Below are 70,606 nucleotides of genomic sequence, written 5' to 3' on the forward strand. Positions count from 1 at the left end.
ATAATCGACCTGGAATTGTCAAAAGGTAGCATTTCACATATCAATTTAGTGTCAAAAGCTGAGTGTGAACTCGATTCGGGTTATTGCAGTTACAGTCACACTACCTGGAGCGTGAGGCAGCCTTCAGGCTCTGCTGGTGGCCACTGAACCAAATGAAGTCAGGACGATGTTGACAAGTGAACACATCTGAGTTCATCATCTCCGTTTGCTCAGGCGGAGGCAGCAGAGGACCATTACCTGCCACAACACATCCATCATGCTGTGACCTGGCCAAACGGTAAGCACCAAATAATGACTTCCATTGATCCATTCACTGACTCCTGCTCCCCCCCTGCACACTTACGCTTCTCTCCTCCATTTTGCTCTCTGCTGCCTCCATCCATCGCTCTGGAGAAGAAGAAGAAGCCGTCACGGAGGCCGATCTTCTGCCAGCCGGGCCGGCCGTCGGGTCACAGCCTTAATGTAATTGTGGACACGTAAAAACATTAAGACGCTCAATGAGGCTTGGCTTAACAATTCTCTTCACAAGCTTCCTGTATCATAAGTTACAGGAAAAGACCGTTCCTCTGATTAAAGCAATTTATCATCTGGGCCATTATTAAAAGGCATCCTGTGACAAGCGAGTTATCTCGCATCGCTGCCCCTACACACAAAGGCTGCTGGGAGCATTGTGGAACAGAGGACCGAGTGCTTTTACCACAGCTTTTCCCTTAAAGTTCTGTTTACAGGCGCTTTGATTCATCCACATTTGCCTAATAACTACATGTTACTGGCTATTTTGAAGGAAAATATTTTGGCTGTATTCATAAAAACTCAAACAGCTTTGTGTTATTGGAAGACAGAGTAATCCAACATGTTTGCCAAACCAGCTACACAAATCTTACTTGGTGTTTAGTGAAATAACAACTTTAAAATTCCCACTAAACAAAATGTGTTCTTCGTTAAGTCTCTGTATCCTTGACTTATGTTTGTTATTGCAGCATATTTCTCAAGTGCTTTTCTTTACTATCAGACTGAATTATTATTATTGGCAGTCGTGTAGTACTGGACGTGGCATATGGTCTTTCAGTCGACAACATAACTCGTCTTCTCATGCAAGCAGGCTGGTACAAGAACTGCTCAGTGCTAGGGATGGAAATACGCTGCTGAGCCAGAGGTCACGCTGTCATGGTCTTTGGCTTTTGACTTTTTTTTTTAAGGTATTTTATTTTTTAAATATTAGTCTTTTGTTTGTGTACTGTTCAAGACTCTGTTTTCCTTTTAGTCACAAGTCACTAGTCACTGTTTTAGTTCCAGGTGTTTTATTGGGGGTTTTTGTACTCATTGTACTCATTGGTATTTATTAGGTTTTAGCTTAGTTACAGTTTGCTTCCACCACGTTATTAGTTCTTTCCATTCTTGTGTGTCATGTTCCCTGTATTAAGCATCTCAGTTAATTACTTCCTGTCTTATTTTGTAGTTTTGTGTCCCTTTATCTTATCTCTAGTTTTACTTCCTGTCTGACATTTACCTTAATTATAGTCAGTTGTGTCTTTTTACCCTCCTGTGTTTTATTTCCCTGATTACCCTCAGTGTGTGTGTGTTTTTACTTCTATGTTCCCTTTGTTTGTAATCAGATTCTCTGTTTGTTATCCTCATGTTCTCCCACCCTGTAAACCAGAGGTGGGGAACTCCAGGCCTCAAGGGCCAGTGTCTTGCAGGTTTTAAATGTGCCCTTGATCCAACAAAGCTCATTCAGATGGCTAAATGACCTCCTCGACATGTCTTGAAGTTCTCCGGAGGCCCGATAATGAACTAATCATTTGATTCAGTTTTGACCCAGGGTGATATCTTAAACCTGCAAGACACTGGCTCTTGAGGCCTGAAGTTCCCCACCTCTGGTGTCAGTTTGCCCTTCTCTGACACCCAGCTGGTGTCTTAGTCTGCGTTTGGGTCCTTAACTTTACAGTCCATGACATACTTTGTGGCATTTTAGCAACTTTACACTTGTCACTTATTTAAGATCATGATACAGCCTTCATTTCAATTTCCCAGATGGTACCACACCTACAGCTACCGACCTCTTTTAATAGTAGTTATTGTCAGTGAATACTAACAACAGCCTCCATTCAGATAGCACAGAAGGCTATATATATTACTAAAAAGTAATAAAAACTGAGCACGTGTTTTTTTAATTATTATGATTATTGATATTGCATGCAGCAGGAAAAAAAGCTATGCCATTTATTATTGGTTTAAATGTCCTTGGGTGCTAGTTTGCTGCTGTCATCAGTATTTTGCATGGAAGATTGCATGGATGACTTTAAACACCTGCAAACCCACCAAGTGGTAGTGAAACTAAAATGTGCTGCAAGACGCAACTTTTATTTCAAGGTGAACAGTTTCTAGTTTGCCAATTAGTTGGCAAGAGTTTGCAGACAAGTTGGCGTCTTTCACACAAATTATGGGTGACTGCTGCGATCTGCTAGCAACCAAAGCAGCCACTGGGAGGTTTTTGGTGTAGCACCCTGTTTGGGACAAATTTCACCTCGAACATCGCCAACTTCCAGCAAATACTCACCAGGGACTACACATGTTTCCCTAGACCCAGTGGTTGTCAGGGGGCCACTGACTGGTCTCTAGGCCTGTCTTGTTACCCTAGAGACCAGTTGGTGGCCCCACAGCATCTTTAAGAACAGCATCTGGATGGGTATTTTTGTACAAGGTTCTGGGGAAGTTTGGCTTTCAAGATAAGTTTATTAGAGTAATCCAAGCTTTTTATGATTGACCCTCAGCCCATATTAAGGTAAATGGTGATTTGTTCAAGCCCTTTATTCTGAAATGTGGTTTTAGGCAGGATTGTGCAATCTTACCACTTCTCTTTGATTTATTTATAGAAACATTAGGTCAATCGATTAGACAAAATCATGATATTAAGGGTACTGCATTGTCAGGAGTTGAACATAAAGTAGTAATGTTCGCCGATGATGTACTGGTCTGCCTGGGGAGCCGGAGAGGTCGTTTAGTGAGTTGATTTTGGGAAGCTATCTGGTTATAAGGTTAACATTTTAAAAACACAGGTGATGACTTTAAATTATACAGCTCCTGCAACTTTACGTAGGAAATTTAAAGTAAATTGGGATCGTGAGAAAATTAAGTACCTGGGAATATATCTGACTGCGGATCTCTCAGGGCTTTTTCAGGCAAACTATGAGCCAATATCTGCAAGTATAAAAGCTGATCTGCACAGATGGAATCTGGTCCCCTTCTTGAGTCTCAGTTCCCGGGTAACTGCAATTACCAGACTTCCCAGACTGCTTTAACTTTTTAGAAACTTGCCAATAGAAGTGAGCGATTACCAATTCATTGAGTGGGACAAGTCGTTCTCCAGATTTATCTGTCAGGGCTGAGGATTAAATATGTCACCCTCCAACTCCCCAAGGAAAAGGGAGGATGGGTCTCCCCTGCCTCAGGAATTATTATTATGCCGCTCAAATAACCCCCCTTTTATACTGGTGCAACAAAACATACATAGCTAGGTGAAAGAAACTAGAGTCCAGCCTGTTGGACCGATTCACCCTCCAAGCCGTAATGGCGGATAAGGGTCTAATGTGTCGGCTGGAAAAGTAGGGGAACCTTGGTTAACTCACACTCTTCAAGTCTGGCAGAAGGTAATCAACATTTGTGGGATCCACAAAATGTTAAGAATTTTCAGGTGGTTTGCTTTTGACTCAGATTTTATTCCAAACAGACATGACTCTAAATTTAAATCATGGATAACTTATGGCCTTACAACATTCCTCTCTTTTACTCATAGAAACATTGTGCTCAGCTTGGAGACCTTGCAAGACAAACACAACCTGACACAATACGACTTTCGCAGATACCTACAGCTGAGATCATATATTGATCACAAGTGCAAATGGACCGACTTTACAGATGCTGAGTCGCATTTTTTCCACATCCTGAAAAATGTTACAACCATGACCCCTACTAAATCCATTTCCAAACTATACAAAGCTCTCTCTAGTGCCAGCAAGGATAACACTTTATCCATTAAAGATAAATAGGAAAGGGAATCGGAGATTGATATTTCTGTAGGGGAGTGGGAAAATATTCGGTCCTGTCAGTGGTCCACATCCAGCTCCATGAGCTGGAGAGAGCACGGCTGGAAGAATATTATTAGATACTTCAAGACACTATATCTGGAGAGATATAAAGGTGCTCTTTTGCCATGCTGGAGACAATGCAGCTCGACTGTTGCTAATCATTTCCATGTCTTTTGGGACTGTGCCAAGTTAAAAGATTTCTGGACGGGTGTCCAGACTCTCAAGCGCAGTCTTTAACGCTCAAATACCCCTAGATTTTAAGGTTCTATACATGGGTCTGGTCCCTTTTCTGGAACGTAGGAGTAAGATTAAGTTGGTGCAACTGCTCTTGGTGGCAAGTAAAAAAACAATTACAAGAAGATGGTTAAGCCCAGTTCAGCCTACCCCGGATGACTGGTTTGGGATCACTTTAGAGATATTTAGAATGGAAAAACTGACATATCAGTTAAGAAATCAAAAGGTCGAATTCTACCAATTTGGAACAAATGGATCCTATTCATTACCCCCACAAGAGCTGACTTTACTTGATCTCACTGGTACTTGTACTTTTGTAACCTACTTATCTAATTTCTGAGCATTGTTAATTCATTTATTATTTACTTATTTTTCTACTTTTTTCTTTCTTTCTTCCTTCCTTTTTTTCTTCTCCACGACAGCAGTACGGGCAACCCACCAGTTCATGTTTATAGTTCCATATAATGTGTTCTACCTTTATGTAATATGAGTCCCCTTTTGGAGAACGTGAACCTTGTAGAACTTTATTTATCAGGCAATTCTCCTAGTAATATCCATTAGAGGATAATATGCACCTGCCAATCACCATGTTTGTCATTTGCTCTCCTGGACTAAACTCTAAAAACCTTTATTCCAAATAAAGATATAATAAAAAAAAGAACAGCATCTGTCTGGATCACATGATGGTGTCATGTACGAACAAGCATTTTGCTTAGAATTGAATTAGATTAGATTTGGAAATGTTTCTGTATCTATCAACACAATTACCTTTTTTTAAATGATTGCCAAAAGGATCGCTATGATCTCAAAAATAAAGAAGACATCACACTTTGTGGACAATTGACACAAAGCTATTGACTCAGATGTTTCATCAGTCTCTTCAAACATTACCTTTTAGGTTTTACAACATTTTAAAGATGAGGACTGTTGGCTGGCAAAAGGCTCAATTACAAATCCATGGTCCATTTTAAGCCTTTGCCAAAGAAGCTATCTAGGCCAGAGCCAACAATGAGAGGATCACCACTTTGGTGTATCGTCTTCATCTCATTTGACAAATATGATGAAACCTTTCAAACTAGACTCACAGCTTGTTTACCAAGCCATCCAAAAATATTTTTACATAAATTGAGAGCTTAATGTTCTGAAAACAAGTCGAATCTGCCAGAGAAAACTGTGACCTCACTAACTTCAGCCTAAATCAGCACTGTCTTACATCAGTGTTGCACTTATTCCAAAGTGAAACACTCGATTTCATCTCAGTGTCATCCTCGCTGCATGCCTCAACAAAATAAAGCAATTACTGTGAACCAAAACATACTGGGATATGGGGAGAAGCAGGAGTGGCATCACCATCCAGTCAGTTTCTTGGCAGATCCAAGCTCGCCATGCGGGCAGCTCACACTCCAAGTTAGAGTCGGAGATTGGACAAAAAATGAAAAGCCATTTGCCAGCTGACAGACAGATGGACACAGTTGGGATCTGGACAAGCTGTCAAGTCATTGGTGCTTCTTCATATGAGGAGATAGTTAATTTGACCCAAGAGAAGGCAGAGAAATTGATTTTAACTCTGTTAAATTAAGTCTACTGAGGTACTCGGGGGCACCGGTCTCATGGGTTCATTTTATCCCGATGCGAAGATGATGAGGAGCCGCACTGCCAACGGCAACTTTGTCAAGAGGCCACTGACATGCTGTACTTGCTCACTTTCTCGCACTCTAATTGCACACAGAAACTCGAGTTAGACATTCACACAGTAAACTGCTCCAGTGTGAAGGCAGAAACCTTTCACCTCTTGAAAAATCAGAAAGTGAAATCATCAAAGTCTGCATCTCCACAGCTTCGTTTCTGAAAAACCCAACAATTACCAGTATTAAAATGTAAAAACATTCAAACTACTTGGTTTGCTGAAGAGTATTATAGCTTTGAAATAAGACAAAATTGAATTTTAAGGTCTAGGGTCAGTTGATGAAAGAAAAGAAGTAAAACGAGTAAGAAGAGGATGGCACGAAGAAAATAAAGATGTAAGGAGAAAAAGGTTGAATAAATAATGTTGGAAACGCACGAAATAGGAAATTTTAAGTTTTTAAAAGGAAAGAAAAATGAAGCAAAAGTCTTACATGTAAAAGACAGTTGTAAAGAAGTAGACACACTTCCTTGTGCAATTATCCAATTGCCCAATTACATATCAGAAATTCCACAGAAAACAGCTCAGGACTTCCATTAATCTTCGTCTCACACATGAAGAATGCTAGCTTTGACTGTGGGCTGATTGCTGATGGAAGATGGCTTGAGTTCTGAAGCTGGCAATCTCCTTGATTTTCAGGTGTTCCGGTCCTGTCAGTGAGAAACACAAATGTGAAGCTGCTGAGAACACAGGCTTAACAAAACTGGACAGCTGAAAAATAATGTACCCTCATCACTGTTTCTGCTGCGGCTGCAAACAGTAGGCTCACATCAACCATATGAATCCAAGAATCCAACAAGCCTCATGTCAGCAGTTCAGACTGGTGGTCAGAGAGGAGAGAGGAATGTTTTCTTGGCACACTTTGAGCCTTTTAAACCAATTAAGTGACACAGGCTGTGGTTTTAATGACAGCCTGTGTGAACATTGTTACTGTGTAACTGGATAGTTTACTCACAGTTGTGAAAAAGTTGTCAGCAGTGATGATGTTGGCAGTGCTAGCTACTGTAGCAGCTAGCTGGATTTGTTTCCATACTCTGCACACTCTGTTGAGGTGTTGTTTGATTTCTGCTTGTGCTGCACTGTTTTATTTATTCTCATTGTTGGTCAGAGGCACAGCAAGCTGCAAATGTTCCCGAAAAGTATGACTTTTTGCAGTCAAGCTAGTTCACAGCTCACCATGTTTTATGAACCTGTCAAAATGATGTAATAGTTCACTGTTATCCTAGTATACTGCTTGAATGCGTACTTACCAAAGTATCAAAACTGAGACACACTTAAGACCTACTTAAGCAGCACTTACGGTGCAAAGACAGATTGTGTGAAGTTGGATTTAGTGCTCTTGATTGCACAAAATCAGGGATGTTGCACCTCACTGGGTCAAATTATATACTTAAGGAGCCCTTTAGGACCCCTTAAGTTGCAAAGAGGTGGACTAAAATGCTCCTTCTAAAAAATATTCCCTCATTGAAAAACACTGAATTCTTTATATTTAAAAAAAGGATGACATACATTTAAGACCTAAGCATTTAATAATCTCTGAAATAAGAAACAGTGACAAAGAAGAAAATCAGTGTAATTAAAGTAAATTAAAAGTAAATTAAAGTCAGAGCTTAAAAACAAAATAGCCTCTGAATTCATTGTTTACTCAAAAAGTGTGAAGTACTAAACTGCAGAAAATTGATTTAGTTACTTCACAGCTGTTTTTGGAAAGAAGAGGAGGAGGAGGCAGCTCCCCGAGGAGATGAGGCCCAGCTCCAAATCAACTGATTGGGATCGACAGCACATTCCACACATATGCTCGTCTAATGGGGCAAATCAGTGCCGAGCAAAGAGGCAGAGCGGCAGCAAAACAACTATATGTGACAGGCAGACTGCAGACGGCGATGGTGAGGTCAAGACGACCAGGATGTCCTGGCAGGAATTGGTTTGATTTTGTCACTAAGTGCCGTGCTAAATTGTGTTTTAAGACAGAAAATGAGGGTTTGTGCTTTTTTCTTTTTTTTCCCCTAAATGTGCGAAAGTGTCTGCATCGTGACCTCCGGCAAACACAAACGGAGACAGCCGGGCAAAGTCAGGACCCGTTTGTCTCCCAGAGAGATGTGAACGTGCACACGAGGCTGGTCAAATTAGACCTTTCACATGTTACACGTGCAGCAGAAATAACGGCAGCAACAACTGTCCACTATCATTTATTTTCCTTTCTACTTGACCTTTTATTTTAGCAGGATCGTCTCTTGAGATCAGAATCTTCTTTCTGGCATTCACAACCCAAATAGCAGAAATTATGCTTTTAGAAACAAGCCACACTGAACATTGAGATTGAAAATAAAGGTATTGCGCTGTTTTTGTAAGGTAATAATATTAAAGTTTCAGCCTTAAAATGCGGAGTTTATCCAGTGAATTCATATTAATACTGTAAAGGAGTTATGCTGCATTCAGTCCCAGCCAGTCTTGAGTCTCTCAGTAATGCAATTTCTTCACTATATTAAGGCCTGTCTTCTGCCACTCCCTGCCAACTAAGCAGATGTCAGATCCACTTTTCCACCCTCCTCACCTGTGTCCCATTTCCAAATCAACTTTTAGTGTTTAACTCCCATTTTGAAATCAGGCTGTAACTTACTTTTTCCAGTTTTTGCTGCCTATCTGTCTGCCTCTAAGTCAGTAATTCCATCGTTTTAAATAAACTACTGAACTGAAGCTGTTGTGTTTTTAATACTGCAGTCTGTGGAAGAGTCCATCTAGCTGCCTTTTTCTGAAGTTGCCTCTCCTTGTGAACCATTGTTTTCAGGCAGCTTTTGTTCCATTTGACACCGCTGAGCATTTTTGCCTCTTAGTTGTTGAAGACAGAAGTGGTACCGGTCACTGAAGTGTCAGATATTTTTCTTGGGAGAATGTAGAGTGTAAAGATGAACAATAAGTATGTCACTGCTTTCTCCTGCTGCATGTGTTCAAAGCCAAAACATGGCAAAATGGGGACAGGCATCTTGTTCTGGCGGACTCATTTTTAACCAGTAGTTACAGATGCAATACTGATGCCCCGCCTCCTCCTGCAAAGCCAAAATGTGAGCGCACAACCCTTTGAACTCCATGTAGCCCAGCAGCCACATGAAGTTCAAAGTTTGTCTTAATGCCTACACATGAATATTTTCCTATAGATTGGTTGTGCCTTTAGCTTGGCTTGTTTGTTATAATTTTAATATTTATAAATAATGAATCTTAAAAATCCAGCTTAGTGTAATTTCCTAAATCTTGCAAGAAGAGAAAATGAATATAGAACTGTGAAAAAGGTGACATTCAGTTCAGTTCAATTTTACTTTATTTACATAGTGCCAAATCACAACAACAGTGGCCTCAAGGAACTTTATATTGTAAGATAAAGACCCTGCAATAATACCCACACCAACAATCACATGACCCCCTATGAGCAAGCACTTTGGCGACAGTGGGAAGGAAAAACTCCCTTTCAATGGGATGAAAACAGGCTTAGAAATGGGGCGACTGTCTGCTGTGGCCAGTTGGGGATGAGGGAAGCGGACAGACAGACACAAGCTTTAGTGAAAGAAACATCCTTCCACATGAACAGGTGAGTCAGTACCTTGGTGGTTAGCACTCCCACCTTTTCAGCTGCTTCCTGTGTGGCCTTCCCACAGTCCAAATACATGCATCAGGTTAACTGGTGATTCTAAACTGGCCTTAGCTGTGGATGTGGATAAACATGGATAGACTGTGATTTAAAGTGTACACCACTATCCCTTATGAAACTAGATGAGTGTTATTTATTTAGTTATGATGTCTGACAACAGCATCAAGTAGTTTATCAAGAAAAAAAACCCAATCTGTTCATAAAAATAATGTCAACAAGCATCAAGATGATGAAAATGGATTTATGCCGTGAAAGCCACCAGTGGGTGCTCAAAATGGTGTTCCTGGGAATTCGTATTTTCACATGATAATTTTTTAGTTTCTCATGTGCTTCACATAGCCAACTTTTAAATAAATATCCAAGAAATATAATATCACTATTGCAATTTAGCTGTTTTAATAACCCATGCAAGGAGGAGGAGTATACAAAGTTATAAACTTTATTTAGTGTTTATTCATGACGAAATCCACGGAAGAAGAGTCTCGCTGCTGCTTCCCTCAGTTCGCCTAATGTGTTGTCTTTTCAAAGAAGAAGGCGTTGATGGTGTTAATATTTACCCTGCTGAGGAAAGGGCACAACTCTCTGCAGAAGCTACAGATGACTTTAAAATGTCATTTTCTGGTTCAGTGCCCTGTAACTCTGCTGCTGCTTTAAAGAAAAACAAATAACAGCATTTAAATCACAGCCGCCTCAAACACTCAGAAACACTCACGACTCCAAAATGTCACAGAAACACAGAGGACGCTTCGGATAGTTACAGGACAATCCAGTCGCAGCTTATAGGGAATACATTTATGGAAAATCCAGCTGCCCTCCACGATAATTCCTTCCCTCCCTTCATCATTGCACACTGAAAGTATTCGACTGTTTCATTAATCGAAAAGTAAAACATGGAATTTGGAGTCTTTTAACACTAGGGAATAAAAACAGCGAGCATTTATATCCAAGGTTTCAGATGTTTTAATTGTGTTTAGAAGTAGATTTCATTCTTTCATAATAACATTCATATTCTCATCTCATTTTTTATATTTAAAATGGTTTTGTTTTAGGTAGAGGAAAATTGTATTAACCAATTAATTTGGAGAGCTTGGATCAAAGAAGTTGTCTTGGTGTTCCTTTTAATTCAAAGCATTTTAGTACGACATTTAGATCTACGTCATCATAGTACGTTCAGCCCAAGCCAGTGTGCCTGTAATAAGCAATAATAAAATACACACATATATAACATTATGTGACCACATAAACCAACTATTAAATGTGTGATCACTCTGAGATGGTATATTCCTGATAATATTGTGCAGATGACAGAAGCCCTTACAACATCATGGACAAACTTTAAATATATGATATTAACATAGTGGTCTATTTCATCTTCAGTTATAAAACAAATGCACCAGCAGCGGTCGTGAATCTTGTCTCTTGTTTCTGTGATATTTATCAGGTGAACAGAAGAAAATGCCAAACCAACAGGTTTTGGTTTGGCATTTTCTTAATGCTGAGGTTAATCAGTGTCTAAATCCTATCCAAACCCACTCAAAAACATCAAAACACACACATGAACACAAACTAGATAATATTAGAATCATACAGAGTCATATTATGTACAATATCACATTTTTTTATGGATTAGACCGGGCTATCGCTTAACCTGGACAGGTGCACGCACTGCCAGGGCTCTGAAGTTGTGTTCAGGGTTTGATGCCAGAGCCTTTAGTCATATTGTTGTTCTATCTATTGTTTGTGTGCACAGAGTTTATTGTCCCCCTCCCTGTTTCCTTCTGTCTTTTTACTTACATTTCTGTGTGTTATTGTTTAATTTTTTTAACTTCTTATATATTGTGTTATAGTATGTTGATGGCATGATATGGAACACTTTTGATAAAATAAAAAGAATCATAGTATTGGGAAATTAAATTAATACAATGATAAGTGTTATAATACTATAACAGCCTCTTGCCCTACCTGGTTATATGAAGTACGCATTTCCTACACTTTTCTGCAGCTGCAATTCGGTATAGCTGTGTTGAATTTATCTTCATGCAGGTTGGAAATAAATAAGCCAATAAAATAAGCACTAATATATTATGCAGAAATGTAATTTTGTTTTTAAATTGTTGTCTTGTTTCAGGATGCAAAAGTTTCAAGGAAGAATCGTCTGCAGGAGAATGACTTCAGTGCATTTATTCATCATTGAAGCACAGTTTACAGCAGCACCGTCGCACCTGTTCTCACATCACACGACCATCGCTGCTAATTGTGCTTCCAGTCTCTATGGTGAGAGCTTCAGTCGCACACAGCTGTGGCACAGCTTTGGTGCTGTCTCACCTAGAAGAGGACACCTATTTATATTTGCACAGCACATGTGGTCTCCAGTGGTTGTGGGTTAGAGGGTCTGGCACTCTCGGGCGATTAGGTGTGGCATCCATGACGACCGAGTCCAGCCCGTCACTAACTTCCTAATTCTGGCTCCAGACATCGTCTCTGAGGCTGAAAACCTCATCCTGCCGTGACTGATGGGAAGTTCAGAGGGTGTGTAATATCTCAGAGAAAATGTCTCACTGGTCAAGCAGAACATGTTCTGCTGAACCAAAGAAAAGGAATTTCTGTTATTTCTGTTTGGCTGGAAACCCTTCCTCTTATTTTCCAGTAAATCGATTGTCAACCTGCAGGATGTGATGGAGTGAGACCAACCAGAGACACCTGCGAGAAAGTTGTAGCACAACTAAAAAATTAATATCATTTTCAGGTGTGGTTTCTTCAGGGGAGATGTGTCCTATTTGAATTTGGACGCACAAATGAGATGATTGCAACTCCTCTCCGACAGCTTTACTTACTGCATGCAGGAAATGTATAGTAACTCACATTTCATGACGAACCCATGGAATTTTGATTATTTCATCTCTTATTATACAGGAGAGTTTGAATTTTATCCCAGTGTGGCTGCTGGCATGTTTGGATTGGCGTGTATGACAGTAGGGACGCACATCAGGAAGATATTTATTTATCCGGTACAACATTTGAATAAAAATGTTTGAACTCCACATCAAATCAGGATTCTTACACTTTTATTTAAAAACATATTGGCGATATATTGACGCCTGTCAGGTAATACCTTCATCAGTACACTCAGTTTGTAGGTTAATCAGGAATGACTGGAAAAGAAAGAGGGAATTGATTAACAGGTAATTATAAACATAAATGTTTACCAAATCTTTTATTGATATGTCCCAACTTATTTTCTAATAATTAACCTTTATTTATCTATTTTCTATAGTGCTGGAATAGCAGCAAGTTTGTAGCAAAGGCAGGAAAGAAGACAACTTAAATATGAGTTTATCATACTCAGATGTTTGATGAGAAAGTGTCCCGTTCTGTCTTGCTGTGGTGTCAGTGCGTTGTATGCAGCTGCTCACTTAGCAGTCCGGCTCTGGCCCGCTTAACCCAGAGCCTGACCATCTCTGTTTTGGCTGAGTTTGAGCTGTGTGTTGGTGGGTGTGTTAGCTGACTGCCTTTTTTGAGGGCTGTAGTTTGTTCTGTAGTTTGTTCTGTAGTTTGTTCTGGTTGTCTCTTTAGGGCTCCAGTGTCTCCTTTCTCCCCAGTTTATCATATGCAAATGCACAAAGCATTTCTTTTACTGTATTTGATTTAAAGAGATTTTTTAAAAATCCTCAAAGGCCAACAGAGATATATGCTTGAATCAATTCTCCATTTGACTTCTGAATGTTTCTTTGATTTTCATCATTTCACAGCCAGACCAAGAAAACAGAGAGTTAATGAAAAGTGAATATGAAGGCTCTTTGAAAGTGCAAAGAGATGTTTCTGTGTACTGTTGAGGTTCACTGGAGCTGAAGCTTTTGTGAAGTCTAGGGCTGTGACTCATGGTCACATTCTCACCTCTCAGAAGAATCTGTTGTACTTATTGGAAACCTTTTGCTTTTTCTATAAAGAGCAGGAAGAGGGGCAGTGAGGTTGAGCTTTCTTTCTTTCTCTGTGAACTCTTGACCTTTTGTTTAGGTCGTTTGATGAAACACTACAGAGAAAGTCAAATGGTCACATGATGTAGAACAGTGTTTATGGATCCTGCAAAGGAGGAAACAATGTCTTATTTTGCTTTGAACTGTTCAGTCGCATGCAGAATATTGTTTTCCTTGGTGTATTATTAGGATGATAATTAAGAAGGAGGAAAACTTTTATTGTGAAATATTGACAGAGAATGCAGAGAGCATTTCACAAACATGAGCACTGAGGAGGACCTAAGACAAGAGAAGTAAGTGAAGGAAGCAAGGAGACATGTTAGCATAATAAAAAGGACCCCAGGTCTATACAATTTGTTTTCCCAATTACGTTTTATTGTCAGCACAATTTATACTTTTGCTTTTATTAAATAAAGTGTCATATTTACAGACTAGATCAGAGATGGAGGTGGCGGTGCATGCTGTACTTGCTCCGCAATCAGACAGTGGGGTTCACATCCAATCCCTTCCACATGCATTTGTTTTTCAAATGTCCTGTTTTTGTTTTGTTTTTTTTATTGTTTGATAATTTCCTGATTTATAACATTAATTGAAAATTATTGAAGAAATAGTACCGAACAAATAATATGGCTTACATTAGTTGCAGTAGTGTTTCAGTAAAGAATGTACACCTAGACCCTTAAGTCATTCTGTCAGTGTTGGGTTTGGCTAATGGAAAAGGAATAAGGAAGTGATTTTTTTTTCCAAATATGGTGCCACAAGATGGCATTTTATTTTTATAGGATGGATGTAAACAGACAATATGAGATTCTTTGTGGGACATAAAACTTTTTTAGATGTAAGGAGAACGATTAATTCATTCTCAGTTCCATAGTTCAGTTCCATTCAGTATTTATATAGCCCCAAATCACAACATTGGTCTCCTCACGGTGCTTTATATTCTACAGTAAAGACCCTACGATAATGGAAAGAAAACCACAAAAATCAAACAACCCTCTCTGAGTAAGCATTTGGCAATAATGGGAAGGAAAAACTCCCTTTTAACCGGAAGAAACCTCTGGCAGAACCAGGCTCAAAGAGGGTCAGCCATCTGCCTTGACCAGTTCAAGGTGATGGGAGGAGACAGGATAAAAGAGTAAGACAGATTTCACTGGGCAAGCACAATAGCCTTGCTTTCCCTGAAGGACTTCCGCAGTAATATGACATTATATACTTTTCCACTACTCTCTGTTGCTATTCATCTTCATCTGTTATCTTGAAGATGTACTTTCTGTGCCACCGTACGGTATGCTGCAAAGAGAGTTGATCTGTGATATTTACAAATTTGTGGGATTATTAACTCACGTAAACCTCAGTGAGTTATTATAGTATCTGCTACTGTGTTTATATATGGCACTTGGTCCTTTATGTGGCTTTATCAAGACTTAACTCTTCAGCTCCTCAAGTCTGCTCATTCACTCTCATTTTGAAAAGTTGACCCAACTTGTCATTTCATTTCCAGCAGACATGCAGTGTATTAATATTTTCACTCTCCATTTGCCTGAGGATGATTACAAGTTTACCTCTCAATCAGGAGACGCTAATGATGGCAGCCAGCCGTGATCAGGTGATTGATAGGTGGCATTTAGCAGTGATGAAGCCCAATATACTCTGTCCTCTCTCTGGCGGCCTGCAGGGAGGAGAGCGAGCCACAACCTTTCAATAATCGAAAGCCTCTCGCCCGGTGCAAGGCTGATCCTTTTGTTCTAATTAACCTGTGAAATGAGTTCAGCAGCTCCCTCTCTACCAGTGGCATAAACGCTCTAATAGTCTGTGAACGGTCGAGCGAGGAGAAGAATGCCAAGAGGTGGAAGGTCCGGTGGGCGATTTTCAACAGATGCTCTGTGTCTCTGATGGTATTAGCATCAGGAGAGAGGAAGATCAGCCACAGTTTGATATGAAGGGTATTAAGTCTGAAATGAGACTTTAAAGAAGAGCAAAAAAAAAGACTGGCAGCACAAAAGCAACGCACTGTTGAATGTTACAGATTTCATGAAGAGACTTGGGTTCTTCAGCAACATCTGGGGGCAAAAGATAATTAAACAGCACATAAATTCCTCTTCTACTGAATTTTTAATGAACGTTACTTGTAAAAAGACATTCTGATATTAATTCTGTTTCTACTTAAACAGGTCAGTGTTCAGGTGCTTGACAGCTTTTCTTGTCTGTTTATCATGGCTGTCAACATCCTTATATTAAGTTATATCTGGGCACTTCTGCTCTATTTGATTTTGCAGGTATCAGGGTTATTTTTCACAAAAGGTCTTTTAACAACTCACTACTTGGATTTTTAGCAATATTATTACCAGTGATGGGAACGACGGCGTTACAAGTAACGGCGTTACTAACGGTGTTACTATTTTCAGTAACGATTAATCTAACTAATTACTATTCCTATCATTTCAACGCCATACAGTTACTAACAAGAATATGCGGTTGAAGCTGTCTTCAGCTTACCGCATCTTATATCAGTCACACGGAAGTAGCTGTAAGTAATCTGGACGCTACAGCTTTAAGCAGCTGCGCGCTCCCGCGGACGGTAATCACGATCACTGTCTAGCACCACACCTGGAGCTCAGGGGGCAAAACAATCACATGAGTGCTGCTGTTTGACTGAGGAAGAATAAACTAGTCGTGGTAAGCCAATCACATGACCACTTAAAGACAAAGCAACAAGGTGATATATACCAGTTTATAAATTGTGCTGATAGGCCACGTAAAACCAGAGTCATGATAAACAAGATATACGCGGCGTTTTTTCCTCAATAGTTTCGTCACGTATACTGTCTAGAACAGCGCTAGCGAGCACTCTCTGCTTATGAGCAAAAAAAAAAAAACAGGGGAAGTTTTAGGAGTGAGAGAGAAAGAGAGAGACAGCAGAAAAAGAGAGAGAGAGAGTTTTGAGCTGTGTGAGATTTGTGACGTTTAGCGTGTTTGGAGTGTGTAGTTAATGTGTTGTCTTGTGTAGTTAATGTGTTGTCTTGTGTAGTTAGTGTGTAGTGTTGTGGATAGTTTTGTGTTGTGTGTCAGAACAATGAGGCGACTGCTGTCTCCAGGTAGAAACAGCAGTGATACACCTGCTGCTGTCAGACCTGCAGGTATCAGGCTGTGATGTTCTCCTTTATAATGGACAGAAATTTTTGGAGTGGCACAAATAATTTGTGTGGCATCTTATTGAATGCAGAACAGCTGATTGTTATGTAAATAGTTTGAAATGGTTATTTAAAAAATCAAGGTAAAAGGTAAATGGCTGCAAATAACTTTGTTGTTTGCAAAACTTGTGCATAAGATTTTAAAATTGACAATTTATATTTGCATTTAAAATTATGAAATATGATTCATTAAACATGTTTGTGGTTGTTATGGTAAAAAATATAACTTTTTCTACTCTGATTTTATGTTTTTTGTCTGATTTTAGATCAATTGTGTTAATACAGTATGTCAAAATGAAAACATGACTGTAAATTCAGACACGTGAGGTTGTGCTGAAAAGAATGATACCAAACAAGACAAAGTAAATAGTTTTTAAAGGTAAAATGTGGAGAGAAAATCAAAAGTAGTTAAAAATGGCCAATTATACCCTGGAGGGTTAAATGTTTTTTATAAAGTCACACAATAGTTACTTTTCAAGTAATTAATTACTTTTAGAATATTGTAACTCAGTTACTAACTCAGTTACTTTTTTGAAGAAGTAACTAGTAACTATAATTAATTACTTTTTCAAAGTAACTTGCCCAACACTGGTTATTACAGCAGTATTTGGGGTATTTCCTAATTGGAAGGCAAGCACATTATCTTGAATAATAAGGCCCATCTTACCTTGAAGACTTCATAGTATCGTATCACCCACTTCACTCTCAGAGTGCTGGTGGCTCCTAGGCAGAGCCTTCATCTTTCAGGTCGTCCTTCTGTGGAACCAGCTTCCAGTTTGGATTCAAGAGACAGACACCCTCACTACTTTTAAGATTAGGCTTCAAACTTTCAAACTTTCCTTTTTGATAAAGCTTATAGGGCTGGATCCCTTACTTATGAAGCAATAGGCTTAGGCTGCTGAGGGCTTCTCATGATGCACTGATTATTTCTATTTATCTCAGATTTTTTTTTCCCTTTTCTGTGTTTTTATACATATAATCTCTTATTAATCTTTGGTAAACAGTTGTTAAATGTAGCTTTAATGGGACTCACTCACACTGCTAAAATGAATAAGTCAAGTGTAAAGTGCATGTTATTAGTGGTTTATCATAGCCTTATGTATCTTTCTGTAACTTTTGCAAAGGGCTGAGTTCATTATTTCAAATACAGATAAAGTCAGTCTGGTTTTGTGGTTTCCACCTTTTATTTAACAAGCGTACACACATGCTCAGAGACAGAAGCAGCTGCACCACGGCGGCTTACTAAATCCTAAACCCCACTCTTTCCTGATAGGTTTGATATTCAGTCTTTTTTCTGCACCACCAAACCCCACTGAGGTTGTATCTATTTCTGCAGATGGGGAAGCAGCAAAGGACTCTCAGAGAAAAGAGAGAAGAGGAGCGAGGTGGAAAAACAAAACAAATTCTCCGACATGATGCCTGAGGCGGAGAGGCTCTGCGGGCAGACCAGCTCTTCTTCATCTTCCTAGAGAACTGAGGAGAGGATTTTCAAACGCCGTCAGAAGCAGAGGGCATCCCCGCTAAGAGGGAAGAGGGCCAGCGGCAACGCTGTCAGTCAAAATGCGATCGGAGCAACTCATCTGTCCGCAAGTACAGCTTTATATTTATACCCTGCTACTGTAGAAAGGCCTATGGGCCACCTGACAGCACTTCATGTATGCCAGTGTATAGGAACAGAGACAACTTACTGTTGCCACTAAAAAGAAATGTGAAAATCTTCATGCCTGCTTCACATGAACACATCAGTGTTTTAATTTAAGCTACAATTTTATCAAGAATGAACCCTAAAAGCACTCTCCTCTGCTTTGTTTCAAATAAACAATACATGCTATTTTTTAAACAATACATGCTATTTTCAAACAACATGATATTGATTTTTTTTATTATGGGGCGTGTATCACATACTGCTTGATAATTAGCAAGCATATTATATTATATTTACCTTAAGGTTAAGCAGTCTTCCTATTACTGCGTATCAGCATGACTAATACTGAAGGCTTTGAGCTGGAAGCGTGGATACAGTTCGGATTGGATAATGAATTATGTAACATTATGTTTTAAGGTTCATCAGGTATCTTGCGAGTCTTTCTGCTGCCTCGGATGTTCCTGATAGTTCTGCCCTTCGCCATTACTGTAATGCCAACCTTGCTCATAGCTCTGAAGAGTGATTTCCTCACAAAACCTCTAGATCCAACCTAGGTAGGTGTACATCTTGCCTTTCAGTTCTGCTTCTGGCAGTTGAGGACCAATTTTTCATATTTATACCTCTTGTACTTTCTCCATGCGGCCCTTCCAAAGCACAGCCTGTTCCACTTGCCATTATAGGCTATGGGTGATGCATCTGGTTAACCAGCGCTGATGTGTAGCTATGCTGCCTAGGTCTCTCTGAGCTGCAAAGCTGACACACTTTCAGCTTTTAACAATGTAAAAAAGTATTTCTGCAGTCATATCCAAGCTCCTGGCACCTTTGATACAACACAGAACATAAACCAACAGATTGCTTGCAGCATATTGATTTTCCAACACATGATGAGGTCAGAGTGACCACACACCTTGCAAACAAGATTTCATTATCAAAGCAGTTTATCCAACATTGCACCAGTGATTTAAACTTTTGAGTTAAACCTTTGGACACACAGACAAACACACTTTTCTTTAGTTTCCAATACTGTTCGTCTGCAGAAAGGTCCATAAATATTTGGACAGAGACATTTGGACAGGTTAATTAGAACAAAAGGATTTTTTTTGGGTTGTGTACATCACCACAATAAATTTAAATTAAATAACCCAGAGTTGAAGTGCACACTTTGAGCTTTAATTCCACTGAATTAAAGCTGAACAAACAGATTTCATAAAAATGTGAGGAACTAAAACATTATGAAATGCACTCCCTTCATTTCAGGGGCTCAAACGTAATTGGACAAATTAAATAACTGAAAATAAAAAGTTCATATCTAATACTTGGTTGAAAACCCTCTTCTGACAATCACAGCCTGAACTCTCGACCTCATGGACATCACCAGATGCTGGGTTTCCTCCTTTTTAATTATCTGCCAGGCCTTTACTGCAGCAGCTTTCAGTTCCTGTTTGTTCCTGTTTTTAGTCTTCAACAAGTGAAATGCTCAGTTGGGTTAAGATCTGGTGACTGACTTGGTCATTCAAGAATATTCCACTTCTTTGCTTTAATAAACTCCTGGGTTGCTTTGGCTGTGTGTGTTTTGGGTCATTGTCCATCTGTGTTATGAAACTCTGCTCAATCAATTTAACTGCATTTAGATGAATTTGAGCAGACAGTATGTATCTGAACACCTCTGTCCAAAAAATGTTTTTCCAGATCTGTGCTGGCTTTTTTAGATGTTTTTAGCAAAGTCTATTCTAGCCTTTCTATTCTTGAGGCTTATGAGTGACTTGCACATGCAGTGAACTCATCACATTTTGGGTTGTCTAGACCAAAACACTCAATTTTGCTCTACAAGGGCCTGATATCCACTTATGAGGAAATTATACTGCCACTGTTCTATCAAAATTTAAAACAATTGTCCTCATATGTGGATCTCATTTTTCTCAGAAACAAAAATTAGGTTAAAAAGATAATCAGGTAATTCTTTGTTTTTACATTCATCAGGGCCCAATCAGCCCAAATAGCAAACAGAAATTAAAAATGCAGGACATGAAAGAGTTCGGGTCTTAGGAGCTTAATGATGGCTTGTTTCACCTGCATGGAGAGCTCCTTTGACCACATGCTGTCTGTTCACAGCAGCATCTTCCAAATGCAAGCACCACACCTCAAATCAACTCCAGGCTTTTTATCTGCTTAATTGATAATGACATAACGAAGGAACTGCCCACACCTGCCCATGAAATAACCTTTGAATCATTTGTCCAATTACTTGTGGCACATGTTAAGGAGGTGAAACTCCTAAACTCTTCATCCAATTTGAATGTGGATACCCTCAAATGAAAGCTGAGAGTCTACACATTATGTCCTTGTCAATTATATAACTATAATTGGGCAGGGCAGGGATAGGGTTTGAATCCACTGAATGGATACCCTGAGGTACCCCTGAGCAAGGTACTGTCCCTACACACTGCTCCCCGGGCGCCCAATGGCTGCCCACTGCTTCACAAAGTGAATGGGTTAAATGCAGAGAGGAATTTCCCCACGGGGATCAACAAAGTATACATTATTATTAGTATTAGTATTATTATTATCATTATTATTATTATTATTATTGTTATTATTATTGGAATATGTTTCAGTAAATGGGTAAAAAAAAAAACAAAGATTGTGTCAGTGTCCAAATATATATGGACTTGACTGTACATGCAGCTCTGCAGCAGTTTTGTTTTGAGTTTCGAAGCGGCCAGCAAGCTGACGATTTCCGGGATCAATCTGCTGCTGCTGGCAACTCAACTGACCAAACAGAAATATAGATTACACCCAAAATATACACTCGCGTGCGCTTACACACCCTCTAACATTTACACTTGCATGCACATTACCTTTGGCTGTTATTATCACACTGCACCAACTCAGGGAGTCTATGTATTGGATGAGTGGCCAGAGGCTTTGAGTATTGAGTCTTATAACTGCAGCCCGAACCGAGCAGGATAGTGTCAATGCAAACTTGGGAAACAGCGGGAGGGAGGGAGCAGTTTTCTGGCTGTTTCTGCTGCTCTCAGCCAGGAAAATGAGCACAGACTTTAAAATGTCATTTGTGGATGCTGGGAAGATTAAACGTACTTGTATACCTTAGGTTAAAAAAAACGAACATATCTGACAGAAGAAGCCAGGGAGGCCTCTGGCTGTTTGGTGGTGGTTATTAAAGCTGACTGTATCTGTCTGGATTGGCAAATAATAAAAATGCACACAAAAACACCCTTAAAATCTTCACCTGCACATAAACCTTTGTCTTTATCTTTTTTTAAAAAACATATTCTTTCAAATTTGGTCTGAGTCAATACCGCACAACTTCTCCAAACCACCCTTTGAACCATATCCATTATATTTGTATTGTATTCGAAACTGCATATAAAATATCAGCCGAGCATTATCTGTTTGAATTTCCTTCCAGAACTTCAGCGTCTTCCAAACACTAATCTTTATTTAAGCCACCTTTCATCGCTGACGTCTTTCAAACTGTAATCTTATTCCAAACACTCATTCCAAAGTTCACTTCATCTTGTTTTCTACCTTGAATTCAAAATGCATAATAATTAGATTCCCACAGGCTTAAAACTTTATCTGAACCATAGTTTTCCTTTTAAGCTTTCATCATTTTTGTTCCTTAATTTTCAGTCAATCCTCCACTTTCAACTTCATTCAAATTTTGGTTTTCAATACCTAGCTGTGCAGCCAGGCTCTCGCTGTGACTGTCATTTATCACAGCGTGAAGCGCAGCAGTGACAGACCCCCAGCTGTAGGCTACATCACAACACGCCTCATATATTCCTCCCAAATGTTTAACAGATTGACAAATGTTTGAAACGTCCTCATTGACCGGCAGGTCTGGTGCCAACCGAAGGTCTCCAGTAATTGATCAAGTTTGGATGTTGAAAGAACTCCTGGAGAAAAAAATATGGAAAACAGGAAGCCTTGGTTAAACCCCGAAAAATATGAGAAATGAGTGAGGAGGGAACGATATAGACAAACGGGAAGAAATAATAATTAAAACGAACGGGATCGAGTCAGGAGGGTGGAAAGGGAAGCAATGTGAAATAATGATACAGGAATAATCTCAGGTAGAAGCAGAGTGGAAGGTGAAATAAGGGAGGGAAATAAAAGGCAGAGTGAAGGGAGAAGGTAAAGTGAGCCAGTTAAGCACTTGCTGTTTGCATCGGGGAGCTGCAGGCCTGAATGACAAAGTCCCCATTAAACTGAGATGGAGTCTCCTGCCTGCAGCAAAGAGCAGCCAGTGCTGAACTCACTCAGGTGGATCCATTACATGGGCGTAATTAGCAAGAGAACACAGTGATTTCCAGAGCCAAGCTACTGCTGCAGTTTACAGAAGAGCTGCTGAAAACCTTCACAGGAAGCTAAATGATTTCTGAGGGGTGGTAACCCCTTATCCAGATTAAGCACTGTTATTACTCTGTTTAAAGTTTTTTAGTCTCACACAACAATCTGCGAGCTCACCATAGCGGTCATGTTTGAGTTCATTATTAAATCACCACCGAATGTCAGATGGCTTAAAACATTTTGCCTCCGGTTTATGGTCTTGCTGTTCTGAACCACATGGTATCACATCTTTTCATACTGTCATGTGTCCTAACCTTTCTTTATAATGACTTTTTCTCCCTCTCAATCAATCATAATCATTCCAAGTCCCAACAAAAGAAGGATTCAGAGCATCACTCAGCCATCCACTCTTTATTCAGTATTGGTCTGCTGGAGTAGGAGCTGCTCAGTGCTCACCTATCCATGCAGATGTCTGTCATGTTAGCCTCACCAGCTAAGATGCTCCAAGTATTTACAGCAACAAGCACCATGGTGTTTCTGGGGAACATACAGTGTGGACTGGAGCACAAGAGAAGATTATAGACAAACTGCAAATTTGAAGCCAAAATCAACTGATGTTAGAATCAAGAAGAACTACTGTCTAGTCTGTTGTGTTTTCACACACAGTTTAAGGGGGGGTTAAAGTGGACTGGATGGTCGTCTTGTATTTCGAGCAATCTATTTTCCAGAATTCAGCATGAATATGTTGATATTCTTGGTATGTTATGTATGTGAATCTTGTTTGACTGGCATTTAGCTGAAATTACCAGTGGATACTATAACACCTGAATGGAATAAACCTTTGTACAGTATGTGCACTGCAACAACTGGCCATCTAAATATAAAGGAAAACTATCTTAATTTGAAAAGATCCAGATTATAATCGAGTGCAAAATAATTTGCCAGTGCAGTAAGATGACCACACTTGGTGAGATTTCTTGAAATAAAAAAAATTTAAAAAAAAGTATATTTTGGACAGTGAGAAACATTTTAAAACACTCACTGCAGGTACTGTATTAAGTCAAACAAAACTAGCCTGCTCTTCTTTAGTCTTCAATATAAATTTCTAAACTTATCTCACTTATGTTTTTTTCTTCTTTCAGTGTGGCTTCCTCTCACTTTGAGATAAAAAATCTTAATTTTGATCTGAATTTAAGAATTGTTATTGATCCACTTACTGTGTTAAAACAAGACAAAGCATTTACACAAAATGAATGCAAGCACAAAATATAATATACAACAAGTTTTATTTGAATCACTTCTCCAAATAGCAGCAATTTCTTAAAGCATGGCACACATGAAATAACCCCAGATAAATAGTAATATAAATGTGCGCTAGTGTCCACCCACCTGTTCTCTTCTGCCTATTCAGGTCCCGGGGGCTGGAGCTTATTCCAGTTGCCAAGAGGCAAGGTCCACCCTGGACCCTGCCCGTCACAGGGAGACGGACAACCATTCACACCTATGGATAACTTAGAATCACCAATTAACCCCACTAACTGCTTGTGTTTGGACTGTCGGAGGAAGCCGGAGCACCCGGAGAGAGCCCAGAGGGACAACATGCAAACTTCGCACAAACAGGCACAAGCCAGATGGTGGAGTCAAAGTCTGGACCTTGTTGCTGTGAGGCAGCAGCGCTAATCACCACATCACCACGAGCCCTGTGCTAATGATTGTATGGCAAATGTCTAAGTGTGTGAATTGTCACTAGGAGGTCTTGAAACAAGCTTTCACACCTCAAAACTGCTGTAGTGTCTTGGTGATATAATTTAGTCCAGTATGCATTTAAGTATTCAGTACTAATGTCAAGACTTAGAAACTAAGTAAAAATTAAAAGACCTGTGTTATCAGAATAAAATCTAGGCTGTGATCTTGCTTTGTGCGTCACACTGAAAACAAGATCAAAAAGACTTTTTGCTGGAAATAAAATTGGCCATCTAACCAAGTCGTACAATCTTTGCAGTGTGTAGCAACAAGCTACAAATCATCAAGTCTGTTAAACCCATACAGGGAAGAGGAGGAACTCATTTCAGGGGTTTGTTGTTGAGCAACATCAAAGGCAGACGCTGAAGCAAAACCTGCACAGTGTCTGCTCAGTTTGGGAGCCCTTAAGGCCCGATCTTCACCGAGATGTGTCTGTCATCAGATCGGCGCATAGCACAACGCAAACAGAAACACCGTGCAGTGAATATGGAGCACAACCAGTGTTATTTGCTGCGGAATCCTTGGTCTGATTGCTGCTCTTCTTTAGTCTTCAATATAAATTTCTAAACTTATCTCGCTTATTTTTTTTCTCTGAAAAATCTGAAGCACATGAACACAAATTGCTTGCTCATAATAGCTGCTATCTTGTTGTTTGTTGATTCAAAGATCTGCCTTGGCCACAGCTACACCTATCTGACAATAATTTCAAGAAAAGCACATTTTAAAAGTGACATGATAGGATACCAATATAATACATGGAAGTCGCTCAGGTTTGAAATAAAGTTTCTCAGTGGAGCAGAGAACTTGGCATTGATCACATGCTGTAAAAGGAGTCCATAAACTGGAGGTGAAGGAAAAAAATAAATGATAGAAACCTGAGAAGGAGGCAGGGTTCCTAATGGATACTATATCTGTTCAAAAATGAAAAAATAAAAATGAAGGTTGCCACCACCTCACTGTACATCAATATACATTTGGTTGTTTTCCCATTGTATCCTTACAAATGAATAAGAATATTCCCCAAACTACAAAACCATATCAGATGCAAGCAGAAACGAGCACAGGATATGAGTCGTGTTATAAAACGCAACTGTAATTAACTAACGAGTGTAGACGTGTTTGGTGAAAGTGACAATAAGCAGTATGGATTTTGCCAGAAATAACCACAACAGAGCATAACAGAGACGGACATTAAAAGAAACCCTCGAGGTATACGGACGGAAAAGTATGAAAACGACCCGAGCACAGGCAGCCGCAGCATCCTGAGACAAAAGGAATAAATGAAAATATAAACAATCTCATCCTCCGGGCCTCCTTCCATCGCTTTTTATCTTCTGTTTGCTCTTTCATATGTGAGAATCTTTCCATCTATCTGTCTCTGTCAGCCACTTTCATTTTCCTGCATCTTCTTCACCATCTCTCATTACATCATCTCTCATTATTTTGCTTTCTCTCGCTCTCTCTGCCCATCCCTCTCTCCCCCGTCTCAGGCTTAATTGAAGCAGTAGCAGTGGGGCGAGCGAGGCGATACCTGATTAGGAGGTTAAACCGATGGTGCGGCCCGATGGCATATCAATTTGCTAATAAAACAGGGAAATGATTACATCAGTAGGACGCACTCACCAACACTCTCCCTTATTTGATTTTCAATACAAAGGTGTTTTATTGGTAAAAAAGTCAAAGGGAACTCATCGCAGTGCAAAGCAATGTGTTTCTTTTAGTTCACTCATCCTATATCAGATATCAAATCACTCAGATGGCAAGAGATAAGACGAGGATGGACCTTTTTGTCCTGTAATGTATGAAGTCAAGCACTAAAATATAGAGTCTAAGGATTCGTCCTCCCTTCAAGAAAAAGTCTCCGATTCCAAATCCCGTTCATTAGATGGCTCACAGCCTAAATCATAAATTCAAACGATGAGCAGCTGGGCTAGAAAAATGTTTATTGATGTGAACGGTGTGAATTCAGGGAGTCAAAAGGCAGCTTCTTCAGGAAGCAGATGTAGGGAAACACAGACAGTTGTGATTGGATGTCACATTGTGATGTCACATCAGTACAAAAACACATGCGGATATTTAAGGAGTCACACGCCACTGATATGGGTTGGCCCTGAGACCCATGGGTGTTTAATATTTCAAAGCACTCTCTGATAGATTTCATTTATATACAATTAATTTTCAACAGTTAATATTATGTGAAGGAAGGGCGAAATATTCCTAATTAACCCTTTAAACCCTGGGGGTTCCTGTAGCAGTACCAGACGGCAGCTTCTTATTAAAACTGAAGTCACTGCAGTTTTGAGAAGTTTACCAAGTGTGATAGAGTCGCTGGAGAGGACGCCATACTACGACTACACTCAGACTGAGTGAAGTGTCTTCCTTTCTGATTCATCAAAAACACGAGGTTGATTTTGGTTTGATTACTCTCCAAGCTCTGCATGTTGCTCTGACACGGTGATATTTAAATATTCTCTCAGGTGCCTCGTATACAAAGAGCCAAAGAATTTGGCTTTAACATGTGAAGTGCTTATTGATTTTTCTATTTCTTTTATTTCCTCCAGGCAGGTTGATTTGGCGTGACACAAATGTGTTGATACTGAAAGTCTTAGGAATGTGGACTCTAACCATAATGATAGTTTTTATTGGTTATCTGATTGCTTAAATTTTTTTAAACCACAGAATTTTCATTTTGCAGAGTAAAGATTCTGAGATTCCAAGACCCACAGAGAGCAGGATAATATGAAGAGGTTAGAACTCCATTAGCTCGTAGTAATTAGAACACACAGCTTTATTATTGCCTGGATGAACTGTTGCTGGAGTTCTGTAGGAAAGGCTGGAAACGTGCAGTCAGCTGAGCTGTAGATGAGAATGCTGAAACGATAACACCCAGAAGAACAGATTCACCTTTCTGGGATTTCCTAACCTGGATGATTGACATGATTAAGCATGTATCGAGACACTGCTGCTGGAGTTTTAACCTCTCAATGTTACTCTAGCAGTAACCACCACCCTTCCTTACCTGTAGTTAGGGGTAAGACAGCCGGGCAGTTTTGTTTTCCATCCATTCTCTTCTTCTTATCCGTCACGGGGGCTGGAGCCTATCCCAGCTGTCACATGGCGAGAGGTGGGCTGTTTTCTTCCCAAAAGAAGAAACAAACTATGAAAGTGACGTGGATTTTTTTTTTTCCTTAACCGGGCCGCTTGTGTTACCTGAATGCAGCCACAGGTGGCAGTCTTGATGTGAACTGTCTGAACTCAGGTGTCTGATGTGTGATTTGCACACCCTCACACACCTCCTGTTGTCACTGATGCAGAGCATAAATGTGGTGTGTGTGTGTGTTTTGTGAGGATTCCTATGAATATTATTTGCAGTAGATGGATTTGATGATGACACTAGCTACTCACTTATTAGGTGTGTTGTGAATTGTTTTATGCATTGCACACAAATCTCAACCAAAAATCCACTTTGGGCAGCGCAGTCCTCACTTCAGTGAAGTATTCAGAAGTTGTGTGGTGTAAAGATCTCTTGGACTCAGATGTTACCGTATGCTGTTGTGTTGCTGTTGGTCTGGGGTGTTTCATGATCTTTTCCAGTTGCATTTTTCTTCCATTGTAAACAAATTCATAAGATATCCCTTTGCAAAGCCGGCATCGTGTTGTGATGTTTTAGCTGAAAGATCTTTGTGATTGTCCCAACGATCAATGAAATATTAAAAAAATAATCCAATTCAGTTGCAAGGGGCATTTTCACAAGGGAGGCAAAATCACAGGTGTTATATGTATACTGACTGTGATAGTGATACAGACCCTTCTATTGTCATTCTATTCCATGTCATGTCATTTGTCCTGCCTTCCTTCTCTCACCCCAACCGGTCGCGGCAGATGGCCCCGCCCCTCTCTGAGCCTGGTTCTGCCCGAGGTTTCTTCCTGTTAAAAGGGAGTTTTTCCTTCCCACTGTTGCCAAAGTCCTTGCTCATAGGGGGTCATTTGTATTATTGTAGAGTCTACTTTACAATATAAAGCCCCTTGAGGTGACTGTTGTTGATATTTGGAGGTGTATAAATAAAATTGAATTGAGTTATTCTATTCCACAGATCACTCTAATAATGGTGACCGTGGATTTTAGTTGCTTCCATCTGTGCCATGTGTGCTGTATGTCAAAATGTCTTCCAGGGGTGTTTTCATGTAGTTTCCTGTAGTTTGCTTGATCTGATTCAGTTGATGAGTTTGCAAATTTGTAGATCTTTCCTGTTTTTTGTTGGTAAACAAACAGCTACAGTATGAATTTTGCTTTGCACTGGACTTAAACGGCCTCCAAAGGATCTTGGCGTGGTTGTTTTGGTCGATGTGTGAGTGCGATCACCGTGTTCACACCAAACAAACAAACCACACCAAGAGGGAAAACCAACCAGAGTCTGATTTAAACATGCTAAACAGCAGAAGTGTGAAAACACTGTGTTGATGGAAAACATATCTCACCAGGAGATGTAAAAATATATGAAACTGTCTACTTAGTTGGTGATTCTTTTCCTCTTTAAATTAGACTGGTTCCTACATTTAAAGAGGGATCCTAATCTTACAGCTTAAACTTCCAAACAATCTCTTCTTCTGCTTCAGTGCTCTTTAAAGTTTGGTGTGAAGAAATATGACCGACAACACTTTTGGGATTCACGGGAACCTTGTTACCCAGTCTCCCTTTGGACCATTCAAATGCTTTTTGTCCAAATAGAAGGAAAAGTACAGTCTGAAATCAGAGGAGTGTTGGCTGTTATAGCAACAAATTACTGGCTAAAAGCGTGATTTTCAAAAGCGATGCTCAACTATCACGTATGGGTCTAACATCCATGTGTCAGCCTTCTTTTGGCCCTGCAGCATATCTCAATTTGGACCAAATAGCTGGAACGGCCATTTTCTCCATCTTTTGGTGTAAAAATCTGAGCACTTTGAGGCTCCCAGGCTGTCCATATTAAATTCTGATGTCATTCTGGCCACTTGTGGGAAATCTCAGCCTCCAGACAGGAAGCAACTGATCCAAACTGAAGAGTCGAATCCAAATATTTTCCTAAAGCAGCCACGCAGACTGTTTCCTCCAACTGTTTTCTGCCATATGGGACCGACAAACCAGTTCAATAAATGAGAGAAGTTGGTCACCTAAATATGGTAATATGTAATATGTTGCTGAAGGTTTTGCTGCACTTGTCGTTTTGTTCTATTAATGTAAAACGTGTGGGGCGGTTTATGTTTGGGGTTTTCAAAATCATTGCATACCTATTTAACCCTGAGAGCTTTGTTTTATTTCATCAGAGCTTCTCTCCCTCTGGTTACACTTCTGTATCACTGAGGCTTCAGACAACATTCATGGTTTTACACACACACACAGCCAATTCTTCTTGATCATGTTGTTCCTCCCCAGGTGATTCTGAAGTGCCCATATGTACTGTTACAGTTTCTATATATAATATGCACACAACTTATTTCATACAATGTATATAGATAGATAGATAGATAGATATGTATATATATCAGCCTGGCTCCTGGCTTCTGGTTGGTGTACAAGAGTATCATTGAATTGCATCAGTTAACTAAAACAATCAATCAAATGTGAAAAGCAAAGATGTTTTGGGTTGCTGAGACGTTTACCGAAGTTAGCCTGCTAGCCAGATAGCAGCAGATTTGACCTCTACATGGGAGCTATCCAACATGAAACAATGGAGAAGCAGAGCACTCCAGATGTTGTATTTTTCAGTTCTACCATCTTGTAAGTCGTGTTAAATACAAGCAGTTAATCAATGGAATGGCAATTAGCAATTAGCAATTAGCAATCGTGCTAAGAACTGGAGGTCTGAGCCAAGTGATGTACAGAAGATATGCTGTACATAACTTTAAGGTTGTTTTGATCTTTGCTTGGTTTTACCTCGACTTAGAGAAAATAAATTAAATACATCCATCCTATCCTCCTGTCCTCTCAAAAAATATCAAATTTTTCAAAATAAAACCTAAACCATGTCAGTACTTGAAACAATCATTAACGCTAAGAGAAGATCACATTTATCAGTTTCTAAGTGAATCAAACTGCAGCAATAAGGCTCTCCAAAGTTTGCTGGCTGCCAAAATCAGTGGTTCTTACCTTGTTAACATGTGAACCTGCATATGTTGCTTTAAGTACATTTTTGGATTCAGTGAGCATAGACTGCAATTCAGCATATGCAGAGAGTTTCAAGGGTAGTCTGTTCGAGAGATGGTGAAAGCATCTGCCGGGTAAAGTTGAGCATGAGGGTCTTTGGCACCGAAGTGAGTGCATACAGCTGCAGTGAGCCCCAAGGGGGGAAAAGATTCAGCGAAAACACAAACTGCTTAAAGCTAAATGTTGTCACATAAAGCTCAGGTGGGTTAGCAACACTATTTAAGGCTTTCATTTATGCAGCTGGCAGCTCGGTGATATAAAAGCAAAGCAGGTAGGAGAAGGAGGAAGCTTACCATGACTGACTTTGTGTGAGTATGCACACCTGGACACCTGGTGTACCTGGACACAAATCAGTGCATAAGACCGGACAGATGAGGAATCATGTTAAGGAATGCTGAAAAACTGGAAGTGGATCCGTGTCCATGAATAGAAATCAGAAGATTCAGGTTTTCTGCGCTGTCACAGTAACATGATGGAGCATGTCGAGTGTCAGGTGATGGGGTGGAGAGCGTTGTCTTTGACACCGGAGAGTTTTTCTGACAACACCTCAGATAAAGATGTTACTCATCAACAGTTTGCTTTATGTAACATTTCTATATCAGATCATTTGAAAGCAGCTCCAGATCATAAAGATATTCACAGCACCGATTAGTCAGAATTGGCATCTTGAGAGACGTTAGCACTGACGTGCGAATCTTATGTCATTCCCTCAGCTGCCTCAACCCAGCTACCGTAAACACACAAGTAATTTGCCAGGACGAACGTACGAAGGCTGGAGAAAGACTGGCCGCGACATCCAAAAGCTGAAGGATGATCTGAAGGTCTTTTTTTCAGAATTAGAACCACTACAGCTGACAGCATCTACAGCCAGTGTGTATCTGCCATAAATAATCAGGTATTAAATGTGTGTGAGGTATTAAAGTATCAGCCTTTATAGTTTTTCTACAGAGTCTACAGAAAAAAAGTCTCTGTTTAATTCATAAAGAATACTGTCCCATTGTCCAGCAGCTCTTCCGCTATTGTTTGCATGCAGCAGAGCATGCATCAGTACACACACACACACACACACACCCTAACAGCATAAAAACATCAGTCAATACATGCACGCTGGAACTTTTTACTCCCTAGAAATCGTCATTAGCTGAAAAAGTCTAACATCACCGGCCTCTAAGCTCAGTGTACGTACAGCATGCAAGTGAAGATTTAAGAGCGAAAAAGTTCTGTTTCAAATAAACACGGACGAATGAAAAGAGACAACGCAAGGAGGGGAAGTGAGCAGAGGATCAGAAAGAGAGAGAGAAGTGAACCTGGAAGATAAACCTCCATCAGCAGCAGCAGCTTAGAGTCTAATAAATGTTTGGTGTGGAGTAAATTGCCTGCTGGCCGCTGGTGTTTGACCACAGTCTGCTCTGTCACAGAGCTTTACAGCCTCTGAACTCGCATCTGAAAAAACCCATATGGGGCTCTTACATACTCTCTCCACTGCCGAGGCCTGGAGAGCAAATAAACATTTATCTGCTCTGTGGACACGGGAATATAGAAAAAAAAGGGGGCATGTTAATTCGACAAGCTAGACATGGTGTTCTGGCCAGGATTTCATCATCTCCTCGTCCTCTCGCTCCTTCTGGGTTTAACTTGAGTTTTATTGTGTGTAATGCTTACATTCTTCTCATTTCTCTGACTCCATCTGGTTTATCTGCAGCTTTAGTTCTCTATTCGCAACCAGCAAAAAGACCACAACGCAGTCCCGAAGCAAGCGCTAAGCCAGCTTTTATGTCAGGAATACAACATATTTCAGATGAAGCTGGATTGGTTCCTCCTCTGATGCCGCATGTGTTTATCACTGAAATCATCTGGTGGAGGATTTGGCAGCAGTAAAAAACCTGTGTGTATGTTTTTGGCTCCATATGGCACATAAAAGCCCAGGAGGGTCTCTGCAATTTTAGTAATAAACGACACATTTTTAGCTCAGGGTTGTGTTCGGAGCCGAAACTGTTTTTAGCTTATTATTAGTTATTTATTTATTTATTTTGTGCTTGAACAAAACAAGTTGCTCCTATAAACAGCAACTGTTACACCGTGTTGGTAAACGATGGCAGCACTAGCAAAAAAACATCTGTATGAACACAAAGACACAATACTGGCCCTGACAGCATGCATAAAACATTTTTTCAGGTCAGATGACTATTTAAAGCTTTTGTTGTGAAAGAAACTGAAACATAAGCACTAAAACAACAGCAACAATAACAGATCACTGTTATGGAAATCAGTAATAAAGATAAAAATGACAGCATGCTTCTGATAAATTTTTCTGATAAATACGACTTGGCGATCGCGACATATTTAGCAGCATGAAGAAAATGGATCCGTTAATGGATTATAGCAGGGGGAGGCAGGAGGATCGGCTCGCCTCTAAAGCTCATGCAAATTATTTAAACGTTTTACCCTCAACCTCTTTTGCTAGAGTTGGAGAAATGAGGCTCCACCCCCTCCCTACAATCAACAAGATTTACAACCAAAGACAGAGTAAACATTCAGTGCAAGAAATATCTGGAAACCAGAAATATCTCCATGATTAACTACTCTAATTACTCTGATTCAGCCCTAAAAACGTTGGTCAAAATCCTGAAATGGCGTAAACGGACATGTAAGGAAGACCAGAATAGATGGTTAAGAAGATGGATGGAAGGCATGGAAGGCACCGTGCCTGCCTCCAGCTGAAGGGACACTTACGTGCTCATCTCTGAGCAGCTGTTCAGATAAACAGAGAAGCTAACAGCAGATCTGTGGAGCGTAGCAGCCGTTAGCATCAGTGCTGTTCCAGGCACTGAATCGTTTGCATCTGTCCCTGCAGTTGGACATTCTCCTCAGCTCCATGTGCGTCTGGCTGTTTGTTTGTTTGCCGTGCGCTGTCCCTCAGCCACCTGTCAAACACGCTGATTTTACCTGGCAGTGAGCGTAACCGCTGGCCGAGCCAACCGACTCCGAGCCTTGTCCTTTTTCTCGCTGCGGAAGGTCACTTACTTTTTTCACTAATAACAACTCAGTGAAGTTTTCTCGTAAAATAATAGAACTACTTGTTTCACTTGTATTTTATAGTTTTTAATCACGTTCTGGAATAAAAGTCCAATGTAGACCAGGAGCCGCATGACCATCTGGGACTCTGGCCCAGTGCCTGATGGGGTTCAAACAGGTGAGGCTCATCACATTTGGATGCTTGTAAAGAACCCCTGGAATCACATTTAATACAATGTTTAAGTGTCATTTTTGAACATCCAGCATTTTTCTATCACCTTTTGACCAAAACCACAAACTTTTGCTCTTCTTCTTTCAACTTGTTACTGTAGTGGTTCGTCTGCCTCCATCTCTCTATCCTTACATCCTCTCCGTCACACCAACCCTGTGCATGTCCTCTTTCACTTCACTTCCTTCTTCTTCTTTTTAAACATAACCAGACAGTTTCTAACATTTGAAAGTAACCGGAAAACACTGTGACTAACACAAACACCCAAATACAGATAATTCAGCTCCTTTATCAAATGATTTCAAATACTGTCATGACCGGTGAGTCAAAGCATCACATCCAAAGGATGCCTGGTGTAGACCTCTGATACATTAGCAACGTCCAACAGAAGGGAAGCGTGTTAGTCGCTAGGATGAGAACACACTGAAGGAAGTGGGGGGTACTTTTGCTGCTTTAACTGAGTCTGCTGTTCTGTAGCTGCTGAACTGATCCCGAGTTTCGAGGTAATTTCATGTTAATCTTTCTAAAAAGATCTTCAGACTCTAACCTCACATGGCAACAGAATTTCTTCCATTTCACAGCAATTCTGTCATATTGAATTTTTTATGTAACCTCTCCAGTGTTGTTGAGGCCTACACCTTTTGGACTGTGCAGTTTTAGGATATCGTCTTGCTCTGTGCGTTTTTTTATCGCTCAGGTCCTGGAGCCTGTTAGTTTCTCCACCAGCTGGACACAAATATACAAACTTAAAATTTGGAGTTGTAAGTTAATAATGATGAAAACTTTGAAGGATTTCTTTTAATCCAATTTGTGCAGTGATGCTGCAGTGAAATCTCATAAATGTGACTGTATTTTGTTTTACGGATTACTGAGGCCTATAAAGTTAGAGGATTGTTGTTGAGAAGCCACATGCACAGTGAGAACGTTCAGACAGTGAGAAACTCTCCTAAAATGCAGCAGACATGTAAACTGTGACCTATTAATGTTAAAAAATAAATTTTTTATGGATACTGGAAAGTCCAAGCCAAACCGTGTGTTCATATCCAGGCTGGTTCCCATGGTAACAGCTGTAAACAGTCCTGCCCTGTTCAGACCTCAGCAGGGAGCTGACAGTAACATCTGAGAGGATTGTGTTATTAAAATGCCATCTTTTTTAAAGACTTTGGTGACGGAGTGTGTAGCTGCTGCATGTAGCTGGTGGTTTATGGTGACAGCTTTGCAGCTGCTGCGTTGACAGAAATACTCCACCCTGTTGTGTCTCTCCAATATGTTATGATATTTTTGGATGTATCTTTATTTTCTGGGTGATTGATTATTGAGCTGTCATGTGTAACTGGGGCCGTTCCCTCTGAAATCCTTCAGTCATTCTGGGGGAATCTGTACATTTTTCACCCGTCTCCTCCAGGTTTGTTCACTGCTGTTCATTCGCAGGCTGCTGCTGCCCTCCAGTGTTTCCTCTATCCGCAGCATCACACTGACCAGCATCTTTCTCCTCTCGCAAAGTAGACACTGTTTTTTTCACTGAACACACACACTCATAGGCTCTTACTGATGCTAGCAGCTTGTCATAGGTGAGATGTGTCTCAGAGGGAAAGGAAATATAAAAACCTGGTATTTTAAGACTAAATTCTGATAGATGACTCATTTACTAATACTCTTTGTTTTTAGCCTATTAGAGTGTCCTTGTAATTCTGCCATCATTCTCGCTTGAAGAAAAGGCCGCTAACCTCACAAGAAATCTGAAAATGCAATAAAATGAAATCATGTTTTGATCTATTTACATTTGTTTGCAGAATTCCCTTTGGGTTCTGTGATGCTTTAAAATATATATGGGTTTTTTTTTTGTCTTCAATGAAAATAAACAGCTATTATTGTAAACTTGGATAATATACTGTCAAGCATTTCAAATGTGGCTGCCACTGCCATTGGACCACATTACATTTTAGCAGCATTGTGAGGATTTGAAGCTAAACTGCTTTTTGGGTAGAGTTTTGCACATTTGCACATAAAGTGTATATTTTTTAAAAGATTCCTGATTCAAGCAAAGCTTTACCAGCATCTGTTTGGTTCTTCCTTAGATACAAGATCAAAAATGAGGCTGAGAAATTCTTTGGTCTGTACATAAAAATGAATTAACCTTACTGAACTGTAAACAACCATTCACCAAACTTAAGATATAAAGTAAAAGAACTCATTAGTCATCCTGCCCTGCCTGAATAAAGAAATGAGAATCTGTAAAAGAAAGCACCATAAATACCCTTTCCTGCAGCTCAAGGTTGTAAACTTAAGGTGAATTACAGCAAAAGTGAAGAGAACAGCCCAAAAAAGGCTTTTTATCTTTTCTTTTTCATTCCACTTTTAGTCCGCTTGGCAGGAGTTTTTGCCAAAACAATCAATAACTCATGCCCGAGTTACACACAAGTACCCGAGTTTTTTGGAAGATGTGAGCGTGAAGACAAAACAGCAAAAGACAGCTCAAAGCAGCTGCCTACGGCAAGCCTGGAGGCCAAAAGCCCCCGGCAGTTTTAACAGCGTGGAAGAGTTAGATAATACAAAATAGTTTCACTGTGTTATGTAGTACGTTTACAAAAGACGTGTCAGAGCAGCAGATGTGAACGTGTAGCAGAAATATTCATACTCGTGATGATATGCACATTTATAGAAGTACGTACGCTAACAGCGCCACAGAGCAAAGCGCTGTTTGGTTTTAGTGGTTTGAGGGTTGGGTGTGTTTGCTGATGACAAGTTGGTGATAGTTGAAGAAATGAACTTTGTTTTTTGCCTGATTTTACTTGTTATTATCAGTTCTAACCAATGAGTCATTTAAGGCTTAATAAATCTATCACAGTGTAAGCTCAGGCAGTCACACTCAGCTCAGCTCAAACCCGTCAACACATCCAACAGGCTGTAGGGCGTGCTGTTAATCCTTCATCCCGCCCACAGTTACTGATGCCCTGCTCCACCCCAGCCCATGCCATATCATCATCATGTCAGCTCTGTTCCTCGCCGCTTCCAGTGGTCTGTGTGTGAACATGGCCGGGCACCAAGTTTGCAGGTTCTCCTGCAGGTTCCACAGCTGTCCAAAGACATCCATGTTGGGTTAATTGGTGTTTCCAAAATGAGTGTAGGTGTAAATGTCTGCCTGTGTCACTCCAGCCCCACCACGACCCTGAAATGATGGTCACAACACAACAACAGTCACCTCAAGGCGCTTTATATTGTAAGGTAGACCCTACAATAATACATGCAGAGAAAAACCCAACAATCATATGACCCCCTATGAGCACTTTGGTGACAGTGGGACGGAAAAACTCCCTTTTAACAGGAAGAACCAGGCTCAGGGAGGGGCAGCCATCAGCCGTGACGGGTTGGGGTGAGAGAAGAAAGACTGGAGGTCTATTAACACCTAGTAAGTGAGAAAGGTGACTGAAGAATAAAAGAGATTGCATGTTTTGTCTTGTGTTAGAAATGGATCCGATACTCATCGTGTTCACATGAGCTAGCCTCTAGCCTCTCTAGCAGCCATAATTTGAAGTTGGTGTGAAATTTTTTTGAACAACAGCTTTTCAAAATTGGCTCAGATACTGACCCTGACCTGGACTGAGTCATATCAAGAGCCAGCTCAGACACAAATGAATGAAAGGGCTGCTTTCATACAGATATTTCCTGTTATCGGCGAGTATGATCACACACAAATGTTGAAGTGCTCTAATGGTTTCATTGTGAGCAGTTTCCATGGAGAAATGAACCATCAGAGGCACGAACAGTAGTTGTGTCTTTTCTTCTGTCGATACTGAAACGTGCTGATTTCAAGGAAACATGAATTGTGCAGCGGGAGAAGCAAAATGAACATTCAGAGTTTAGATTTAAAGCTCAGAGGCTTCGTATTAGCACTTCATTGTTTGAAACCCAAGCTAAAAACAAAACCCGTCACACCTGTGAAATGCTGTAGTCTGACATGCTGATTAACAGACTTTTACCTTCCTCTGTAGCTACTCCCACAGCGCATCATCTGTCTCCATCTCCTCTTATCCCATCATCCTCCACTGTCACACCAACCCTGTGCATGTCTCACTTTACTACATCCATATACTTTCTCTGAGATCTTCCTCTTTTCCTCCTTAATCGTTTGTCCAGTATATCCCCCCTCCCTCCTCTGCACAGGTCCAAACCATCTCTGACTCTGAGCTGTCCCTCTGATGGACTCCTTATGAACATCTGAGCATCTTCGGCTTCATTTTACAGCCACTGTCTCCAAACCAAACACCATAGCATAGCATAGATTCATTATCTCAGTGACACAAATCAAGACTGTGAAAAGATTTCTACTAACTGCATTCATCTGGAACTACATGAGACTGAATCATCTGAAAATCAGATCTCTGACTGTTGAGTTTTCTTCTTGCAGTAAAACAAATGTAGCCTTTACCATAAAATCGTCACATCAAAGCGAGGTTAGCTTTTCATTTTTGCTGCAGCATATCTTATCTGCTCCCTCTGACACAGGGTATTCAGTATAAGTTGTTTAGTGTTGGAACTGAAGCATTTAGAAAGTGCTCGTTATTTTACCGTTGAAGTGATGACTGCCGCAACTCCTTCCTCGCCCTGACCGCACTCTTTACATCTTCCATTTACATGTATTCATTTGGCTTTTGTTCACAGTAAATTACAAATGAGATGTAATCAAAGCGACAGTAGCTGACGGAGAAGCCTTTGAAAATAAACGCCTCTACACCCAGCCTCCAAGATCAACCTGATACAAGTACCTCAAGGTTGCAAGCAACACAGGAAATTCCTGTTTTTCCTTTGAAAACAAGTCACTCGGTGCTGTATGATGATCAGACACCATGCTGACTTCATAAATAAGACTCTAAACACCTAAAGCGCCCACAACTTTTGTACAGTTGTTCGTGTATGGGAGTAAATAGCATATAAGGGGAGTAACTACTTTGTAGGCGATTCTGCTGACTGTGGAGAATCAGATTGAAACTTCCTGGTAGCACTGACCTCAGGTCATTGTTCTTCAGCAGACTGTAGTGAAAGCTCATAATTCTGAATGAGGTAATTCAGGTAGATGGGTGCTGCACTAGTGGCCACTTTGTAGGCAAACATTAGTGCCTTGAACTTGATGTGGGCAGCTGCAGGGAGCAGGCGAGAGCAATGACAAGTGGAGTGACGAGAGCTGTTGCTGGCTAGTTAAATACCAGATGAGCTGCTGCACAATTCAGAGGCTGTACACGCTGCCGTGTAACAAAAACGAATAAAACCTGCAAGAAAACCTTTTTTTCTCACTGTGTTTTTTTTTTTTATTTTAAGACTACATTATACTCAGTTTTATCTGTCTATAAAGTCAGAGCCAGAGTCAGGTTGTTCCCAATTCACCCAAAACTAAGGTTAGTGGATTTGGCCTTAAACATCTGAGAAACGCAGATGTATTTACTCTAGACGGACTTACCTTGGCCTCCAGTACAGGTGTGAGAACCTTTGGAGTCATATTTGACCAGCAAGCAGTGATGCTGAAACACTAGTTCATGCATGTGTTGGTTCTGCTGGACTTTGCAATGCATTATTATCAGCTTGTCCTAAAAACTCCTTCTTCAACTCTTCACTGGGTCCCGGTTAAAATCTTAGAGACCTCACAGCATCATTTTGTTCTAACAGAGCCCGTCACTCTCATAGTTTCCAAAAGTCGAACTAGATTCAGAGTCTTCAGCTTTCAGGCTCTTCTTCTGTAGAATCAGCTGCCAGTTTAGATTCTGGAGACCTCCTTTTTTCTGCTTTTATGACTTCAAACTTTACTTTTTGATCAATCTTAATCAATCAATTAATCTTGCTGTGGGTCAAAGAGGCAGAGAAATAAATGAACATGATTGGCAGAGATCTGTGAACAATCACGTCCACTAACGTGTAAATGAATCCCACTCCTTTGTCCCCATTTCCCTTCAATGCAAACAACAGTTCATTTCCGTAGCTTTAAATGATATTCCGGCTCTTTCATCATCCGAGATGACTGCAGCAAAATTAAACACCTGTTGTTTTAATGCTGTTTCTGCCGCTGCTTTTATTTATCATTTTTTTTATATATTTTCACAGAGGACCGGGTGGCTGTGTTTTATTCTGCAGCAGGTGAATCTACTCGTCGTCCTTTTGGGATTCACTCTGCTTCCAAACATGCTCGCATTTCTGCCAGAAATGAGTTTATACTCTGCTCGTATTATTGGAGCTTACAAATAAAGTGTTGTTGTAATCGAGTTTTTATTGAGTTTTTGGTTTCTCTCGCATTCAGTAACTCACAGGTGGCACACTTTAATAGCAAAGTGCGCATTAGCAGCTTCCAGATCTATTTCCTACCACAGGGCCACCGATCCCAATCCTGGTGGTTTGGGGGGAAACTGTTTGCTTTGCTGTTTTTGTTCTTCTTGTTCAGTAAATCTAAACTGGACCAGTTTGTCTTTTAAATTAATATTTCCTTTAAATTCAGATCACTATAAAAGCCTGGAGTGCAATAAAAGTCTCTCCTGAGCCCAGTGAGATTTTGAAGTGGCTACAGAACAAAGTGAAGTCCTGCAGACTTTTGCTGACTCTGTGTGTTACAGCGACATCCTCGAAATACTAAAGAAACTAGTGAACAGAAGTTACTGAGACAAATCAGTGAACACTTTTCAAAGTTTCATGATCATTCACAGAAAAATAGACAAAATGAACCACATTAAAATATCTAACATTTTTAATATCTGAAACTTTTCCTAAGAAAATCATTAGACAAATTAGAATTAAAGAAGAAATTTAAGACCTCGAAGTTTACATCAAATGTCAGGAGGACACAGAGGACAATTAAGTAAAGACTAAACCATGAAATGATCATTAGAATTAAAGAATAGATAGAAATAATTTACATATTAATGTGCAGATATGTGTACATCCAGCATTTCTTTCTTTCTTTTTGCAGCTTATTTCTTAGAAATGTTTTCTGCAATTTATTTACTTTTTGGAGGAAGGCAAAAAATCACACTGACGATGTAGAAGTCTCAAAAGCTCACAAAAATTCATATAACAAATATAATGTTTTAGCCATTAACAGGTTGCAAAAAAAATGTGTCTGTTTGCTGTCCCTGTCTACATACAAAATATTCACACTTACAAATGTTCTCACTGAAGCTGCACTCTCAGTTGGTCATCGAGCATCTGCAGAAGGAAATAAACTTATTTTTAGGAATAAAACTTACCTTCTGTGAGCTGGATGAAATGTCTTACAGTGGTACCATCAGCAGGCTGATCCTGGGCTCAGATGTTCACAGGGTCCTTCTCCGTGAAGTCTACATGTTTCCCTGTGCTTGTGTGGAACTTCCAGTTTATCCTGGTTTAATGCGTTCTTATGTTTCCTAATTGGACAGCTGAATGTGTCCAAACTATCAGGTTTGGCTCCATCAGTGTAAGATGGTGTGCTCGTCATTCAACGGAAAGGCCAGGAACAACATCAGCACTGATGGTAACACAGATGCTTACCTACTATAAAAAGCAACAGACGTTCATAATCACTGATGTGTTGGGATATTTTGGGGGTTTGTTCAGTGATTATGCAAGTTACACTGTCGACTTTGCTGTAGAGAACTTTAATAATATGAACGTTCAGAGGCATCATAAATATTCAATGTTTTCAAAATGCAGCAGCTGGCACACAGAGAGCAGTAAATCAGCAATAAGCTAATGAAATTAGCAGTGTATTTGCAAAACTACTAAAGGAAGAATCCGAACTGAGACACAGGAAATACTTTGAATGCTAAGTTGAATTCCTCATGGAGGTTTATGATTAAATCGCTGACAGGAACAAGAACAAGTCAAACAGCTCCAAGCAGACTCTAAATCGGGATTCTGCTGCTTGCTGTTCAGTTTGGGATCATTATTTATCTCTCACTGCATCAAAGCTGTTTATTCTGTCAACAGATTGATTCATTTTAGTTTATGTTTTAAACTTTTTATTCTTTTGTGTTCTTCTGCGTGACAATGTACAGGCCTGTAACTGGCTGACGGTGAACTTTCAGTGTGTGAGTGTTACTTGGTGAAGCAGGACTGTGCTGAAGCATTAGTCTGTGTTGGTTGTTTTTTCACTGACCCTGCTGATCTCAGACCAGGTGCTTCCACCTGCCCCACTTTCCCACTAATTGCATTAGCTGATTCCTCCAGCCTCACCTGCAGCTGCTTCACTTTTCAGCTGCCCCATAAATATAAACTTTACACGTGACCTCGAGGTTGCACATATAGATCTTGATGAGTGTGCATACAGGGCATTTTCAGTGTGAAGGTGTGTTGCTGCAGTGAGCTGTGAAACAGTGAATCTGACAGGCTTTGGCACATTTCCTTCTGTTTGGATGTGAAAAGTCATAAAATCAGGACTGATGTTTCTGCAGACCCCTGCGTGTTAAAAACCGCTAGGAACAAGGAATTGACTGCAGTGCTTAACTGCGTAATGGTGAGCTCAGCTCCCTCCCTGTAAGCCTGAGATCTGTGGACTCGGTGTTCTCTGTCACTCGTCTTTTTAAACTTCTGTTACTTTTTCTGCATTTCTTGCTGTCGTCTCGCTTTGTCAGGACTAATCGCAGCATAGAGTTTGTGATGCTGTCTCTGTACCAACACAACAGCCTCCTTCAACCTTGTCCCTGCTCTCCTGACCTTTGACCTTTCTGACATCACTGGTCTGGCCTTGAATTTATTTTTAATGCATGAACACTGGTTTGATCAGAAAATCCTTTCTGTTGCTTTCTGCAGGGGGAGCTGGCGATCACACAGTGCAACTGTTTCATTGAGGCTGCAGAGGGCGCTCTGCACAAAGAAAACATCTGAACAATTCAAGTCCACACTGACTGTTTGTGTGGTGCCTTTAGTGTGCACCGTTAATAATCATCGTCTTGAATAAAGAATGAACACTAAGATGAAAAAGGCAAATCTGCTTAATGGGAGCAGATGTTTGAACAGCTGGATGAGTGTAAACAATTGTGCAAAGGAACAACCTGAAAATATACAAAGAACAGTGAAGCTTTTAAGTGCACATAGAGGTTGTGTTCATAAAGATCCACAAGTTTAAATATGATGCACATTTTATTGAAAAAGTTCATATTACAAAAAGTAAAACTATATACACAGTGCTGGCTGTTAAATGGATAAAATCTGCTACAAAGTGAGACAACTTTCAGAAGCGTTTTAAGCCAGAGGTTAAAGGACTGGAGCGGTTTGCTGGCTTACTTTGAGGAGGAAGTTCAGTCTGACATTCAGCGTGATGTTTAGTTCATTCTTGAGGAAAAACAAAAGGACAAAGCGACATTTCCTCCCAGTCACTGGCTCGCCTTCTGCCAGCCAAACCCTGAACAACAGCAGGGTTTATTAGGTCCTGACAGAAGGAGGTCATCAGGTTACTGCCTGTTCCGAGTTAAGAACAATGGAGACGCTGCAGTCTTCAGGTCCACTTTGGCTGTGTTTTCCCTGCACATATTTTAAAACCTGACATCACGACGCACGGATGAATTTTTGAAAAAATCAGATACTGTAGCACCAGTTTAACAAAATCTGAGCTGATCTTCAGTCTGTGCATCTGTCTAAACCCTGACCCCAAGCATAAAGTCTATATTTTATCTTAAAAACTGCACATCAGCATGATGTTGTGTCCAATACTGCAGCCTGTAGAGGAAGAATGTGAAGTGGAATCTGGTGACTTTGAGAAAACATAAAGTCCTGAATCCATGTTCATTATAGGGAAGAGAGGACTGAGGCGAAGCTGCACCCATATATGATTTCAAATGTTGGAGGCTGTGTCTTCCTGCTCCTCTTGTCTGTAGTTTAGTTTAGTGTTTAGCATCAGAGAGGTAGTGTATTTCCTGAGTTACATTTCCTAGTATTGTTTTCTTTTAACATCCTGGCAGCTCATTATAGTCGTACTGTACAGAACTGGGAACTAGAATCACGGAGGTTGTCCCACCATATGATGATTTCATTAAAACAAAAAAATGTAATATTTATTTCATGTAATTTCTCTGGTCTGTGGCGATGCTTTGAACATGCTTATAGGATAAATGTATTTTACTCTGATTAACGTGTTGTCTTTGTGGTGCTGTCTTCAGTCCGGTTTGTAAAATGAATAAGCTCATTTCCAGCCAGTGTGAGATGGTTAAGTGCACAAACTAGACAAGCAGAGGAAAGGGAAGAGTGCCGCTGGCTGAGGGGAGTGTGAGGGCTGAGTGTATGTTAATTAAATCCATCCCAGATCCACTGTGGTGTTATTTACTGTTGCACATGCCTGAATTATGTTTCTGTGACTGAATGCCTCTAAAATCCTCCACAAAAACAGACACCTGAAAAACACTGTCTGTTGCACAGTTGTCGGTCTGTTTCAGTCTTCAGTGAACAGATGTTACGGTTATTGACAAAGTCCTGAGGGTGCGGAAGGCCCGGATCTCGCAGAGTTTTTGGCTGCGTTGCCAGCGGCTCCACCGTCCAGGCCCAGAGAGCGACGGTACGCCGCCGACAGCCGGTACAGGACGTCAGGCCGAGGGCCGGGGTGGGCGTCGGCCTTCTGCGTCATCAGCATCTCGAACAGCGTGCTCACCTCAGACAGCAGAGCTCCGCCCAGTGAGCCGTCCTTCTCTGGGGTTTTACCTGAGGAGAACACAAAGAGTCAGAAACTCCAGATTTCTGTTCTACTTTTTTATAAATTGTGCTTCTAGTTCTTATCTTCAATAATAATCAACTATTATCTTTTCATTTTCAGAATGATATTTCAACTTGGGAAAAAAAAAGAGTAAAAGTACATTTAAATGTAAAATTTACCAAACGTGGAGAAGGATGAAGATTCCAGGCAATCCCGAGGAAGGGTCTCACTTTCGGGGGATGGAGGGCCGTTGGGGACAAAGACGTTGTCATGGTAATTGCTGGTGAGTGGGAGGGAGAGTCTGGCCATCCAGGAAGGGTCACTGACCTCTGAGAAAACATCATCTGCAGAAAGAGAAGCGATAGTTCTGTCCTCACACCATCTCAGGTTATTTATAGTGTAATATTATAATATATCTCACAGGTGAGGACAGTGTAGAGATGAAGGATGCACAAGAAGAAGGAAATGACACAGTGGGTTTATCTAGCGGCTATAAAGAAGTTTTTTTCTTCTTCCATCAGTTGCATCCTGCATGCTTGGATCGTATGCCGACGATCACGTCCACGCTGCCATAAAACTCCTCCTGGCCCTGCCGGCTGCCTGGCGGGCGAGTCGATGTCAGAGGCGTAAATGTCGGGTGTGTCTCGGAGCTCTAACCTTGGTTGTGTTTTCACTCAAACATTCAACATGATTACATGTCTGACTTCATTTATTCATCTACTGTAAATACGCTGTCTGCTGGACAGAGTGTAAGGGGAAAACACAGAGATATTCTCCTCATCCTGTTCCTCAACCTGACAACATCCTGTTGATGTCGTGCGCTTCCTGCTTGTGTTTTTGTCAGATGTTGTTGTAAAAACCTGATTTCACATCAGCACTAATAAAGTTTTTGTTGACCTAATTAACGTAAAACATAAAAGATCATTACAACACAAACCTGGATGAGCTCAAGTACGAGCAGGATTGTGGAAAACGTTGGCAGAGTGACGGGATGAGCAGGTTTATTTTCTCATTAACAGCATCTGTCAGTGCACATCTGGAGACCTGCTATAGGAAGCTGCTCATTTGTCATATTCCTGATGTTGGATAATGTGCCAGTGAATTCAATAAGAACATGCATGTACTCCCGGACTGTATCTGCAGCCGTCGTGGACTAAAAAGCAGAAACTGTGAGATTCCGGCGGATCAGCCTGCGGACGAGCTGTGGTCTCTTTCATCTAACCGCAACCAGATGGAGGATTAAATGTACCACCACAAACACACACACACACACCAGTGCTTACATGCAGAATGGTAAAGACCGCCCCCAAATCACCCACCCACTGTCCACCCCCTTTCCTCTCTTTGTTTTAGGAGTATTTCACCGCAGAGCACCCAAACTCAAAATCCTCTAAATTACTAAATGTGTCGAGTTTCAGATCATCTTCCTGTTTATCCAAGTGTTCTGCCTGTAATTTGAATCCATCTTTATACTTTATTTAACCTGAACAACTCTTTCAGGGTTTCTCCTCCAATAGGAAGCTTTAGACACTGAGCTCTCGTCTAAAAACAGCGAGGCCTTCTAAGCCTGTATCTTCTTTACCTGTGAAACAGGAGTCAGCAGTGGAAGTAACAAGTCTCATAGAGACTCGTTTGTGTCCACGTACACAAAGAAAAAATTAGTTTTCTCTATTTTACAGGCCAAAAAAGGCCGCAGGGGTCGATGGTTGAGACCAGAGACGTGCACGTCCCAGATTTTCACACTTCATCTGTATTTTTTTAAATATGTTATGAATTAAATATCCACTACTTGGATAGACTTGCTGCAGCTGAAACTAGTTTTATAACCAATGTTATTCTCCCCTACTGGCGCTGAATGCATTACAAACACGCAATATACTTCCTACTGTAATATCTTTCAATCTGTGCTGGATGTCATGAAGAATGTGCCAGTTTGTGTCAGTGAACACAAAAAACTGCAAATCAAAAAACTGTTTTTCACAACTGTTTTGTTTTTTGCTGTGAGCTCCATAAACTCACAACAAAGCTGGCCAGGATGCAAAAGCAGAGCGTGGTAAAATCCATGAACTCATAAACACCAAATACAAAGAAACCAAAGACTCAGGGGGCAAAGCAGCTGTTCTAACAGAGACAGAAAACAGAGTCAATTCACAAGAGAGGCAACAGTAACAAGGTGGGTGAAACATGAGAGACTCAAGGTGGAGAAACCAATCACCGGAGCAGGAAGCCAAGCAGTGCCTGGCTCATTAGTCATTATATCCTTTTTTTTATAATAACCAGAAGGTGCTTTTAACCCCCAAACAGGAGAGCCTAAAGGAACCAAAGGAAGCCAGTGTTTCCTTTGAACATGTTTTAATATTAATGGGAGGAAGAAGAAAATCTACCTGGCTTTAGACCAGGGGTCTGAAACTTCAATGAGGTGTGGGCCACTGTTGGTACTGTCATCTCATTGGAGGGACACTTTAGTGTTCAAGTAGTACAAAAACAAACAATTTTCAGAAATCTTTGTGGGTGTTTTCTTGTTTGTTTGTTTGTTTAATTTCAAATATTGTATAACAAGACAAAGCTGCAAACGTGAATGCAGATTTTAACTGACTGAAGCCTTTGATTGAACTACCAAATAAACACATTGGTCCTCTCTTTCTGTCCAAACGAGTGGCAGCACTTCTGCTATCATTCTGTTCGTATTTAACAAAATAAAAGTGCAGACATAAGTGTACACATTAGTTTTTGATTGTCTTGCTGAACTAACACAGCCAATCCCTCAGGATGTTTGTACTCTCTGCTCATGTTGCCTTCATATTCAATCATTTTGGGCTTTTTAAAGAACATATTTTAACATTGCAATCAGCAACAAACAAGTTCCAACAAACAAATTCCATTATATTTCTTGATGTCAATATACGGGCCGCACCTAGCGGTGACGTGGGCTGCAATTGGCCCCCGGGCCACGAGTTTGAGACCCCTGCTATAGATAAGCAAACATAAATTCTGTTCATCATTAGGTTATTTTACACTAAAAATGACGATCAAAGCTTTCCTTTTCATAGATATTTTCCTCTCAAAGTTACTGTCAGTGCTCAGAGTAGAAACTTTGATAAAGATTCTTTAGTTAAAGCACAGAAGCAGTAAGAGAACATACTTATCTACCATGAGTGCAACCAGTAACTACAAAATACAACACAAACCAACATAAACGCACAGCTTCTCTCCCCTCAGCAGCCATAACATCATCCTCAGTTATGAACAAAGGGACGTGCATTTATGTGTGTGATTCATAAAGGTGCAGGTCAGGAAAAAGAGGAATGTGCTGCCCTGAAGCTTTCTTTAGAGCTGAGCTGTCTGCAGCACGGTGTGACTTACACTGATGATCGAGCCTGCGGGCTGAAAGGTGAGTCAAGCGCATACATAACTCAACAAACTCCCACTCGCTCTTTTGTTTCTCTCTCTCACTCTCGTCCTATCATAAAGTGACGCTTGTTCTTCCATCATCAGGCGGTAACCCCCTCTGCTCGCCTCCAGGCTGTGACCACCACAATGCCAGGAAGAAATTGTTTAACACACCTACTGTACACACTCAGACGCTGGATGAAGCGAGTGTTGGCTTTCATACCGCTGAGGAATTCCCAAGATGTTAGATAGACTTTGGACAATCGACATTTCTTATCCCTCAATCATGACTGCGTTTTCCAAACACGAAGTAATGAAACCAGCTGTTTGTTTACGGAGGAAACAACTGTCTCTTTACGGCAGAAGAATGTAAAAAAGAGTGTATCAGTATTCAATCTCAAAACACAGCAAGACGTCCTGAGTGGAGTGTGTGTGGGTGGATGTGGATGTAACTTGCCACTGTGTTATTTCCTGCTTTCATCCTGTTTTCTACAGTTGTCTTTGACTGTCCATTGTGAGTGATCAGTCTGCGTGCGCGCTGTGGGGTTAAAGTTTGGCTGCTTTTGTCCGACAAATCAAAGAGCTTCACCGGGAGGTTCCAGCTAAACTCACCAGTTTAGTTTCAGTAGATCTTTAAATAGACTAACCATCAGTCAAACAAACCTGAACATCAAATAACCTTCACACAGAGTCAGGACACACTGTTTTATTTTGTGGAGGAAGGATGCAAACAATGCTTACAGCTACTCACGCTAAACTAAAGAAATCAACTAAAAAAGAACAAGAAAGACCTTTGTTGGTCAAAAAACCTGGAACCTGAGTTCATTACTAAAAATACAAGTACTGAAGAGTTAAACATCATTATTTTACTGCAGTTGAGTCGGCGAGGGTTAGCTGGTTGCTTTTGTTTGCACGTCTGTTCATTTAAGTGCTAAGTTGGAAATCTGATTAAGAGTTCTGATGATCCTTTAACGTGTGCTTTTCCATTCAGTGGTGATGATGATATCATTGATTTAAGATGGAATTTCACTTCCGATTTCCAAGAATTATTGCTAACCTCGGGTGTCCATCAGATGTTGTGTGCTTACCAGGATTGTTGAGGAGGTTGCTGAGTCCTTCCTCCAGCTGTGGGTCTATTGGTGAGTCTCTTCCTGGTTCCCAGTCCACATCTCCAGCCTCGCTCTCGCCATGTCCACTGTCTTTGGTGCTCTGCCAGTCAGAACAGTCCTGACCTCCATACCTGCAGACAAACGTGAACTTGACTTACAAACTCTCCGTTCATGTATCTGTTTAACTTTGGGCAGTGTGTCTGTTTAAGCTGATAGTTTGAAGTCAGAGTTCTTGATAGAAACGTTTCAAATGAACTATTAAAGATATTTTTTTAAATCTAAAATTGCAATGGGAGCATTCACTTTATAAACAAGTAAACAAGTAGTTGGGTATGCAGTCCAAACTCCAAACAGAATCTGCCCAATTTTTTACCTTTTCTCTGGTTGGGTTGTTTATTTTTAAAATTAAAAACAAAACAATTCTTAATGCTTAATAAGAGCCACAACATGAAATATAAACATATAAAATCTTTGGTGATGAGTCTATAAATTAGGGATGAATTGAAGTGCCCAGCTCGCAGTAACAGTGAGGCTCATGGTGAGTTGGCAGGAGCACGGCCATGCAAGGCTTAAAAACAAACATCCAACTCAGCCCTCAAACTCAGTGAGAGGCACTGCAAACATAATGTGGTTAAAACACTTTAAAGCCGGCAGCACTGTTTTATATCAGTTACAGTCTGACTGCTAATTAAAGTCACATCCAAGCAGCACTGCTCTGCTTTGAGTCCACATGATGTTTGGATGCAAACTATAATGTGATATTTAGGATTCCCATATGTCAGTATCATTTCCTAAATGTTGCCAATACAAAGTTTGACCTTATTTGACCTTGAGGAAAAGCTCAGAGGTCAGTGTAACGTGATATTTAGAATTCCTATATGTCATTCCTTATATGGCCATAGCTCTATATAGCATTACTCTCAGTCTGACCATCAGATCAATCTATGTGATGGAGAGGTCAGAGGTCAAATGTGACATTATGATATAAATCTGCACTTTCTGTTTGTTGACGTCACACAGCACACTTGTAAGAATCATGGTTAAGTTCTAAGACATTCTTTTCCCACCAATAAATCATGAAGTTGACCTTGAGGTGGATGGATGTCAAATTTTAATGATTGTTAAGGTGACCTCACTCTACAGCCCTACAGAGTTGATCAAAATTCACTCAAAACGTTTTCAGCTATCGTGTTTACAACACGCTAACGCTACAAAACACAGAACCTGCTCAGTGGCAGTGAAATCAGAAATCTTTGGCAGACAAATGGACAAGTTTGAAAATGTTGCTGCGTGTTAGAATGAGTTTTTGATATCCAGTTCAAAACATATATTCATTTAAACACGGTGAGTCACAGGAGACAGAACTCCAGAGTACAGCTGAGGTCTGATGTTTTTAAGGGTTTTAAAAAGATGATAAAATTCCTGAGGTTTCAGGTGACAAGTCCTTTGGTAAGCACACCTCATCAGAGCAGCAGGCTCGGGCAGGAAGCAGCACATAGATAAAGGTGAGCTCACACACAGGAGTTATGCACACAGGTGTGTTTTGTGAGTGCGATGAAACAGTGTACCCTGTGTATCAAGGTGATGTCAGATCTTATCTGAGCGCCACAGTGATGCTGAAGTCCTGCTTCCTGTCAGAGCCTCTGAATCACTCTGCTGCAGCCTGCTCTGGCGCACACGCTGCGGGGTTATGAGACACTCTTCCTGCGACACTGACTTTGTGTCCTGTTTTTCTGTTGCTGTTATTTCAGTCACAGCAGGTCAGTCGGTCAGAAACACCGGGGAAGACATTTGTCAGCTGCAGCTTTCACGACTTTAAGCAAAAGCAAAAGTTCCAGCTGAACAGTGTGGCGTTACTCTCACTGCTATGAAGGCACAGACGCTGGAATAATGCACTAACCACATCGAGTCAGGAGCTGTCCAAATTCCCAAGTGCATTTTATTTATTTGAAAGCCAGGAGCGTCCCACACGGCAGCCACTTTGCTAGACATTGACACACTAAACTGAGGTGAAAAACCTTCTTTAGTCTAAATCAGGTTGAAGAAATATATTTTCACTTTTCCATCAATGAGAATATTTGAACACAGACCCTGCTTAATACGCATTTTGTTAGGCTATATACAAAGATCTGAATTCATCTTAAACTTTTCAAGTTAGATTTAGCTCAGGTGTTTGGTGCACAAAGTAGCGCAGCCATAAAATACTCAGCGTGGTGATCTCTAACCCTCACCACTGGGTTTCACTTAATAAATCCACAGAATAACCACACACGTGTTCGTACATGGATCAGATTGGTCATTATAACATATGTAGGTTCTTAAAATTGGTGGGACCCCCCCCCCCTCATATTTCCCTCCACGCTGCAATCAGAAGAAGACTGCATCAGGGCGCGCAGCAGCGATCACAGTCTGAAGCCAGCAGCCATCTGGCTCTGAAACAAGCCTCTGATTAAAGGAAAAACGAGTTCTGGATCTACATCGGGATCTTTCCTTCAGGATATCGGTCTGTTTTGAAGTCAGTGTGCAAGTGCAGTTCCTATCAGGGCAGCAGGAAGAGACCCGTGGTGACCCGTGTTAGTGTCCGGCCACATTTTTAGCTAGAACAACAAATATTGAAGCCTGACTGAGTCTTATTTACTTCTTTATGATAAAATGATTCAGTTCATTCACATTTTTAAGGCTCTAGAAGTTTAAAAGCAGTTTAAATTCATATAGATACAGAATGTGAATGTATTTCTATTTGGAGCAAATTTTAAGTATAACATGTGGTTTTGTGCCAGATAGAAGCAGGTTTGTGACCTTGCTTTGATTTGCTGTGTCTGTACTCCAGAGGAGGATGGAGAGGAGAAGTCAGACTGACCTGCCATTGCGGTGAGAGTATTTGTTTCCACGGAAGTTTGGTCTGGGCTGCAGCTGACCCTGATGGAGGAGAGAGAGGAGCTGGGAGATCTGCTGTAAGGAGGAAAAGATGGAGGGAGAGGAGAGATGAAGGTGAGAAACAAGAGAAAAAAAAGGGTTAAAATTCACATTTTCAGACATCACTGAAATATTTCAGTTTATTCAGCTTCACCTGAGGTTCACCTGACAGCAAACTAGAATTACTCCTTCACAGTGAGTACTTCTACCAGAAGTCAGGTACTTACCTAATAATATTTTAATACACGCATGCTGCACACATATTTGTGCAGGGTCAGACATTACATATATATATATATATATATATATATATATATCATAAAAAGCTGGTGGGTTATTCATCAGGGCTTGTTTGGAAGAGCAGGGTGTAATTTGGTTTCTACGAGTAGATGAAACATGTTTGGAGGTGTAGAACCTCTAAACCTCTAAATCACCACCCAAGCAATAAAAAAGCAGTTTCATGGGCAGAAGTCAGCAGGCCAGTGCAGTTATTTTAATATATTTTAATTTGCTAAAAAGCCATTTAATTGATTTTTTTTCACACGTGATGATCTCTCCCACTCTGCGTTTTCTTTATTTTCTTCCTGGTTTTGTGTAGGAGGCAGACAGAGTGGAGCCACTGAGCTGATTGCTACATAAGCTGGTTTTCATGCATTAAATCTCTTTCTGTCTGCTTTGGCTCACTCTGATTGATTTTTATTTCTTTCAAACATTCAAGCTCATCTGCAGTCACAGCCACACACAGCAAGTTTGTGGTTTATGGCACTCTTGAAGCTGTTTTTTGTTGCACATTTACTGACCACAGAGTTAAAAATCAGTGCCTCACGAGTGATAACAGACCCTCTTCACTGGAGGCATTTTGAACTGATTAACACTCACAGGCCCACGACAGTGAACAAGCATCCACAGAGGATCTCCTGAGCTTTTTTCATGCTGAAAGGACCACTGAATAATCTCACTCCTAAAGTGAAAACATTTTGTTTGCAAATCAAATCGATGTGATTCACAAATTTTCTACAGACTGTGATGATTCATGTCCAGCTGGACAAAAGATTCAAAGGTGAGTTGGTAACAGCTCTGCAACTGAGGGGAAAGGAACTTGTGCATGCGGGATTATTTAATAAGTCGCTGTATCTCCACATATGCAAAACATCACTTATTTTTATTTAGGTTCATTTTAAATGAAGAAGTAAAAGGTTTTCCTTTAGCTTTCAAAGTTGCAGCAGCTCATGTTTAAAGGCTTAAACTGAAGCTCCAGTGTTTTTACTCTTCAGTAGTTTATAAGTAAATGTATGAACAGCTGAACTTTGAAAGAAGTCAATAATAAATCAATGTAACTGCCTTGTTAAGGTGAGTGGGTCGAACAAAAACTGCTGGTCGAACAAAAAGTGCACGTGATACGAGCGACACTCGTGTAGGAAATGAATTCGTGCTCTTTGTGATTTTTGTTTTAGTGTTGCAGTGTGAGAACCGAGCGGCCGAGTCCGTCTCACTGCTCCGAGCTTTCTGCTGACAACTCTGTTATACAGCGGATACACACTGCACACCAGGGAGGAAGCACACACACATGCACAAGGTGAATAATGTGTGTGTGTGCGTGCATGCTAATTTATGACTTTGTTTTAGCCGTGACATTTGTGTGTTTTTTCACGTGCACTCTGCAACACTGACAGGAAATGGTCTCTACGTAAAAGCCTATTCTTCTCTGGCTGGTTTCCTTCCAGGACGAACTCCAAAGTATGCACAGTGATGAACGTGTGTGTGTGTGTGTGTGCGTGTGTGTATGCGTGTGTGTCTGTGTCTGTGTGTGGTGAGGTGGAGGTGAACAGTAAATCCCCCTCCTCCAAGGCGTCGAGCAGGCCTCTTCCTCTGTGACCTCGAGGTGGGAGAGAAATATCTGAAGTCCAAGGAGTGCCAACTGGGCCGGCTGGGAGGGTTAAGGAAAGGAACTGGGCAGAACCCAAAAAGGCCTCTTCCCGTTTCTAATGGGATTCACGTGAGGATGTCGGGCCCGGCCAAGGTCTTTGTTCTCTGTCTGCAGGGCGTTGGCAGCGACTTTTGCCCTCAATAATGCAGATCTGTTTTAACAGTGCAGCATTTCCACAGCTGAAAGTTAAATTCACCATGACTGTGACGCTTGTAAAGCATTTCTAAAATATAACCTGGCTTTTCTTTTTATCACCACCAATTGGTGGCATCCTCTCTACAAAATCAAATGAGGACAAATTAAATGAAGCTTTCAAAATGTGTTTGTAACTCCAAATACTGAAGAATTTATCCCCTTGTGGTCACATGAAGTGTTTAGATGAACCTCCACATTTTCTGAGTAACATTTTAAGCACATATAACTGGTGTTTATTTATAGAACCAATTATCATTGTTTGTCTATGTTCACTGATAGGTTCAAGGAACTGCTGAAAGTCAGTAAGTAAGCTGTAAAAATCCACTATATGCTATTCACTCAGCACCAAACAACAGACATAACAGGAAACAAAGCTAGTGGCGTATTTAGGAGCCAAGGAACCAGATATTTCCTTTGGGAGATGGTGAAGAAGGAATCCTGAAACTACCCACCATACAAAAGCCAGTCATCAGGAGAAAGAGTGAACAGTCTGGACTATTTTTCACTGGTGGATTTATGTTCAGTTGGTTCCAGGATCACAACCTAGAACATCACAGCATGAGATATGTTTTTTTTTTTTAAATAAGAAAAACTATTGCATGAAATAAATACTGTTTGTTGTGTTATTTTAGGCCTGCCCTGCTGTGCAGACAGACTCTCAGTAAGTTTTTTTATTTATTTATTTTTTTTAAGCCATTTGAAAGTGACAAAGCAGCGTGTTAGAGAAGTGTTAGCTTACACTACAAACACATGACAGCTTATTTTGGCCAGCCTTACACCCCCCTCACACACTCCTCTTCTGGCCCACGTCCTACAGAGCATGGAGCGGCCCTTCCTCCAATATGAATCTGATATGTGAGATTTAGTTTAAAAGTCTGTCGGGGTTTCTCGTGGGGGATTTTTGTCTGTGACACATGAGCACCTGAATAAATGTGCTACTTTTTGGTTTCAGAGTGATCCATCAGCAGGTTATTCTCCCCTACACTCACACATCTCGGCTGACTCCAGCCTTCAGGCAGTCTGAGTAAGTCATCATACAGAAGGCTGAAAAAGCACAAAGACTGCTGGGAAACTGTAAGGGAAGCTGCTCTGTGTATGTGTGCTGCTGTGTTGGTGGTGGTGGAGGTGTGGGGGGCTTTTAATCTCTACTCTCTAATGGACTTCACTTCAGATTAATCTCCAAGCCTCAAAGGAGAACACTTAATTACTCCAACGCTAACTGTAAGCACATGTTGAAATAAATGTGATCACACATTTTAGACCTAAGTAAATGGCATTTAGATGAGAGCCAGCAGCAGCACATTATCCTTAATGTTTAAGATATAGAAGAGAATGTAAATAAGAGCACATTAAAAAATCATCATGCAGATTTAGTGAAATCATTAACACCACCATAAATGGATAAATATGTCAATTCAACCTGCAGGAAAGTTGTTGTGTTTTGGAACGAACGCGGCTTCTTGTAATGAGTTTCATTCTTGCAGCACAATTTAAATAGTTTTAATGTTTGAAATCAGTCATGTGTGACTTTATTTTACTCAGAGATCTCTCCACAAATGAGACCTTAATTCGTCTTTTTATGCAGGTTTAGTTGTATATACCGGTGAGTAAAGGCTTTAAAAGTGAAACAGTATTAAACACAAAACAGTTTACTTGATTAAAGACACCCAAACTTATTTTATTTTAAAAGACTTGAATTAATAAATACATTCAAGTGGCCAAAATTGTAGATTAATGCCACTGATCATTACCTTAGAGATAAGAAACAAACAACAATAAGATTAAGTCTTGTTAACTATTATGGAATAAGTAAAAGAAGAAAACTCACCTGCACCTCTGGAGAAGCTGAAGAAAGCTCAATGGAGTCTCCAAAAGCAGCCATGGAAAGACGGACCAGGTTTCGAAGGATCTGCCGGTGCTCTGCATCACGTGCTCCATGTCCATCCGAGGTCTTTGGCCTCCTGAGAGTTGCCACAGATGCCGATGAATATTGTGAAACTGTTTCCTCTCCTTCAGAGTTCTTCTGTCTCTTTAAGGTGCTGGAATGTGAGACTGAGGAAGAGGATGAAGTGTTTCTGGATTTGCGAAGAGTCCGGTATGATGTTGCTGGAGAAGAAGGCAAGGTTCCATCAAATTCAATGTTTCCAGGTTTCCTAAGTGTTCTGCAGTGATGGGTGTTGGGCTGAGTGACATCCTCTTCTAGATAGCCTTGGGAATGGAAGCTTGCGTTCATAACTGATGGCATTAAACTATAGTGACTCTCAATCTGCTGATCATCTGAGACTGGAGGTGGAGTTAGTGGCTGGGCCTCACCGTCATCCTCAGGGAGGTCTTCCTTTCGTCCCCGGATTACGGGAATTAATTGGATGTCAGATTTTCTGATGTTCTTCTGCGGGCGCCGAGGATGGCGGGTGTAGGTCGATTCAGCCTGTCTGCAGTTGTAAGCCCGGTTGTCCCTTTTCTCAGGGCGGCAAAATGTTGTCACCAAAGCGATGGCCAATAGAAGAAGCAGGCATGTAGCACCCAGGCAGATTGCCATCATCATAGTGAAGCTGAGCTGTCCACGGTTTCCAGGTGATGAGTTCTTTAGATGGTCCTTGAGGTTTATGAAAGTCACCTCCAGAGTTGCCTTAGTAGCCAACCTCGGAGTGCCCATGTCAGAAACAGTGATGTCCACCTTAAAGGTTTTCCCAATGAGCTCGGTAGCATTAGTGGTATTAACAAACAGCTGGCCTGAGGTGTTATTCAGCCAGAAGAGCTCAGACAGGTTTCCATCAGTAATGAGGTACTGGAGTTTTCCATTGAGTCCCGTGTCCTGGTCTTCTGCTTTGATTGTTGATGCAAGAAATCCAAGCCCCTCTCTGACTGAGTGATCAGTTGCCACATTGGTGGCTTCCTCTTTGATGGCATTCCCCATCTCTGTCACAATCTCACCTCTGTACGCATCGACAGGTACACTGAGAGATGCTACACCTTTTCTTGGTTTTGGCTCCTTGATGACCGGGAAGTTGTCATTTACATCTTCTATGTCAATGTGCACTCTAGCTGTGCTTGTGAGTGGTGGATGTCCATGATCAACGGCTTCCACAATGAAAGAGTAGTTCTTGAATGCCTCGTAGTCTAAAGGTTGCTGGACACTTATGACACCAGTTTTGGGGTGAATTGAGAAAGGCTGTGTTTTAGCTTCCTCAACAATGGAGTAGGAGACTTTTCCGCTGAGCTCCAGGTCCTCATCATGGGCTTCGACTTTGAGAATGTGGTAGCCTGTCATGTTGTTCTCCTTGAAGGAAGCTCTGTAGATGGGGGTCGAAAATACTGGGGCATTGTCATTCTCATCCAGAACATAGACAGGTAGGTGTTCGACACAAGAAAGTAGGGGGTTTCCGCTATCCCGGGCAAAGAGCGTGATATTATACTGCATAACCTTCTCACGATCCAGGGAGCCACTGGTGACAATCATGTAGTCGTTGCCGTGCATCTTTTTAAGTCGGAAAGGGCCTGAGCCTTGTTGAATCTGTGCAGTCACATTTCCGTTTCTTCCTGAATCTGCATCAGAGACCGTCACCACGGCAAGGAGAGTATCCTCTGGAGCTCCTTCCAGCACAGTTATAACCTGCGAGCTGGCTGGGGTCCAGGTCAGGCGTATCCTTGGTGCATTATCGTTAATATCTATGAGTTTGATGTGCAATCTGCAGTAAGAGGGGATCGCATTGGGCCCACGATCGCTGGCCTGTACAATTACTTCGTACGAGGATTGGGCCTCGTAATCCAATGGTGCCCTGATACTCACTTCTCCCGTTTGTGGGTCCACATAGAAAAGCCTTTGAACTTCTGGATGCGTGTGCTTACTAAATGAGTACTCAACCTCCCCATTGGCTCCCTGGTCTGGATCAGTGGCCTTGAGCTTGATTACAGTAGTCCCGAGTGCTGTGTCCTCAGGTAATGACACAGTTGGATTGCTGTCCTCAAATGTGGGGCTGTTATCATTTGAGTCCTGAATACTAACACGGACTAATGTGCTCCCAGATCTGGGTGGGTTCCCTTTATCCCACGCCACGAGGGTAAGATCAAAGGAAGCCTGAATTTCCCTGTCTAATTCTTGGACAACCACCAGCTCTGCCTGTTTCGTCCCACCAGGACCAACTGTCACATCGAGATCAAAGTGCTGGTTGACAGACAGTGAGTAGTTCTGGAGGCTGTTGGAACCTGCGTCAGGATCCACTGCCCAGTCCAACAGGATTCGCTTCCCAAGGCTAGCAGTTTCCGAGATCTCCACTTCTTGCAAAGTGTTGGGGAAGCTGGGACTGTGGTCATTTAAGTCCATTACTTTCACATGAACCCGCAGACACTTCACAGCACCTCGTTTCCTGTAGAGGACACTAAACGCCACCTCACACAGGTCAGTCCCTCGGCACAACTCCTCCCTGTCCAATCGGCCCTGGGTGGAGACAACCCCATCTCGAGTGGTGACAGAAAAAGGAAGGGCTTTTCCCTGCTCCACCACCTGGAAATCCTCCAGAGATCCGCCTTCGTCCCTCTGCCGCAGGTCATCCGCCAGACAGCCGACCCGGGTTCCCGCCGGCTGCTCCTCCGAAACCTGGTACTGAATAGTTGTTGATGAGCAATGTGAGGAGAGGGTCTTGGAGCAAAGACTCACAACCAGAAGCAGAGCGAGCAGCATGATGATATAAAGTAATAGTTAGCTGCTGTCTGAAAAAAGTGTTTTTTTTCTGTGACAGACTAATTAAACAGGCATCGCTAAGAATCCATGCGCTGACCTGTAAAGAAACAAATAAGAGATACTTAAAAATTTAAAGTCTGTTAAGTGAAATTATTTTGTGACTCTCTCTGCTGTCAGATAAAATGATAAAATTCGTATTTCTCTCAAAATAAACTACCGCTTTTTTCCCAAACTAACCACCACGACCAAGTCAACAAAGTTAAGAAAAACTGATGGTTTTCAAACACAAATACCTAGAAAAAAAACTCCAACGTGGTCAGGATACAATTATAGAAGCCTACAATTAAGATATCATCCTCTCTTTTCTTCCCTCACGTCTGCCTGCTGTTGTTACTCACACATACAGCTGCTGGCGTCCAGCCTCTCACTTCATCCTCCTTGACTCTGTAAAGTTTGGCTCCAACTGAGAAAGCTTGGAAGTGGGTTTCCACATGCTAGCAGGGCACCAGCCAATCCAAGAGCAGGAGGAGGGTCATATGTAAATGAGTCCAGACTGAACACAAAAGAGACGCTCTCCCCTGTACCAAGGAAACTCAGCTCAACTCTGGAGTGCCTTCAGAGAAATATGACACTGCTTCTCTGTCACTTACCCCCCCATTGGTCTGCATTTCATCACAACCTGCAGTCTGGGACCTTAAATCACTTGGAAATTTTGTTGTATCCCAGTGGGAAGATAACTGGCTGCAGGATATATACCCGAGCTTCATCACAGTGATCTATATCTGACACAAGAACACAAACACAGATAAACCATAACACACAGGCTTATTGTTCAAACTATTAAAAGTGTATTATTACTGCGCAGTCTGCCTGAACACAGTGATGACTTTCCCCCTCTTTGAACAGTAGTCTTTCTTTTATGTCCTTGGAAATATGCAACATTGTTTTATTCCCTCCTGGAAAAGCAATCCTTGAAGAGTTCGCCAGCTATGAAGTAAATGCTCAAAATCCAGAAGTCTGTCCTTAATGTGACAAACCCACATTCCAGCCTTCTCCCAAATATAATTACAGAGAGTTTCATCTTCAACCACACTGCCACATGAGGTCAAAACATTTCCAGAAAGCCATGGCAAACACATTTCGCTCATTCCTTCGCACTTAAACGTTTGTTTATCAGTGAGAGGAGCTGAGAGCTTTGACAAAAAGTCAGTTCATGTCAATTTAGAATTGAATTTTATTTAGTTCAGAATTTAAATTGCATTACAAATTTATCCAAATTGATTATTTACAGCTTCAAGAGTTTTCTATCTATTTTTCAGATGTTTCATGCATGACTTTGATGCGCTGTCTGGTGATACTGACAAATAATGACAATGAATAAATATTTCAAAGAATTTCACAGAGATTTTAGTCCTCAAGTGCATTTCCTACTTGTACTTACTATGTACCTATGTACTTATCCCTTGTATGTGAATGTCTAAGTAAAAACGAGTAGAATGGTGTTGTAGTTTAATGTTTTTCCAGCATGTCCTCAGATTATCCTGCAGACACACAGAATTATGCCAAGGAAGGTTCAAGCATATCGCTTTCCTTTGGCTCAGACAGAGGGGGACTATTCGAAGCCTAAAGCCATCAGTGCTGTCACCTGCCAGTGAAAGACTGAGAGGAAGATGGATGACTGATGAAATCAAAGAAACGCAAGAAGACAGAGCTGAGAGTCCCGTTCAGAAACATATATCAGAGATAATTTATAGAACTCATAGTCGCACATAGGATCCACAAATTAGTTTCCCTGAAATGAAAGCAAAGCACAAAGCAACTGACTTTTTTTTAAATAAAGTTGTAACTAAAGTGAAAAGGCAAAATATGTAATTTGCTGAACAGCCAACAACATGAGTGATTTTAAAAAGCTGAAAGTAATCAGAAACAATGTGAAATCTCCAAACAACCGTCCAGTTCACTGAGATCATAAGGAGATTGTTTCATTTCAAATTCAGTTCTGTTTAATTTATATAGTGCCAAATCACAACAAGAGTTACCTCAGGGTGTTTTATTTTGAAAGGTAAAGACGCTACAATAATTATAAATCATTAGATGCACTTTGGAAAAAAATAGTTCTGTGGTTTAGAGTGTTTACTCAAAGGATCAGATTACTTTCTCCATCAGTTCTTATTGAGGTTAAGAACTCAGATGAAACTGAGTGAAGTGATAGCAGAAACTACGGGCTCACTTTGAAATGTAAGTATCCTGTGGTCTTTGCGGCAAAATTAAATTAAAAGGCACAAAACTGACTTCAAAATGTGATTTAAAGAAATCATTAACGATAGTGAAAGGGACACAAACATCAGGTTCCAGAATGGCAAGATAGTACTGGAAAACAAAATATCTGAATTATGCATGAATATAAAAAAACAGACTAAATCCTAAATAAAACATTTAAGTGCAATTTAACCCTCAGTGATGGAAGTCGTCTGTTCAGGCGACACAAACCTGAGCAGGAGTTCAGCCAGGCGGGGCAGAGGTCAGCTGGTCAGATGTGGTTATCTCCTAAACAAACACCATCACCCGCCTGTCTGCTATGAGTGTGTGTGTGTGTGTGAGAGTGAGAGAGAGAGAGAGCGAGACCACATTCCCTCTTGAAGCTGCAGACGAGAATGTTTTCACAGACACACACAGGCATATGTCTGCTTCCAATTAATCTACCACCTGTATGTAAGAATATTTATGTGTGTGTGTGAGGAGGGGGTTAAGTAGTTCTATACCATCAGTCTTCCTGTGTATACTCAGTTTTGTACTCGTAGTTGAAGCTGGTTCTTTATAGTGTTTTTCTTTTGGTGTTCCTACGTTCACTTTCATTCATTTTTGATGTTGAAGATGTAGATGAAAATGTCAGAGTCACTCTTGGGTTGAAAATAAAAAGAAAACCCCAGACCCTCCACTCTAAAGTTTAATGATTGACATTATTTTTAGTCCCAAAGATGAAGCTCGGGGGCCTGCGGATGGCAAAATGAGTTCAACAAACAAAACTTCAAGAAAGAGGTGCACATCAATGATAATGTGAGGGTGCTCCCTGAGAAGAGAGACAAAATGAACACAAACAGATTAAAATACATGCAACAGACAGAACAGCTGCTGAGACAAGCAAGCGGGACTTAAAGGTCCATAAATGAGCATAAAGAGAAGCAAAGCTACAAAGAAGATGCAGGACACACTAAAACAGATGCAAAAGAAAAAAAAACAATTGTAATGATAAGACCAGAAATCATGTAAATCCAAACAGACAGAGGGAAACCAGACAAAAAGATACAAAATGAACAAAATTAGATGCAGAAACCATGGAAACTAAGGAGAAATGACTGATAAGGCACACCATGAACAGCACTGCAAATAACATGTACGGTTAACATTTACACAAAAACGATCCACAACTAACATCAGATGGGCTGATGGAGGTCATTCTGCTTTCTTCACTGTTAATTCGGTGCACTGTTAGGTGGAGCTGCTGGAGCCTGGAGAGGTGTGGCACACCTGGACAGGTCCACCTGTCCATCACAGACTGAAATGAAATGCAAAATGCTCTTCAGTGGGGCAGACAGACACACAATGAACAAATTTTACAGTACAACCACAAAAAAAACGACTGAAACATTCTGTCTTCGGGTAAATTAATTTATTAAGTTTGTTCTTTGAGTAAATTGGTAGAAAATAAACAGAAAACAGAATTTTGATTATGAAGCAAAAATGATCACAAAGGCTCAAAAACAGCATTCAAGTCTCCAATTGCAAACCAGCAAATAGATGCAAAATATCCACAGAGAGACTCCCACTGTGCAGAATCCACAAGCAGAACTGATTCTGCTGCATCAGCTTTAATTCTTTGTGGCTGGAAACTGGACAGAGTTGGTCCCCAAACGATGTGTGAAGACAAAAGGCAGGAGGTGAGAGGAAACTCAAGCTCATTGTTGGTTGTCATCAAGTGGTAGAAGCTTCACCTGACTGTGTGTGTGTGCACGTGTGTGTGTTTATTTGTGACCCCATTAGCTCCCATTAGCAGTGAGGTCCCCTGTAAATTCACCTTTTGTTTTGCTTGAAGCCTCACTGAAAGCAGCTCAAAAACCCCTCCACAAACAGTGTGTGTCTGTGTTTGTGTGTGTGTGTGTGTGTGTGTGTGTGTGTGTGTGTGTGTGTGTGTGTGTGTGTGTGTGTGTGTGTGTGTGTGGTTAAAAGCAGGATGTAACTGATCTGCTGACCTGCATGTTGCTAGATAAGGATCGGAGTGGAGGAAGACAAATACCAAACACTCTGGTGAGGACAAACTGTGTGTGTGTGTGTGTGTGTGTGTGTGTGTGTGTGTGTGTGTGTGTGTGTAAATTAATTTAACATTCTTACCAAATTTAATTTACAGCCAAACACAGAAACTATTGTCTGCAGCTGCTGCAACTTCAAGAACATTAAAGTGTTTTTTTTGTTCTGCTGTCAAATCACATTCTCTGATCGTGCTCTTTTCTTGGAGCCTGTCCTGGAAACCAGCTTGCTTGAATGTGGCCATCCCTCCGAACTGTAAGCGCCATCTCCTGCCTTGGTCAGCTTCTCTGTTCTCTGCAGAGGAAACTGCTCAGCTGCTCCCCACTCTCCACCTGTGAACTTCTATTCACCTTGGTTTTTATTCTGCCAGGCCAGTACTCCTCCTAGACTCCAATCCTTACTCCTGGTAAGTAAGACTTTTGCCTTTGATCACAAACAACATGCAATAAACCAACCAACCCCTTCGTGACCATTTGGAAGCTTTTACTCCAGCACAGCTCCTGGTCCAGCTACTTTGGAGAACTGGTTTTATACAAAGACTTTTGAGTTTCAAACATTTCAAACTGCCAACAGTCTGTTATCTGAGTCTGTGTTTAGCCTAATTATGAAAATTGTAATACAAGTTGAAATATCTTCACCTAAAGATGATTAGTGTTATTGAACTGCTTTGGTCAGAGTTCCATATTCTGTGTCTTTCCATTGAAACCATGTTCAGATGACATGTTAATCAGAGGCTTATCCTAAATCAATCTGCAGCCATTGTTCACCTGTTACACTCATGCCCGTGCCTCAGTAACAGAACATTGTTGAGTAAGCAGTCCTGCAATTGTGGCAAACGTGGCATCAGACCAATGCGACAGAGTCAGGAGTCAGACTGTTATTCTAATCACAGAGAAGGTTTCTCAGAGTCAGATCGTGGCTATACTTAAAGCAGAAATCAGAGAAGAGAACTGAGGGATAGGAAAGGAACTTCATCCCAATAACACAGTCTGCTAAAGAAAGGAGCAAAGGCTGACTGTTTGCTAGCTGAAGCAGCTTTAAGATGAAGAGGACATCTATAGTGGAAAAGCATCATCATGAGTTGATTTTGAAACAAAATCAAATCAAAGAAAGAAATCTTTAAAAAATATGGTTTGTGTTCTAGAAACCAGTCTGAGATGATCTGAGCTTTGAGACACGGAGCTTTGTTATCCTACTGAAGACGCTGCACTGAGGTCATAAAAGATGGGCCTGGTCAGCAGCAGCACTCGGGCAGCCTGTGGAGTTAAAACGATTCTCAGGTGGTACCGAAAATCTCCCCCGCACCATCACACCAGCAGCAGCCTGTACATTGACACAGGCATGATGGGTCCATGCTTTAAACTCTGAGCTGACCATCTGAGACTCATTAGACCAGGAAACGTTTTTGTGAGTCTGTGTGACCTGAACAGCAGTGGCTAAGAACAGTGGGTGCCACACTGGGTGCCACTGCTGTCAGCTAAGAACAGCAGTGGCACCCAGTGTGGTCTTCTGCTACTGTTGTCATCACCTAGAGGGTTCAGAGATGCTCTTCTGCAGACCTCGGTTGTAACAAGTGCTATTTGAGTTTCTGTTGCCTTCCTATCAACTTGACGCAGTCTGACCTCTGCCATCTACAAAGCATTTGTACTCTGATATTTGTATTAACGAGAAGCCGAACAGGTGTACCTAATGAAGTGGCCATTAAATGCAAACCGTATGACCTGCGATGCCTGGTGTCCACATGCTGCGGTCGGTGTTTAAGTGAAGCCATGTTACCTTCTCTGGTTAAAATGCTGCTGCTGCCAAAGTAAAACACTTCCTGTCTGAGATTAGCCCAGAAACAAGTGGTCTGCAGCTGCATCTCACACACACTTTGAATTATTTTTTTTTTGAAGGTGGTGTGACACTTGACTGCACTCTAAAACAAAGACCCTGCTCTGTGTGGCCAACGCGTCAGACTGCAGAGGAAGGCGAGAAGAAACCTCGCTGAGCTTTTTATTCTGTGCTGATCATCTTTCTGATCTGAACTCTGTCTCCTTCATCACGGCTGAAACCACAAAAGAAGAACTTCATGAACATTTCCAGACCGTGGAGGCTGATTTTCATCGGTAGCTCACCAGCTTCAAAGTCCCAGATGCAGCAGACAGGCAGGAAACACATGTGGAGACTTCTCTTTTAACCCGTTCTTGCACAGTCTCATGAATCTTTCATTCCATTGGGTTTTTTCTGGATGTAAACTCAGTGGTGCTGGTCCACTCTACGCTGGGCTGTTTGCTCCTTCGTGTGTAATTCCTCACTTTCCTCCTTTTGTTTCCAGTATTCTTTGGGGTTTCCTGTTAACATTCACTGCTGCCGTGACTTCAACACTAAGTGGGTTTGTTTGGGTCAAAATAAAGAAAGCAGGTAATTTCTATTGTTCTGCGTTCTTGAATGTGAGTTACACATTTAGTTTCCTGCAGTGAGAAGCAGATTAAAAATGCCCAAAGCGGACTCTTGGTCTTGACAGTTAAATCAGGAAAATACAGTCTCAACAAAAATCACTATGAAGTGTTTTTATCATCATCTGTTATTGCTGCAGGTCTACACATGACTCTTTAATGTGAACGCTCAGCAGATGTTTGGATGTGAAATGCTGCCATCTTGTGGGAAAACACAAAAGCACACGTAAAAGCTGCAGAGCCCTGTGTTCAGAGATGATAACATGTTCAAAGCGAGTTCCAAAGAGCTGTCAACAATGATTGACCTGGTGACCCATAAATGTTCGGTGTGGCAGAGGTCACGAGGTAAGAGGAAGGCCCATGACAGTCAGCAGTTGTTGTTCATCTAATAGCTCTTTGGAGCTTTGAGGTGCGTCGCCTGCTGCAGTGTTAATTTTTCTCCACAATGATGCAAAGCAGAGGCCGAATGGCAGCCTGCGTCTCCTTCATCTGGGTGGAGCCAATTCACCATAGAGGACCAACTCCTGTAGCAACCTTACCTCTACCCTAACAGAAACATCCTCTGAACTTTGTTTTAGTCATCATGAACCTTTTTTCTGAGGTAATTGATTTTACTGCACCAGAAAAGCACAAATAACTTATGTGATAAAGTTTATTCAAAACTGCATTGAATCAGTTAAATGTATAACAGCAACATTTTTCTGTGATCATCACACAAGAAAAATCTGAACTCTGATTTACACGAATCAAAGAAAGAATGAATCAGGCACTTAGCAACAACACAGAGTTTAAAAAAAAAAAAAAGTTATGATAACAACAATAATAATACTAATACTAATAATAATAATAATAATAATCAGGTCATTCACAATAACTGAACAGTCAAAACTGGCTCCCAGTTAAAATAAGACACGTGACATTATCAAAAAAAAAAAAAAAAAAAAAAAAAAAAAGCACAGAGAATGTTTAAAAATAAGAAATAAATTAGACAAATGTTAGCAGGATTTTAGACGGTAGAACTAAAATTCAGTGAGCTGCAACATCATTTTGTTCCAAGTTTTGTCATGGGGACCGCTGAAGGCTGAATTATGAAGAAATCATAAACAGACAGCCATCCCCTTCATCTTACAGTCTTTATTATTACAGGAGCAAGCGCTCCAGTGGTTATTCTTTATGTTAATGCTGACAGGTTTAGTTCCTCAGGAAACATGAAACCAGTCAGACCTTTGGGGACTGACTGAAGTGTGGGAATGTTCGAATAACTGAAGGTTTAGACTCAAGTGGAGCTTAATGCAAAACTAAAGAAGAGATTGGTTTCTATCAATTCATTAAGAGCATTCATGTGGATTTATTTATGCATATTTATGCATCTCTGTCATCCATGTTTAAATCCATTTCCCTTCATGTGAGCAGGTCATTTCATAACTGTGATAATAATAAAGTCATATTTAGACATAAAGGCTTTGCCTTTTTGCTAATTAGTTTTTCTGTTACTGCAGGAGATGAAAACTATAAAAAGGTGATGAACACCAGGAACTTCAGTAGCTTTTCCAGCAATTAAAAGTAGTTTTAATAAAATTTCAGCTCCTGTAAAATCATTCTCGATTCGTTCTCAATTGTTAAAAAGCACGATAAGGGGTCCAGCACATACAGTGATGCAGTTTGTGTTCATACAGAGTGAAAGAAGAGCAGCTTGGATGCATCTTAACGTGGAGAAAACCTGTAACTCCTAAAGAGAATGTTTCACTGAATCACTGCGCCTGCTCTCGTGCATTCCAGCAGGAGCTCATGTTCTGCGCATTTCATCCCGTAAAACCTGTTTTTGTTGTCGTTTCTTCTGATTATCTCCCCTCCCTAATTGGTGAAAACTTTTTTTCATTTCCCAGTTTTAAAACCACGAGGCTCCGGCTGACGGCTCAGTCTGAGTGGATGGAGAGCGTGATTTTGAGGCAGCCCAGCTCTTTGCCCTGACTGCCGAGGACCCCCTGAATCCGGTAGTCCCCGTTAGTCAGCCAGTAGGGCAGATCGACGTTGGGCAGGTAGAAGTCTGACTGTGGCAACGTGTACGAGCCCTGAGAACAGAGAGGGAGAGTCCTGCTGTTTCATCATGTTTAAAGATCACAGAGCTCAGGGCTCATGTTTAATCCCTAAATGGTTTTCTACACGTTTCAATCCCAGCTACTGAGAAGTGATGTGATTTGAAATCAAAGACTTACAGCTTTGAAGGGGCAGTGGCAGGGTAGGCCGTAGGTGTGCAGCGGTTCAGGACAGTCCTGGCCGGGCGGGATCAGCTGGCTCAGAATATCGCAGGCGTCCTGATAGTGACAACTGCCCACCTCATCCAGACAGGGCACCTTCACCCAGAAACCTGCCACCTCCTTCTCCAGAGTCACATTTAGCTAAAGATTGAGAGCAGACAGAGAAACAGCAGCGCGCGTGTTAGAAATGCTGCAGCTTCACCAGCGCCGTGCCGCAAACTGAACCCTGTTGAGAGGAAACGGTGATACCCGACATACTCCCATATGCCTTTATCACAGCTAATGTGCAAGTAGTGGGTATTTGGTTTTTAATTTAAATCTACAAATCTGCAGGAAGCTTCAGATTATTGCCTCAGTATCTGCAGATTTTTGAAACTCCCAGTTTCCTCAGCTCTCCACATAGCAAGTTCCTTCATTAGTGTGAACAACACGTAACAACAGCCACATAAACATGTCAGAATTATTTTCAGTTTTACAAAAAGTATCATAAAAATAAGATAAAATAAAGAAAAACATCAGCAGGATGAAGCAAACGTAAAAACTAAAAGCAGCCAAACATGATGCAGTGACCTTTGATTTGGTGAAGGTAGAATAAAACTCCTCATCACCACAATCACCTCAGGTTTATTACTCACTGCAGTAAATCCAAGAACTCTAAAAGAACTTTGAGGACACCTTGAAGAGGATAATAATCAGAGTTTTACAGTTCACACTTACCACTGCACATGTGACAAAGAACAAGTTCTGCTGAGTGATAAAGTTTCTTTTCCCACTTCAGACGCATGATTGCAGCTTTACAGCTGAAAAAAAAAACAAAACCCCAAAAACCTCCCAAGTGCCTCTCACATCCTTAAACACACCGTCACCATCACTACTACATCATGTTACACTACTCGTTGCATTACCTTCAAGCTGCTCTGTAATAAACTGTGACATAATCACCAATAAACAATAAAAATCTTAGCTTTCAAATATGAACACGGAGCAAAGATGAAAAATGGCAGACTTCAAAGCGATCGTCATGGCGATTCTACTTTAGAAACAGACTGCTCACACTGTAACAGGATCACTGTTACCTGCTGAAGATCAGGTGTAGCTGTGGGTTGTCTTTGTGTTAGAACGCTGTGTGTCTGCGTCAGCGGTATATGCTTTTATGCTTCACACAGTTTGAATTTTACCGTCACGCTCTTGTCCTTTCATGTGATAAAAATAAAAATAACGTCCACCATCGTCGTCCTCCCTGCACACAAACTGAAATCAGCTGATCGTAGCGACGTATGCATGAAGAAAACAACGTGGTTGGTGGTGTTTTGTCTCCCTGTCGGCAGGTGCAGGTAACTGAAGAACTTTGGTCACACAAGTAACGACATAATTGTAACTGTAATGTGATTACTGACTTTAGTGCATCAATCATACACTGCAGTTTTTAATATTCTTGTTAAACATTAGAATATAACCGTGTCTAGTTTGCTGCATGTTTTAAATGTAAAAATCTTAAACCTGTAAAAGTAAATGTCAGCCCTGATCCGGGGGGGGTCCGTGTGTAGGCCTCACAGGAGGCGATTGGTTGACTATTAGTTATTTATTTGGTTAACATGTGTACAAATAAACCAACTGAGGAATGAAAGAAATCCAATAAAACCTGACTGCTCTGTGCCATCAGGTGTTTCTTCTAAATGCTTTATATATCTTGGCAAACCTGACCATATTTTTATTCCTCTGTATCAAACACAGATTGGAAACAGGAAGTGGTTTTCATGCGTGCTTCTTAGTAAAGTTGAAATATATTAAGTAATATTACCTTTCTAATATTTCTGTCTCCTCATTCTGATGACGTTAGCTCATTCATCTCTCTTCTGGACCATTTCCAGTTCTTTATTTGGAGCATGTGACCATGTTTCACAGACAAGCTTCTGTTTTCAGTGTACCACGTGACCCAAACAACATTCTTAGTTTAATTTCATTTTCCAAGATTAAAGACTAATCAACTGCTTCAAGACTACATCACAAGTTCCGCACACATTCTGTAGACATAGATATATACATGAAAACTTGATGTTTTTTAAGTTTGCTTAAAAGTTTCTTTTTTTCTCTTGTCATTTCAGTTATTCTATGTTCAAAATAAATTTTATCTATCTCACAAGTGACTAAAACCAAGCCCCTTTCACTCCACATAAACTTTTTTTTTATTGTTCCACTTTTTGGGAACTTTAACTGTCAAAGTGAAGTACATGTGGGCAATGAAACAATAAAACGAGGAGCCGTTTCCTCAGGGCTGAGGTCTAACTAAACTCAATAACTGTACTCGATTTAGGGATAGGCACACTTCATTGGGACTTTGTAGGATTCTGACAGACAGTTTGGAACATCTAAACCTGAAAGCTGGTTTTTAGCTTGCATGAAGCTCATGAGGATCAGCAGCAGATCCAGACAAGACGACTTTTTGCTTTGCCAAATAATAATCTGACCGTGGCTGTGGTCAGAATATTACACCAGACAGTTAAACCACTGTTGAGTAACCTTGTGCCTGTTACTCAAGTTAACCCTGTGGAGGATAACACTGCTTTAAACTGGTCTGGTTTTTCCTAACATTTAAATACTTAACTAAAGGAATTAAGAGAAAGAATTTTGTCTGTTTCCATCAGCTCTAAGTTTATATATATTCAACAGATGAACCCAACAATAACCCACTCATTAATTAAAATCCATCAAGTTATTCACCTCAGTCAAGCATGAACAAAGTATCCTCTATTTTGGCCTACAAAATACAAAGAGTTATCAACACTATTATGCACAGTTTTCTG

At 40.8% G+C, this 70,606-nt stretch overlaps 2 protein-coding genes across 5 annotated transcripts in view; both read right to left on the reverse strand.

The window, feature by feature from the left end:
- Window positions 1–43,021: 43,021 nt before the first annotated feature.
- pcdh12 (protocadherin 12) lies at window positions 43,022–59,266 on the reverse strand. Of its 4 annotated transcripts, none has more exons than XM_039621708.1 (6): window positions 59,200–59,266; window positions 55,955–58,898; window positions 51,943–52,034; window positions 49,062–49,213; window positions 44,763–44,927; window positions 43,022–44,591 (listed from the first exon to the last, which is right to left on the reverse strand). In XM_039621708.1, exons 2-6 carry the CDS (start codon window positions 58,799–58,801, stop codon window positions 44,353–44,355), a joined length of 3,495 nt encoding a protein of 1,164 aa, XP_039477642.1. In that variant the 5' UTR covers window positions 58,802–58,898; window positions 59,200–59,266; the 3' UTR covers window positions 43,022–44,352. The 4 variants fall into 4 exon arrangements, with proteins under 4 accessions (XP_039477642.1, XP_039477635.1, XP_031607584.1 ...); XM_039621701.1 differs by having other exon boundaries at window positions 51,943–52,031; window positions 55,949–58,898; XM_031751724.2 differs by having other exon boundaries at window positions 55,949–58,898.
- A 6,916-nt stretch (window positions 59,267–66,182) lies between these two features.
- gm2a (GM2 ganglioside activator) overlaps window positions 66,183–70,606 on the reverse strand; it is a 6,600-nt gene continuing 2,176 nt past the window's right edge. The window contains exons 3-4 of the mRNA XM_031751751.2: window positions 67,761–67,943; window positions 66,183–67,616 (exon numbers count right to left, since the gene is read on the reverse strand). Of these exons, the coding sequence (XP_031607611.1) occupies window positions 67,461–67,616; window positions 67,761–67,943 (339 nt within the window). The 3' untranslated portion in view covers window positions 66,183–67,460. The remainder of the gene's footprint in view (window positions 67,617–67,760; window positions 67,944–70,606) is intronic.

This window comes from Oreochromis aureus, linkage group 2 (assembly GCF_013358895.1).
Source record: "Oreochromis aureus strain Israel breed Guangdong linkage group 2, ZZ_aureus, whole genome shotgun sequence".
In the NCBI taxonomy this organism is placed as follows: Eukaryota; Metazoa; Chordata; class Actinopteri; order Cichliformes; family Cichlidae; genus Oreochromis; species Oreochromis aureus.

Bases quoted from the DNA above. Each gene is read 5' to 3' on its own strand.
- pcdh12 (XM_031751724.2), bottom strand. From the start codon at position 58,801: ATGCTGCTCGCTCTGCTTCTGGTTGTGAGTCTTTGCTCCAAGACCCTC. The intron at 52,035-55,948 runs GTGAGTTTTCTT...TCCTCCTTACAG, and splicing joins CAGCTTCTCCAGAGGTGCAG to CAGATCTCCCAGCTCCTCTC. The intron at 44,928-49,061 runs GTAAGCACACAA...CTCTTTCTGCAG, and splicing joins CAACCTCCTCAACAATCCTG to ATGATGTTTTCTCAGAGGTC.